Genomic DNA, 70,262 nt, shown 5'->3' with positions numbered 1-70,262 from the left:
CGAAGCGGGTGGCTGCCTGGTGAGTTCAACACACCTTGTCATTCATCTCCTTCTGCACTTCCAGCGGGAGCGTGTTGTCCGACTCTGGGCTCAGCATGTTTGGGCCGATGCAGATGGCCAGATTGCTGGAGTCCATCCTGTTGGTGTCGGCATTTTGGCTGATGTGGTGGAGCAGAGAGAGCAGGTGCTTGAGCAAGACCAGGTTTGGTCTAGGCAGTTTGTCAGCCACCCTGCATGAACACAAACAAAATGTGATGTGAATTCATGGTGCAGCAGCCGCTGCTTCTTTATTTAGGCGAGTCTCAACTGAACTCAGCCAGATGACGCTTCCTCCAGAAAGAGGCAAGCGTGTGCTTTTTTCACTGCTTAGCAGAAGTATCATTCAGAAATCCCCAACAGCATCTGAGTGTGTGGTTAATTCTAAGATCTTGAATTACAAGGTCTTGACTGAAAGGCAAGCATTAGAGCAGTGCACGTCCTTGAGTAGATGCGATGCCGTCAGGAGATGTCACTGGAGGCTTCCGAAAGGCATGTGCAAGCCTGCAGTTGTGCTGTGCGGCTCTCAAAGGCCTCCACATGGCAGTGGTCTCCACGTGCCCGTCTTTACTGGCAGCAGATGTGAAGGCTCCCTGTCAGTGCCTGTCCCACAGCACTGGGACTATGCTAGCTGAGCCACTGCAGCCTCTCACCTCTTCCTACACTAGTAATTTCTTGGAGCAATCTTAAATAACTTCAGGAAGTGCTGATGATAGAGCCCTCTAAACCAAACTCCATGGAGCAATAGTAAGCTGATATAAATGGCAGGCTTTTTTAAAATACGACTTAATTTTGAGAGACATCATTGGCCTCTGCCAGCCACTCCATTACATTGGGGCTGGTTGCAAAACTTCCTGGTTGCAAAACTTACTCTTTCAATTCTTCAATTTTTTCCTGCTTGCTTGGCTTCTCCAGAGCTTGCATCCACCTCTCATAGAGGTCAGCCAACAGGAGTTTGGAGGGAATATTTCGGAGGAAGTCCTGCAAGGCCAAGAGATTTGGATGAGGCTTTGGACATTACCCCTCAGCACAGAGGGAGCATCACTGTAACATGGGCTCACTAGGAGTCACACTGGCTTAAGCTACCTGAGCATCAGCACTGGCACAAGTGCAATGCACAAGTACATGCCAACTACACTTGCACTGGGGTAACAACAGGACCCAGCTCCTAGCCGCTTTTCGTTCACCCATAAATCTCAGTATTCCTCCCCGGGAGGATGCTGAAGAGGAGGATGAAACGAGTTTCCCGTAGGCAGGCAGGAAATCAGCAGCACAAGGGGACTGGAAGTAATGTGGAAAAGGAAAATGCTAAACTTTCCTAAGCCTGAAATGTTTTGCCTGAAACATAAAGCCTGGCTTCTCTCTGGCTTTAGCTTGGAGTCCCACCTAGGTCAGCTCTGGGCACTGAAGTGGGCCTGTGCAGAACAGCAATGTCCTCCCACTGCCTCAAGTCAGAGGAGCTTACCTTCAAGACGACCGCCAGCAGGTGCACAGATTTGCTTTTTAAATCAACACTCCCGCCTTTGTTTAAGTCCTCCTTCAACTCCTTTCGTGCTTTCTCATTGGCAGCTTTTCTGAATATCCCTTCAGTGAAAGGTCCTTTCATATACAGTATAGCTAGGAGATCCTGCAGGGGAAGAAAACAAACCAGAATGGGAGAAAGTTACTTGGGTGAAGGAAGATCCTTTAGCAAGTGAACATTTCTTTAGAAACAGAAGAAAAATTGTCTGGAGGTACACTGTGCTCTGATTAGGTCAGTATCTAATTCTTGCTCCAAGTAGGTTACAGGGGCAATAACCTGATTTTCCTCCAATGCACCCTCTTTTTGGACTGGTGAATACCACTAACTTCAGTGGAGTCATCCCTGCTTCCTTCCAGAAGGAAATAAAGGATGGCTTGAGTCTTAGTTCAAATTCCTTCCTTCCCAAGCCAGGTAATATTGCTTAGAAGAGACAAAAGCACATCTCTTGGAAAAGCCAACTCAGTGAGAGAATTGTTGGAAGACCATTTTTGTCCAGAAGATAATGTTTAGATATTTGTCGGTGGCAGTCCATAGCTGAACACCTTTTTCAGGGGAATACAGAGATCCTTGGAAGCTTGTGCTGCTGAAAGATTAATTAAAATTACTTCTGTAGAATCACAGATGTTTATACTAAGGAGCAGATCTTCTCCTATTCCTGGTCCTGGGTTGTCTCTGCTCAAAGTTACTTCCAGTAACAGCTGGGTGGACTGGCCAAAACCTGCAGACATGGCCATTGCTACATCTGGGATGGGCTCTGAGCTTTTGGGGGGGGTGGGGGGGTGGGGTGGTGGTGGTAACACCAAAATAACTTATCTCCTGGGTGCTGCAGCACAAGTACCAGGGGGATCCTGCCTCACGCTGGAAGTCAGAGGTCTGATAACTATCACCAGGCTTGCTTACCTGGACTGCTTGGGGCAGCATGTCATCTTCCCCACAGATAATTGCCAGAGGCTGGCCAAACAGAGCGATTTTGGCACCTGAGTCTAGCTGCCCTGGGGAATTCCCATTGGTAGAGCTTCGTCTCAGAGTAAATGACTGCGATATCACCTTCTTTTTCTTTGTTCCATCTGCTGCAAACAAAAGGAAAGCAAAAAATTAATTATTAAAAAAACCCCAAAGCATGCATTGTGGCCTTTCATCTGTGTGCAGTGCAGAGATGTATGTTGAAACAAAAGCTAAACGACAAGAAACTGAAAACAACTAAATGGTTGCTAAGAAAACAACTGCCTAAACTGTAAAACCGTGACCATCCCTCTAAGGACACCACCTTTCCTGTTTGGGGTTTTGGTTTTTTTCACATTCTAGTCACTGTTTCTTCTTAGAGAGTGGGAACATACAAGGCACAGAAATAACAGATTTTATAGATTTTTGATACTGCAGTGGTTTCTGTGATAACTATCTAAGGCAGATATGTCGCTTTGGCAGCTGGCAACGACAACAATTTTCACTGTGTGGCCTGACTGCCACAGCCTTAGGGCAAAGGTGGAACTGGGAGCTCCTGCTTTTCAGCCTCTTTCACAGGCTGAAATGAAAACACATGGCTCCAGCTCTGCCATCTTCAGAGCCAGCTCTGGTGCTAGTGATCCTGCTAGAGCTAGGCGCTTGCCCCCTGCCAGCCAGCCCGTGGAAGGTGATAGTTGCTCCAGAGAATGGCAGCATCACAGTAGGGCCTCATTGGCTTCAGCGTCAGAAATCTCTTAGCATGGGTTGCGTATCTGCATCTTAAAAAGGAAAACATGCTAGGAATTTGGAGATGATGGTTTTATGGGGAAGTGTGGCTTTTTTTCCCTTTCAGAAACAATGAGAGAAGGAACCTTTTGCTAGAGAGCTTTCTAAAGGAGTCATTTTCTGCAAATTTCCTATAAAGAGCTTGCCTTCTACTCCAAAATGAAGTTGTCTTACACAGATGAGAAGTTCTCAGGACCTGTATTTGTGGCTTAGCACAAGTCCTTGGTAGTGGGGAGTTAAAAGCTACAAGAAAGTAATCTAACATTATAATGTCATATAAAATCTGTCCTTCTGATACTCCTGAAAAATGGTCTGATATGATGATCTGCTCCAAATCCGATCCTGCGCTGCTAATGTTCTCCTCTGGGTTGTTTACAGGTGCTGAGGTTTTGCATGGTGAGAGAAAACAAGTGCTGTTGCTGCTGCTGAGAGGGTTTATTTGCTCTGGCATGCAACCACTAGTAGCGGTACTCGGTACTCGCAGTACTTGAGCCACACCTCAGTGGTGATGCTCAAGTGAGAAAGGAGCACATTTACTTTCAGTCACTGCCAGGGAACACAATGATACATGGCTCTGAGGACCAGGAACCAAGGATACAAGACCTCTGTCACACAGCACTGTCACACCTGCCACTGAGCGTGAGGGAAAGAAGTAATTTGCACGAGTGGCACGCTGGGGCTTAAGCCATCTCCTGGATGGGGCTCAGGGCTGTGGATTGCTCTCAGGAAGGTGAAGTGGGCAGTTTTGGGTGGTTTTGCAGAAGCGCCGGCTTGCAAGCGTTATGTAAGAAGAGAGTTCCTCAGTTTGTTTTTAAAACTTACCAGCTGAGTGGTAAAGTCCGTCTTCAGTATCTGCTGGGACCAGTGTGGGGCATTTCTTGGCCTCAGCCTGCAAGAAGCGTGTTAGGGTTACAGAGCTGCCACCAGCAGCAAGGGCCACCCACCAGCAGGATGCTGCAGCTCCTCAGAAATCTGTGGGAGGCTCTGGGGAATAACCACAGCAAGCCCAACACCTGCGGAAGAGGTGCCTTGGTCCAGGAGTGACACTGCCTCAGTGCCCAATAGAGGGGTTTGTGGTAAACCCTGCAGCCAGCCACCCCAGACCTGCCCAGCAAGTCACAACCCCGTGCTCTTTCAGGCTGCTGTTTTGATCCAGAGAAACCACAGCCAAAGACAGCCTCCTCTTCTGTGCCCTCCCCTGGCACTGAAGGTTTCCTCCCAAACTCCTCCAGGAAGCCTTGATGGCTTCAGAGCCTGCCACATTCTTAAGCAAAGCTCCCTGGGAACCCAGGGAATGCACTGGCTGCTCACAGCAATGTCCAGCTCCTGCACAGTGCTCCACAGAGTTGCCTTTGAAGGGCTCTGCCTGCCTGTGAGTAAAGGTAGGCAGCCAGCAGCAGGGGCCACCCCCGCTTTGCTAAGATATCCCCCATCGATACCCAAGAAGGAGCAGGGGAGCGGGGGAGTGCAGCGGCTGCTTACCTCTGACTGGTGCTCAATCAGACTTTCCATGTTCCCAGCATTTAGTGTCTTTGACTAGGCAAGAAAACAAAGACACTGTATGTGAGTAATTGAATGCTGTGATTTAGAAATCAGAGCTTTTAAAAATCACTCTGTTGACAGAACCGAAACAATAAAGACACTCACAGTATTACAGCTGCTCAACACTTTCATTAGGAGTTTGATTGGGGGAGCTCTGGATACTCTGGTTTCCTTCGGTCCTTTTGTTTGCCTGTATATTGAACAGGGAAGGGACAAAAAGCTTTGTAAAACTTCACCTTTCTTGTCTTTCTCCCCTGCAAGCCAGTCTAGCATTTAAGTATGATCCCGAATAAGCAAGATACCCCACACGAGTCATAAAGCCCTTCTCTGGAAGGCATTCAGCCCCGCTGCCCTATCTGCCTCTTGATTAAAACAGAAAAAAAAGCAGCTTTCCATTTTTAATCCATGCAAAAAATGAGCATGTGGTGACAGCTATGTATGGTTGTTAATCTGCAGGCACAAGGCTAAGCGAGTCAGTCAGCTCTACCCACAGGCTACGCTTAGCAGTGGGCGCACCTCTCCCCTGTCTATATTTTTGTACATTTCTGTGCAGCTGCATCTGGAGCACTCCACTGACTTCACCGCGATGCCACAGATTTTACCCCAGACAGTACTTACCGAAGGAGTGAGTCCAGCCAGAGCTCCTTCACCTCCGGTGAACTGCAGAGGAAAGGAGAAAGAGCATCACTCCCCACAGCTACTAATCCTTTGGACGGAGGCAGGCGACTAAACAGTTCTACCCCACGTGTGCTGCCTTATATATGCAGGAGGGGCAGGTGGAAATTCACAGGCAGGAAGAAGCATCATGGGGCAGGACTGAGACACTACGAAATTTCTGTCTTCCTCTTTCCTTTTAGAGGAGCTAGGGTTTTTTTCCTTAAAGAAAAAAAAAACCCACCAGTAAGCTCTTGTATCTGTTATGGATGGAAAAGATGAGACACTCGCCAGGTAAAGGTTCCATCTAGCATCACCAGCATGAGGTGGGATGTGCAGAGGGGCTGCAGTGTAGGCAGCTTCTCCTTACCATTAAAGGGCAGTGAGTACAGTCTGTCCTTTGCTCAGAGACCTTAGGCTGTGCAGTTTTAAGACACGCCACCAGATCAAATTACACTAAGAACAGTTAAAAAGATGGGGGAGTGGAATAGCCAAGATGCAGAGAAATGTTTTTGTATATTTTTTGAAAAACTAATGGCAACAGTTTACTGTCTGCAAGCAGATGTAGACACACACTTTGCCAGGGCCAACTAGTTCTTGAGGTTCTAAGCGCTGGACTTCTATAGAAGTGGTGTTATGTAACAATTTAGTAATGTACGACTATGTAATAGAATGTCTTGCTTAAAATATGTCTTAGTAAGAATTATGTGTCCAAGTAATAAAGTTTAATTCAACTGAAGAGATGAAAAAGTCCAGGAAAAATCTACTTTTGTTCTTCAGGGTCTGATGCTGACTCCCCCCCAGCCTGGGCACGTCGGGAACATAGGGACAACAGTACTCATTCTATCAGGCCATTACCAAAGTTCAATGTTTGATGTTAAATGCATGATATTAGTTCTACTGGTTCATTGACAAAGGCAAATTAAAACCTGGTATTCTGGGTACTTGTTTTTTGATCTAGTGAAAAAGAGGAGCTGAAGCTGGGAAGTCAAAGGGTTGGGAATATTTCAGTGGTGGATTTAGGTGGAAAGCACACCTGTAAAACTGTGGTCTCTCTACTGTCCCCATCTGGATGCTCCATTTCACATGTGCAGGGGACAAGGCTGTGTCATAGCACAGCTCTTTGCAGATGCACTTTACAGCTACATCCGCTGCTGAATTCACCCTGAAAACCATTCTTTGCTTAACCACATCAGACCTGGCCCGTGCAGTACTGACCCTGGGTTGTTGTATGAAACAGAAAGGGGGTCTCAGCTTGGCTCTGACAGAAGCCCAAGGTACAAAATTCACTTTTGGTTAGACAGAGATGTGTCCAGAAGGGCAAAAGGAGAGCTGCCCTGCTTTTGCGATGAGCGATGCTGTAGATGACCTTTCAAGTCCTCCTGGGACCATTTCCACACTCCTGTAGAGACACCAGTCTGTAGACTTGTTTAGGGCTGAAACTTACAGGAATCTCAATTACTCTGCAGCCCTGTGCATTTGCCACTGATCATTTACTCACTGCTATAACTGATTATTTTTTTTAATTAGCAGTCCTGTGACATCTGTCATTTCCCTACTAAATCCCATGGGTTGATTCACATTCTTGCAGAAATACTGTCATCCTGCACTGCATTCTGAGAATTTCTTCCGAGGCTCCTTAGTAGCTGCAGCACCTCTGCTGATAGTCCCAGCAGGATTCCTGGGACAAAGGGCATTTATTTTTCAGTACATCTGTTAAATGTGTATCTAAACATACCTGTCTGTTAAGTATCTCAGAGGTTTAGGGGACCTATGCAATTCAGTTCAGCCTTGCCTTCACTTCTAGCGCTGTATGCAGATGTATTTCTGAGCTCAGTCTGTTGCAGATTAAGACATGGGGTTCGATCTGGAAAAATGTGCAACTTGTGAAGAAAATGGGATTTTAATGGATGGTGATTACCCAGGCCAGAAGCTTAGATTATAAATAGGGCACAGCTGTACACAGGCATAATGCTTTGAATTTCCCAGGAGCAAAAGATACAGTAATGGGTGGTGTATTGATAGTGCACCACCAAACTGTTGGCACACACTGCTGTATCTCTGTCTAATTAGTTCCCGTCTATTAACAGTTGTGGGGATGTGATGGCCATTGTACATGGAAGGTATGTGTATAGGCTTGTCTGCCCATATGGAAAACAATTTGATTTTTCCTACCCTTCTGATGTCATTCTTTTTTTTTAATAGATCTTTTATATGTGTATCACAAACACTTAATTTGTGCCAAAATTACTTTAGAGCAGCTTATTTCATTACAAACATGCCCCATCTGAATAACAGGCAGACAAATTGTGTAGCCACACAGAACAAAGCATGGCTGCATTTGTGAAAAGCAGTAAGCGAGCATGTGCTGGCTCCCATCGAGCACCACAGAGCTGCATGCAGGGTCCCAAAAGAGCTGCTTGTGACAGGTGGGTGAAGACAGGACCAGCACACCGTGAGCTGCCCTCACACCTACCATCCAGAGCAGCTTCACCGCTTCCTCCACCAGTGTGTAAAGGGTAACATAGATGTAGCTTCTGAAGCTGATATCTGCCCTGAATATTAACAGAAAAGACCTGTCATATGGAATGTTTACAAATGAAGGTCACTTACACGAACAGCTTCTCTCCCTGAAGAGATCAGTTCCCTCTCTACCACACAGCTCTTCTTTGTAGACTCAGAGCCTTTGCTCTGGTCTGCCCCTCAGTTTGGTACAGATCTTATACCACAACACATTAGGGCAATATGTTTGTTGTACCACAGTCGTTGCCCTAGGGTGAGCAGAATAGATGGCAGGTAGCTGGGGCACCCCTGGAGCTGTTTGCAGGTGATGTGTTTCTCCCAAGCCATCCCTGACTAAGTGAATGCAGTCTCCTTCAAAGGCACAGGGACATTTATGCAAAGATCAGGGCATGAAAGACAAGGTGGACTTACAAGGGGTTTGTAGGACTAGTCTGTGTGTGAGCTCTTCCCCTCCTGTACATCAGGTGGCTTCCCTCACTTCTGCTGAAGTGCTTTGCATTCAGAAGTGCTCCATTCCTGGAGGGAAAGCAGGAGTGGGGAAGTCCCACCGAGCAGCTGACCCTGGGTAGAACCAGGCTTCTCAGGACTGGGTTTTCTCCTTGAGATGTGAAGCATTTTCCTTAAGAGAAGCCAGGACATCAGATTGATGCCCCTGCTTCCCCCCAGGCCTAGGCAGCCCCTTTCCCCTCCCAGGCCATGGCTGCTTTTGTGGTTCACTCCCAAGCACTTTGCCCCACAGTTTTTGGAGAGAGGTCTTGTATGGTGCTTGCTGCCAACACAGACCAAATGGTGATTTTCCCCTTTGTGTGAGCTACAGTCCAGCTAGGCATTTTCTCCTCTCCTCCCTCCTCTTACGCTGTGGCTCAGTGAAGGACACCGGACTGTAGCAATGAAGGGGCAGCATCAGCTGGGAAGAGAAAGGAATCGGGAGCTGTAAACAAAATCTGCTGTGACTGGAATGTATTTCTTTTCTTTCCTCCTTGTCAAACCACAAATGGGAAAATCCCAACCACAGCTCACTTTCGTTTATTTCTACTACTTTCACAAATGTTTGACATGATGGCTTTTAGAAATGAGGGAGTGTGTGAATGAACCCTGAAACCCGCCTTCACGCTGTTATTGTACCAGCCAGGACGCAGCAGGACTGTAGCTGTGAGAAGGGTGCACCAACATGTACCCGGGGCAGTGACTCTTTCAAGCCCATATAGAGCAGAAAGAGCCTTCATCAGTGCCTCTCCATGTGGAAAAGGGCTTGTATTCTAGTTTTGTCTTCACTGGCACAACTGCAGTCTCCCTGGGGGACAAAAGGAATGTTTACAAAAATAGGGAAAACAGTTATGACAAAGTTAGAGACTTCTTGGGTTATGGGTGTTTTTTTTGGAAAGGAAAACTCTGCATGATCTGTCCATGGGCTCAAAAAATAGGGTGGTGTGTAGGTTGCTGGGAATAGGTCAGATTTCTACATGTCTTCTGAAGACAACTTTAATTTCCTACCACTCCCCAGAGTGTGTTGTGGATTGCATAGGCACAGTTCAGGGTTTGATCACAGAAAAGGTGTCTTAGGCTTTGATCAGACCAGTCCCTACCTCCCACCAGTTCAGAACAAGAACCAGCTCGTGCTGAACCCTTGCAGTGTTAGTCAGGTAGGACCTGGGTTCACGCTAACCCTGCCTTTGGAAAGTGAAACCCACTGTCAGTTTTCCCCAGCTCTGTTCAGCTGATTTCTATCCTTAATTAGATATCAAGGCTAGATTGCAGTGTGGGTTAGATTGTGCCACTCTTTTACTACAGTAACAGTGGGTTACTGCTGCATAGGAAAAAAGTTACAAATAAAAAATAATTCTGTAAATACAGCCCAAGGTGTATTCTGTGTGCTTCCCATGACACCCTTTTGGTTGCATTTGCTTTGCAGGATGGTTTGTTTACTCTTTTCTGTGTGCTCCCCCTAAGACGAAGTTGGTAGCTCTGATGTGTTTTACTCGTCATCAGATGACTGGTTCCTAAGGGTGGTTTTTAGCTGTGGAGGGCAGGCACACATAGGTCATTTTCCCAGAGGGTCCGTGCTGGTGTTCAGCTGTGTCTGAATTCATTTTGTTGTACCTCAGCGGTGCTTCAGAATCACCCATTCCTGGGGATCCCCAAGGTGGCCACCACAAAGGTGTCAAAGAATTGAAGTTTCCTAACATATCTAACGGAGCAGATGCAGATCTAAATCTTTGCTTGCCCACAATAAATAACAAGATAATAGACAATGCATGTAGTTAAGTCTGAATTCTATTTTTTTTCAAGATTTCTGGTTGAGGGTACTCAAAAAGTATTGAAAAGTGAGATGCTACTCACTTTGTTACTCCAGCAGGCTGTTCACTTATTTTGCTTCTTCATGTTGTTCATTCACAAATCAGAAACTGAAATGGTGCTTTTCTGTTAAGTTCATTTGTTCTCATGGACGGATTACATTTCTTACTGAATCCAGAGAGGTGTGAATCTTGATTTTGCTTTTCAGGATTAATACAAATGTTTTCTTTTCAATTTTGGTTGATTTAGGCTTGTATTTCTCCTGCTTCTGCACCTTGTGTTTTGCTTTGAGTTTCAGCATCAAAATGATCAAAGATTTCAAAATGAGAATCAGTGGAAAGTAGAGGTAACCTGGATTTCACATTGAATTGTAACTTGCATGTGATTTTCAGGCATTGTTCATCTCATTTTCACATAAAAGATGATCTGCAGACTGCCAATGGCTTAGAAGCCAGTCTGGAATAAGACCAAGAAAATTTGGCCCAAGCATAATTTTGGGGGGTTTTGTATATGTGTCCCATTGATACAAAACTAGAAAAGAAAGTCAGGCTCAGGAATGGCAAGACCTTACAACTCCCCTGGTATAGCAGGAGCTGCTCCAGGCATAGCAAACGCCCATGGCCATGAACATGCTGGCCATTGTAGGCACCCAGGTGGAAGAACCAGAAGTAGTTGGAATTTCCCCATTGTTCACCTCAAGTTGGCTCCCTCCAAGCCCCAGTGATACAATAGGTATGTTCCCAAACTTTTCATCATAGTGATGCCCTGTGAGTTTGTCATTCCTGTGTTGTACCTGCTTCCTAAGCAATAAGTAGAACTGCCAGTAACCACTAAATTAACCACGAACGGGAACATTTATGACAACACACCTGGACTTCACCCTCCAGGCAAAAGCAGTGTCAGGCAAAGTAAATCCTTCCAAGCGCAACTTTGCTGGCTGCGATTAAACTCCCCTGAGCACATTTGACCCTGTACTGTGGGAGAGTTATTTGCTGTCATGCCCTGTCCTTGTGCATGCACATCCACACACAGCAAAATAAAATGTTCTTCTGTGAAGTTTTGGCCACCTGTCAAAATCAAGATGCTAAATTTGAAACAAACATCTCCATATTAGCTGGTGATTGCCATATTGTTGCTACTAGCAACTGCTGCCTTGTTAGTGTTTTATATAAACACTCCACTTTTGTATTGCTATCCCATTTTAAAGCACAACTACCTTATGAGGATTTCAGAAAGCAAATGCTTCTTGTGGCGTGGGCTCTGCCTCCTGCCACAGGGCACCGCAAGGTCTCTACGCAAACAGAACCGCCACTACTGCTGTGGAGGGGACATGCGGAGAGTGGATGTGTGTTGCACCACAGTTGCTGTGGGGCAGGGCAAGCCGGCCTCAGGCACCAGCACTGACTGGCACAACTGGGGGGCACCGAGGGCTGCCCCGCCTGGAACTGGGGCAGCTAGTCCTTGCCTCTGCGTTTGCAAAAGCATGGTGACTCTTCCAGGCTGGTAATAAGAGAGGAATTCCCACCCTCCAGAGCAAGCAGGACCTGGGATAGCCTGCTAGCGAGAATGGGGTGGAGAAAAGAAAAATTGCTTTTGAGACTGAGTTCAGCTATATCAGCTCATTGCTGGAGAGGGCTTGGCTTGAAGACCAGGCTGTTCTGTTCAGGCCTGTGTTCCTGCAAGGTTGGCCGTTAATTACTGCTCCTGGCATGCAGACCAGGTGCTGTTATGACTGCGTTTGCTTATTCCACTCCTGTGTGCCTGCTCTGAACCCTGGTTTTGCTTTCAGATCTGTAGTGGCTGCACAGAGATGACAATGAGGAGTATGTAGAGAAGGTAGCCTGCATGCCACCATGTCCATTTCCCCATTCAGTTGTGTCTGAGGCTCAAACAGAAGACTTTGTTCTCCCTTTCCACTTCCTTCTAAAGGTTTGTTTGTGCTTTGTTTGAGCTTTACCTTTTCTCCCATTTATCATATGAGTATGTTTCTTTGGGATTTTTCTCTTTGAAAACAGTCACTGTGTGTGGTCTTGCAGTCATGAACGGCCTTATTAGCAAGAATGTTTGCAAGGGAGGATATATCTTTAACCAGGCCAACTGATGTAGGTGCAAAACCCTTCCCCAGGTCTGAAAAGAAGCGCCTGTCTTCAATCTAAGGACAAGTTGAGAAGAAATGCTCTGAATTTTGCTAGATACATTAATCAGTTACATGGTTACCTATTGAGATAAGATAGGCAACCCAGAAGAACCTCAGGAAGGGTCTTTTCAAAGAGAGATTGAATCCTTTTACCTTTAGGCACCATAAGATATCAAAATGCTAAGCCAAAAGATGTACAGTCCAGCCACTGCTATAACATTTGTGTAAGCCAAAAACCATATTGCTACAGAGCATCTTAGTATTGTTTGTGCAACACCATGAACAGATCCTGTCCTTGGGTAACTTAACTGAACTTAGTACTCAAAGTAAAAATGAACATTCATTTTCCTGTAAGTTATGCCGAACCTAAGATGCTGGTACATTTGCAAGGGGGTCCTACTTCCATTTGGTAGGTAACAAGGAAAGGTACCTATTCTTATTGAATTGTACACAGATCCCCAGAATGTATCTTTCAAACATAACCCCTTGGAATTATTATAGCTATAAGTTAGTCACCTCCAATGCTATACTCAGCAAAAAGATTTGCTAAACTCAGGCACTGAAATTCAACATATCACTGTAATTGACTCCTGCCTGTGCTGTATTAGGAGAGCCAGATGTGCTAGAAGAGGAGTCTGAGAGGCCTGTGCTACATTCTGGTGGTTGTCCCTCTCCCCGCATCATTTCTGTTTGCTTCCATAACCAAGCATTCCCACAGTTTTCTTTGGGTGAGAGTGTGCTGCAATGTAAGCCTGTCGTTAACTGTGAGACTGGCATGAATAAACAATGCAGATAATATTTCAGTACTGACCTTAAAGGAAAAATCCTAACAAAAATCGCAAGCATGGAAAAAGTCTAACGATTGAACAGGCTTACTCATCAAACCTACAGTGCTCAGTAATCCCCCTAATAAGGGAATTTTCAGACTAACCAAAACGTGTAATTGCATCTTTGTGCTGGGGTTTTGTGCGTTAACTCCAGGAGGTGCTTTGGGTTTGCCCTTTGATTTTTCACGCACCATCTGAAAGGTAGCTTGCCTTCTTTCTGCCTCAGTTTCTCATGAATAATGTGCTGAAAACAGAAGGTCACTGCACTGCATAAGGTGTTTTGATATCTTTTGGTGAGAAGTGGTACATGCAGGAGAACCCTGTGAAGAGTTTGGCAGTTGTTGCCTCTTCCATCTCCTATATGTGCCACATAGCAAAGAGAAGACCTTAATTTTAGCTTTAGTGGCAAATCTTTGACAAATGAAGGTATTTTAAATGCATCATCTGTGAGGACAGCATGTTATTTTCTGAGCATTACTTGTGTCCCTCAAGGTCTTTGCGGTTCTACTTACCACAGCAAAATGCGACAGTCACTTTCTGGCCAGACCAAATACTTGCTTATTTTAAGCATGCAGCTTATTATTGGGAGGAAATATGACCTTCTGAATGAAATAACCATTCAATATTGTAACTGAACTAACCATTTTATCTAGGTTCTGTAATAAAAATGTTTCGGAGCATGAACTGCCCTCCCTTTGCCTGACCTCTGAGAAGGGATGTGACGTGGGGACTCCAGCACAGTCACAGCAGCGGCTACCCTTTAAACATCAAGCAGATCATGGGAATGGTGTCTACAGGCTCTTTGAGGAGCTACTTCCTTCAAAGTGAGCTTGGGAAGGGACACATGGCATTGCAGTCATTGCAACCACTGTGTACCCTCAAGCTTCTAAAGAGGCTCGTAGCATCCTCAGCAAGACAGTTTGCAAGACCACTTAGCAAAAAGGGTCTATTTCTGCATGGGGTTGTGGGGCCTCCGTGGCACCTCCTCAGAAACCCCCAGCCCACAGCTCTCTAAGACACTGGTGTCTTTACTTCTCACACACAATATTCTTTGTCTTCTATTTTTTACTTTCCTATGTCAAATTCTTTACCTTTAGCCATGCAGAACTTTTACCAGATTTAAGTGGATTTAATCCTCCGTATGCTTTTAATCTTGGGCTCCTGGGCTCACAGGCAAGGCATATGTGATTGCACTTTTTTCCCCGGTGTTTTTTACTCCTCTATGACCCCCAGTAACTTCTGGTCTCTGCATTAATTTCAGTCACAACAGGCAAGTGAGCAACTCTTCCCGAAGCCAGTGAATTTCCTACAAGCATTTTGGAAATCAGTGAGTGGTGGGAGGTTTTTTACCTGAGAAAGAGTCATTGAACAATTTTGGGTGGCTAATCAGCATGTGTGCCACAGCCACCGTGCCCATAGCTCTGGGTGTGCCTGATGGAAATGGCATATAATCATGGTGGAGATCAAGCTCTTTGCAGGGAGGTGGATCAGGGCACAAAGGACACAGCCTGCAGGAAGTGTCACACGGCTGGTTCCACTCTTCCCAGAACAGTATGTTCAGATTTTCAGATAAGGCTTCGGTGACTACATTCACCTACATTCGATTTTGAGCTACAAAGATGAGGAAATGGAGGGTGTAAGGTGGTTAGATGGACAGCCCATTCTGTCTGTCAGCAAGGCCTGTGCCAAGGTGTGCCTCTGTCATCAAATACATCTCTGGTGGGCTGTTAAAATATACAAGAACTTCTTTTCAGTATACAAGAAGTGCTGAAGATAAGAGGTAGCAGCTGATTTTCAGAAAATTCCTATTTACTCTTCTTAAAAAAACACTGGGATGGTGACTGGAGGGATATATGTAAGGAGGTAGACTTCTTGCTCTTTATCCTAACGACAAGCCAGAGAACATCCCTTTTCATCAGTGTGACCAGTCTGGTCCCTTTCCTCTACTGTCATCATAAGCAAATGAAAATCAATAGCATTTGGGCTTATGTATCACTTCAGAGCTTGAAATTCCCCTCTTCCACTTTCAGTGCACTGGGGTACCTGGTCAAGAGACAAAGGCCCATTTTATACCCCAAAGATTACTTATTTTTAACGTGTGGGGAGAATACAATAACAACTAGTAATAATATTTTCTCTTTGGTCAACTAGTGATTTTTGCTTAATTTACCTTAGAGAATTTTGGCTGAGGTTTGGCCAGTACTCTGTGTAGATAAAGTGATTTTAATGAAACTAAGGAAAAAAGATGCCTGTGTTTCCCAGTTTAGTTTCTGAATGCTGAATTATGTTGTACTGATTGAAAAAACCCAAAACTTTCATCAACTTGAAAGTAGTTGCTTAATGTCTCACACAGCGGTAATCCTCTAAAAGGAAATTAAGGTCAGACACTGTGGTTGGTTTTTTCTCTTCCTTCTCTTTTTTCATTCTTTACTGTTGTTTAGCAGATCCTGGTTTTAGTTCCTCAAAACACAGTTTTTGTTGGTTCTCTTTTTCTTGATGTGTAAGATACCACTACTTTTGCAGAATGAGTTTTCCCGCCAAAAATGCCTTCCCTTGCAGTGGTTTGTGTGGCTGGTTCTGCGTCCGTGCAGGTATAACTGAAAAGGGCCCGATTCCTGCAGCCTGGCTCTCCATGCACCCCAGGTATAAAATGCCACTATTCTGATCTAGGTGTCATTCAACATTAAACAGCAATAAGTGACAACAAAAATGGGGGAAAAGTCCCAGGCTTTTGGTGTGGGATTGTGCCTTTATGAGAGAACATCTATAAAAGCCTGCTGTCAGGAAATAGCCTATTACTTTTAATAAAAACTTCTGTCCTCAGAACACAGAATTTAGACACCACAGACTCTTTCACAGTGATACATATGTATGAGGGCTACACTTTATATGGTCAAAGTACCACCCTAGTCTCTGTTCCTTAGAAGAGAAGAGGGATGGAAACAGCTTTTGCCCACTTATGGGGTTTTATCTTCTTTGCCGTGAGTTCTGTGCCGTTGCGGCAGAGGGAGGCCGGAGCAGGCCCCACTGACTGCGGGCAGCGCTGTGCTGGGGAGATACTGCCGAGCGCTCTGGTGAGGAAGTGGAGCCAAGGACCAGATCCTCAAAGATACTTCAGGATCTATTGCCTTTTTAATCACCTACCCACCCTGATTTTAAATAGGAGTTGGGAACAAGTGCCTTGGCAGATTTTGGATGAGGTGAGTGTCAGGGAGAGGGTGGGCAGGCTCTGGCAGTGTGAGGTGTAACTCCTTTCAGTCTGCTCTTCTTCATGACCGCTGTGCACTCAGCATAGCTGAGAGAAAACTACCCTGCGCCTGGCCAGTGGTTTTCATTGTGATCCCTTTTATTTTCAATACCAGCAAAAGGAGATACAGAGTCTACATGATGCATTCCCCAAATCATTTCTACAGAAAACAGATGGTAAAAGCATGACCTAGGCTGCACCTGATCGTTACAGAGGATGTGTTTAATATCAGGGTGCTTGCCTGGAATGCCAAGTCTGGGGACACAGAGAGAAAAGGGAAAGAGATCAGCATCTAAAATTTGATTTGAGTTGTCACAGAAATATTGCACAGGAATGCTGCAAAGCTGGAATTCAGGGACGAGTTGCTCTAAGTGGTACTTGAATCAAGTTTTAGTCCATGACTCATCTCTAAAAAAGTTAGTATGATTCAAAGATCTACTACCAGACAAAATTTTATGAAGGAAGAGATCTCACTGTGTCCCTAGTGGAATTCTGCTCTGAATGAACTCTGCCTTGGGCTAACTTATGGGGCCACAGCAAGTTGTTTCCTGTCGTGCAATTTGCTTTACTGCAACTGGGCACTGGATCACTGAGATCCTCTGGCACATCTTTACCATGATGCCATGCTGCACAAACCTTTAACAGGACGTTGACATGCTAACGATCTTGTGCATGGGCAGAAGCCATTCCTTCTCCACAAATCTGATGCATTAAAAGTGATATGCATCATGACAGGAAAATGAGGAAGGTTTCCTTTTCTTTAATAAGTAGTGTTATAATACAAAATGTAAAATATGAATCCTGCTAAGATCTTGCAAGAATTCAGGAGGTGTTTGGATGTGCCCCTAAGATATGCAAGAATAACAAAAGTGTAGAGAAAACCAAGAAACCATCCTATTATATCAGCTGATTGTGGGTGACAGCACTTGCACATGTCAGAACTGATTTGTACTACAGACTCCCTAGTTGTCACTGGGCTTTACCCCATTAATGCTGGCTAACCTGATTCCTGCTAACCAGCTGTCCTGCAGGAGAGTGTGTGCATGCTCACACTTCTCTCAACACCTCCAGGAATGGTTATGCTTCAACTTAAGAGCAGCTAGTAACAAATCTTCAATGTACCTGCTGACTGTAGCTCTCTGTAGAAGGGGGTAAAGATGTTTCAAGGGGGAATAGATTGTGGTCCCTGGTTTTGCTATATATGAATCTTAAAACCTTTCATCTGAAGGACCCGCAAACCTTCTCAGTGTCTTTGCTGGTCAGCATATGGAAAGCTACAGAATGATACAAATACCTTTGCATTATTTTCTTGAAGTCCGCTTGGCGTTTGGGGAGGTAGAAAGTACCAAACATTGTCAAAGACCTTCCCAAACTTGTGTTGCCTTGGGAACATGTTGTTGTTGTGTCCAAATAACAGCTAAAAGCAGGAACACTTAAGGCAAAGTTCCCATCAGTATGAATCCAGCAACAACAGCAGCCACCATGCTGAGAACATCTGACAGCTGTCAAATGGGCTGTAACAGAGCAGGGAGGAGGGAGATGGTTTAGTCTGTTGAACAGCTTCCACCTGTACCCTTGGCACATAGCTCCTGGGCCCATGAGAGGCGGGGCAGCAGCCGACAGAGATGCTGGGTGAGGAGTGGCTGACTCCTCAGATGCAAATATTGAGACAGCACTTGGTGCAAGCCACTGTGACTTATTTTTGGACTCAACCATTACAATGACAAAGGGTTCAAACCCTTCAGCTGGTGCATAGTGGGAAGGCTTGTGGCAAGGACATTTGGCTGACATCTTCAAGGAGACAAACATACCAAGTAATAATTACCAGAACGAAATATTTTTTTAATATCTATGTAGATACAGTATTCTTCTATTTTTCTCTCTCATTTTCTCCTTTCAGACCATGGTCTGATGGTAGGGTGGGGTAAGAAATGCAGTTTCTGGTGAAAGTTCAGATACCGGTGAAAGTTACATATGACAGGCAGAAGCTGGGTAGATGAAAGAGAGCGCTCAGTGAGGAGCAAGCAGCTCTGATCACTCCCATGTTACCCAACTAGTGCAGTGCCCATAGCTGAGGGCAGTGGTAAGCATGGAGGTCAGAGACGCCCATGGAAGGTGGACAGGAAAAGTGACAAGCAGAAAGAACCTGCCCTCCAGCTGCTCAGCTGTTTATACCTGGTTTTCCATTTGTTCTTCCTTTGGGAGACAGATCCAAAGCCACAGCAGAGACTGGCAAGAGGGAAGACAGGCTAGAAGAGGTCTGCAGGGTTTCTGTAGAGCCACTTGAAGACAGTGAGGAAAAGCTACGCATCATGCTTTCTTTGAACAAGAAGGACAGGGTTCTCCTGAAATGTAGCTGCAGGCTGTCTTTATCAGTTCTCACTCTTCTTTTTTTTTCTCCCGTTTGTGGACACTTTTATCCCAAATAGAAGAATGAGAATCTATGACTTTGGTGGGAATGCTGTCCAGTTATGGCCGTCTCCCTGGATTTGGCTTAAGCTGAGTTTGTTCCTTTTCTTCCATTCAGATTTATAAACATAGCTAATTCTCCTTGTCAGGGGCTTGGGAACCCCAGCTTTCAAACTCAGGCTCACTAACAACACGAGCAGGTGTCTTTGGCTTCCCTCTCATAAAGACCTGGGAAATTAAATTGAAGAAAAAAAGTTACCTTGATTGCCAAGTCAAGCTGGGAAGTGGCTGGGAAGTATCCACTTTATGGTTTGATGGGCAAACCTATGGTAGTTGCCTTGACTCCATGTGCTCTCATAATGTCTCTGGTCATATGACTACATAGATTTATTTTTTTTTCATAAGATCCACATGTCATTCTGGGTTTGAAATGAACGCATAAGGAGTGGGCTTAAGATAAATGTAAATAATATTCTCCTCTTTCTTATTTCAAACATTTTGAATGCATGTCATTGCAACCCATGTGATGTTTTCTAGCACATTTTTATTTCTGCATTGAGCTATGCAGCTACCACACAGTTTTCTGTGATTATGTTTCCCCTCCACACTGTTCAATATCTCTTGTCTTTGACCCATCCAACCTGATGTTTTTTTCCTGGAAATGGATTTCTCACTAGACAGATAACTTCCCTCATGATTTCATGGAATATGTTTCACAAGAGGGGAAAAAGGACAGTTACTTCTGCATTTTATGGAGATGTTTTTCTTAGAGGCTCAACATATCCATAAACAGACATCACAGAGAATGATGTTGCAATTAAAATCCACCCACTGAATTTAACTTTTGTTTTACTAGTTTGCAACAAAAGACAGGAAAGTGGCCCAATATTGGTAGGTCTGTGACTGACATTAACTGTCTGTCTAGCCTGATTTTCCTGCTGCTGTTTTTCTCAGTGCAGTTCTTTAATCTTCCCTTCCAGTGTCTTGGGAAATACTTTGGGAACATAGAGCGTTGTGCAATCTGAACAGAAATTTCTTTTGAAAATCTGTAAGACTCAGAAATTTTTCATGGGATGGGTAAAGTGTTTCTCACCCAGCTCATCATCCTGTATCTGAAAAGACTGGAAATTCCTTGTGGAAGAGGAACCAAGGAGGCCACAGAGATATGGGTTTGCGTGTCAGTCACCAAGGGCTAGCAAGCCTAAATCCCAACTCCCCTTCAGCTCTGAGCACAGACTGTAGGTTCCTCCTGGAGCACTGTTGGTGCTGCATGTGCCTGCACCAGCATTCCCACCCCAGGATGAAGGAGCTCTGCTCCTACATGGGATAGCCACATGACCGGGCTTTCCCTTTCCATTTTCCCATTCTTACTTCTGCTGAATGAAAGGCTGCTGTTCATCTGGAGTATCTTTGTACCCTTATAATGCCTGCCAGGGCTGCAGTGCCAGCATTCTTCTTCAGAGTAGTCATGGCAATGTGCAAGGGAGGTGACCAGGGCTTTTCCAAATCAGCATATTCCTCTCTTAGCTGGGGCAGAGACTGTGTAGGGTTGGTAACAGGATCTGACATGTCAGCACCTGGCCCTATCCTATCCTATCCTATCCTCTCCTATACTGTGGGGACTTCTTGTCAGTGAAAACAGTTTTGCCATCAAGCCACAGCTGATCTGTCATCTGGGCTCTGCTCTGACAGCCACAGATAGTTTCAGAGAGTCTCCCCAGCTTGCTACTGGGTAAAGGGTAGGTGATGGCCTCAAGTGCCTCTTACACCTGATCTCATGATACTTCAGAGGAGTGAGATGCCTCTTCTCGCTTGCTTATTCTGAAGCAAATGTGGAGCAGATAGTGGGGGGTCATCTCCCTGATCATACAGGAAGGGATGTTGGAGGCCAAGACCAGGGCCATGTCCCAGTGGTACAAAAAACACTTGCCCAAAAAGGAACTCTCCATTACTTCTGGGTATCTCTAACTAGAGGCTGCCATTCCACCAGGAACACACAGGTTGCAATGGACAAAGGAGATGAGGTGGAAAAGAGGCAGTGTTCTCTTTCTTTGGCAGATTAAAAGCAGAGAAATATAAAATGGCTAAAGCTTGTCTGGCACAAAGAAGCCAGAATGTGTCTTTACGGTAGTCCCTTTCAGTCCTGGATCTCTACATCTTGTCTAGTTGCCACTTACTGGTGAGTCCTGTCAAGAAATAAAAGAACTCAGTTGGTGGTCTGGATTTTTTACAGGCCATCTACTTCTTCCAGAGCTATCACAGCCTGCAATTCAGGATTGCTAACAGGAATAGTGCTTACTGGTGTTTAACTGGGTTTAGACAACTCTTAGGTGAAAGTAAATCTGTGGTGTCCTGTGACCAAGAGTGACCTCATTCCTCTTGGTAGGAGTACACAAAGGACGCACCCTGCACATATGTCCTTCTCGTTCCATGTGTCCACACATGCACACCTCTCAGCACACTCCCTCCTGCAAACCTGGCCTCACTGTTGTGGTGCTGCATGTTTACTGCATGATCTGTTGACAAAGGGGAGAAGATCAATTCAAAACAATGTGGTCATGGTCTAAATACAAGGTGGTGCCTCTTCTTTCACTTCCCACATTCTGACACAAGCCTAAGCTAGCCCACATAAGATGGCAGATGAATGCTATGGCATACAACCGCACAGCTATGTGAAATGTCACCAAAATTCACCAGAAAGTGGCAACAGGGAAGCTGGTGGGCCACACAAGGATAAGAGAACTACTGCATCTGAAGATGAATACTTCCTTCTCTTCTTCACACCTGAACGCTGCCTGCTTGCTGTACACAACCCACAGCTCACCAAAATCCAGCCTGTGTGTCAGGCAGAAGTTTGTGCCACAGCTGCGGAGGGGTGCAGCAGGGACTAACTTCTAGGTTGCCTTCTTAGAACAACCATGGGAACTATCTCCGGGAGAGTCATTTCACCAAGTCAGAGCCTTGGGAATGAAGGCCCAGAGTCTCAGATGGCAGAAATCAGCAGCAGTCACTGCTGTGGCGACATGTTGACTGGCACTGCCAGAGATTCTGACCTATGACAAATGTCTCTATTTTTTCCCTCCGTCCCGCCATTTACACTAGCATTGGTACTCCAACACTGAAATCACAAAATCATGAGACAAACATACTTTTATTTTTTTGGGACGATGGCTATAATCAGTTTTGCATGTGGCAACACTAGGGGTTTGCTGAAGGAGCACAGACTGAACCCTCATTGCTCAAGGTGCTGTTCAAACACAGCACAAAATAACAGCTTTCACCCAAAGAGGATGCAGTCAAAAGCTGAGACTGAGTGGACACAGCCAGTCCAAGGGGGCATCACAAGGAACTGGTGAGACATGCCTGTCAGTGCAGTGGGCATAACACCCACTGGCTGTTTTCTCTGTCTAAACTGACACATCTACATCCAAGCTAGTCATCTAGACTCTCTCCATAGTCCGGAGAGAGAGCAAGGCTTGTCTACATGGAGAGGAATCCTGTCCTACAGTAGGAACCTAAGACAGCTCAGAGAGCTTCTGCAACTGGAACCACCACTTTCTCCCTGTTGACTATAAAGGAGCTTAAACCACAGGCTCAGATGTTTGCTGTTTCCCACAACACTATATGCATGTGGTAAACACATAGTACATACTGAGTAGCATACACAACATGAATGGTAGCACGTTTCCTTCAGTGTAAGAGGAAAACTGGAGGGAGTGTATTTTCCAGATGAAGAAATAAAATGAGATGGAATAAAAACTTCTTCTTGCTCTTCTTCATAGAAAAATGCTCCTTTCAGTTCTTGATAAAGACATTCTCCTTGTGCAGCTCTTAGGAAATAACATCACCGTTTTCCTTCTGCCTATACAGCTCGCATAACAGTAGCACCTTGCTCTTAAACTCTTCTCCCCAGCAATAGCTCTCACTCTGCTCTTTTATGCTCTTTGCTCACCTAAGACCCTTCCAGCAGCATGGGTTTGTACCATTCCCATGCCTCCTTTATGACAGAAGCAGCCTGGGATTCCCACATCTGATTTCTCCTGACCGTTTTGTAACAGCTGCTTCAAGCTCCCATCATGCCACCTGGGGATGCTCTGAGTTGTGTTCTCCCCTGCTTTGCCTAGGGCATGGTGAGTGCAAAACACTCCCAGGCCCAGGCAGCAGTTGGGTTTATGCCTCCAGTTTGACCAAGCAGAAGGCAGAAAGGTAAAAAAGGAATGAGATCAGAGGCAGGTCTGCAGCTGTGGTGGCATGTGTCAGGAAGAGGCTCCTGCGAAGGCTGCGGAATAGTGGTGCTTGTAAGAGGACGTTTCAGCCCACTGTGCATTCAGAAAACAATTGCTGGTGACATTTCTTCATGCCCTCCTTGTCCACAGAGAGAAACTGGCAGGTTCTGAGGTATTATGCTTTTTGTTTGCATGTGGGAGGGTGATAAACTAGAAGCGGGGTCTACTTCCCTGAGCCGAAATAAGCAAGCAAGCAGGGAAAACCCAGTCCCTTTAATCTGACCAAGTATAATAATTTTTAGACTTTAAACAATCTACACTGGATTATGGAAAGGTAGAAGTTTTCCCACTCTCACCTCACAGAGATTGGGGGCCTTTGCTTGTCTCTCTCTTTAGCCCTGCTAATGACTCTTGAGAACAAGGATTTAAGAATACATAATGGTACAAAATGGGGAAGACAGATAGCCTTCCACAAGGGCCACAGCAGCTGATCTGCTGAGTAACTGTCTAAAAGGCACATCAGAGAGATTTTCTCTGCAAAGACGGTTCATGTGACTGACAGTATCACATGATCCATGGCAGCTGGCTGGTATCTTGCCTCAGTGCCTAGTGGCTTGTTGTGCAAGCATAAAAGTTTTCTACAATTCAGACATGCTTAGTTTCTTTTAAAGGAGGTCTTAATTTTGTTGTCAGTCAAGTGACTTGGCTTCACTTGTGTCATTCTTTTGAAAGTGACTGCATGTCTTTTGCTGAGTTGCTCATTCCCATGACCAGAATTCCCCATTTTCTGGGACATGTTGGTCATCGTTGCCCCACTAGGTCTTCTCTCAGTGCTGAGATGACATTACTTGTGTCATCCCCGCAGTAGCTGAGTACTTAGTGATTACAAACCACAGTATATTTGAAAAAGTCAGAGGTGGGGTTTCAGATTGTCTGGTAACACAGAGGAAAGCCTACAGTTGTCACATTCATGCTTCAACAACTAGCATTCAGCCAGGAAATCTCTTCTCTTGGATCCCTGAGAAACTCTTATTTGTCACCACCTTTGGGTGACTTCAAGCTATTTTTTCATATTTTTCACTTGGAAGTTTTAACATTTCACACATGACTTCAAGCCTTTGCAGTCCTTCAGAGACCAGAATACACATGAGAAAACCTGTGTCCATTAGCCCAGATACAAATAAAATTTGTGACATGCCACTGACACTCACGCCTGTTGCACTTTAAATAGGCTGAACACCATTTGCATTTATCAGCCTGAGTCACTGGGGCACTTTATCTGTCTTGACATGTTCCTGAGGTACCTCAGCATGCCCTCAGATGAGAGCCTCAGTTGGCTGCAAGGTTAGAACAGCAGCACCTCTGCCATCCTCCCCACCTGCAGGACAAAAGACTGATGGAGAAGACAGGCTTTGCAAGGTGAGGAAAAGCCATGCCTGAGGTGGCCTCATTCTTCTTCAGGTCTCCTCAAATGCTGGCTGGTCCCTGGGACCACTGCTAGCCAGCTCACAGACCTCTCAGTGCTTCTTGTCTCTGCCATATGTGGCATCTTATCATGGGTTCTCGTGACAGAGATACCTTGGAGGCAGAGCAGAGGAGGTTAGCCAAACAAATCTTTCCAGAGTATGAAACTTAACAGGACTAAGAGTCTTTTGCAAGTATTTTCTAACCTGGAAGCTGTTGCAGGCAGGTCCCAAACCTCAGGGCCAGGAGGAAGGTCAGGGAGCTCTAACTGGTTCTCCACACACCACCTGTCCTCTCAGCCTGTGCACTCTGTTCTGGGAAGGAGCTGAAATCAGACGGTGCTCCCAGACTTGGGAAGGTCTTCCAGGGCTATCAGATGACACTGGATATACAGCCAGTGTTACAGACAACATCCCAGCCACTGCTCTGAACTGATGGTGATAAAGCAGGATTCTGCTTTTGAAGTGAGTCACTATATTTCACTAAACAAGCTATTTTTAGTCCATTTAGTTATTCCAAATTGAACAAGAAAACTTGAATTTTGGGGAGGCTGGCCAGAGGCTCAGAGCTATCTGAGCATTATTTTGTGTCCTTATAAAAATGCATTGTATAAAGAAAAGACAAGAAGATCCATCCCACTAAATGCATAGTTACATATACAGACATCCATATACGCAGACAGGCAGCATTTGTGTGCTTGCACAATTCTGTCATTTTTACTTGGAAAAAAATCAGACACCTGGGGCAGATTTGCAGACTGAATTTATAATTTGCATCCATAATGGTTCTGGTACATATACAATGCCCATGTAAGGGGCTGCCCTGCCCTTTCTCCATGCTGATTGCGGTGAGGTGTCTACAAAGCAAATCCCCAAGCAACAAGCTCAAACAACCTGAAGGCTTCTGTGGTGTAGGCTGGTCTTGAGAGTTTGTGGTTCTCTGAACAGCCACGCATAGTCCCCTTACTTTGTACTTAAAATATACTCAAGGATGGGAAAGCCCCAAAAAATCTGGATGGCAGAAGCACTCAATAAGAATGGCAAACCTTGTGAATGAGGCTTATCACTTTTATTAGCTCTGGAAGTCTTACCAGCTTTCTTCTACTTCCTGATTTTAGAAACAATTTGGGGAACATCCTTTCCTGTGCTATTCTGGAACTTCTGCTTGTAGTTGCAATTGAAACCAAGATCTGTGAAGACCTGTGGTGGTGGGAAGCCCCTACAGATGACCACAGCTACCTCCATATCCAAATACTCAGCAGCTCATGGAAGCCTTGAACAGAGCTGAATTTTCAGCTTCAGCCATCTCACTGAGGAAAAACAGTGTACATATAACATAGTAACATAGGCATTAGCAGGTTGGATCAGGCTCACGAGCCGCCTAATCCAGGTTTCTATCTCTAATGCCAAAGGATGCCACTTGCTTCAGAAATGGTTGCAATTGTAATGCCTTTATAAGAAGGTTTTTCTTCCGAGCCCCTAGTTTATTAATTTTATTTCTTCTTCAGAAAAAAATATAGAAGAGGGCTGATTTAGGTCCTTATTTCATTAGAAACTGTTTCCCTAAAAAAAGCAGGACTAACACACTGGTAACCATTTCAGTTTTACCAGTACTTCACCTTCTGTCCCCATGGGCAGAAAAGCAGTGTTCAAAGGAAAGATTACTGGTAAGAATCCAGAGTGTTCTTCTGGGGCATCTTCTACCCTCCAAAATAGCATCAATTAACAAATGTTTGTCTAATCCATGCAAGCTGCGACACATATGGTGCCCTTTTGCATTAAGTTGTAGCAGCAGAACTCTGAGCTTGCTGTCCTTGAAGGGAAAAGAGCCTTTCTCTCTGCTGGAGCCTATGCTTTTCATGTCACTCAGTTCTCTCGGTCATATCCAGAGAGACCCTTATCTTGGTTTTTCCTTGTAAAGCACCATACAGTCATGTTAAAGAATGACTAAAAAAGTGAATTGATGTCTTCTGCTATTGCTTTAGTCTTTTCACGCAACATAAGGAAGACGAAAAATGCTTGAATGGGTTTATACTCAAAATTCTGGATTTAATTTCTCTTTTTTCCAGGAAGAGTCCTTAAAGTTATACTTTTTTAATGGTCTGCTAAAGAAGGTAGATGAAAATGTTTCCATTAAAGGTGCAGTCTTTCTTCTCCTTTAAGTGTCAGCTGCTGAGTTACCATTTACCTTCCTTTGTCACCCAAGAAGGGGCCAAGAAAAACAAAGACAAGATTTACAATTGCCAGTAACTTTACCAGTAAAAAACAAAAAAACAAAACAAAGCAAAAAAACACTCCAAAGAACCAGGAAGGATTGTTGTTTTTCTGTGTGCTTTTCAGCAGAAAAAGAAGCCCAGATCTGCACTGTAGGATCACAAAAGTGACGCAGCAAATCAATTTTAAGAATTCTGCCTATAGGTATTATGTAGGGGAATTTCTGCTGGGAAGTGTATCTAATACAATAACTGAAACTTTTTTAAGTACCCCAAACAATGGAAATTAAAAACTACATCTGAACTGACTGTGAGAAGAAATTAGATAGGAATACATTTAGATCTTTCTGTTCTTTTTCAGTCAGCTCTCTCTGATAAGTCACTTCTCAGCAGAAATGAGTACCATTGATGGGAAACACAAGATGCACTTTGTCCATCAGTATGACAATATATTGCAATTGAGGCTGCATCAGGAGGTGTAGCCTATTATTTCCCAGACCTTCAGACTGATATATTAAGTTCCCCCCTGAGTAATTTAAGAAGTGTGGGCTTTATGAAGAAGTGCTAACTTGTTTGAATGTAGGAGGAAAGCAAAAAGTCAATGAAATGTGGTAGGCTGGCTGACCTGTGCATGGGCTGAATGTTTTGCCTGTGTGAAGAGAAAGACTGTCCAGGGGTGTTTGCAGTTTAAGACTGTAGCAGACACTCTTTCGGGAAAGCTGGTATGTTTTCTCCCCCACTAGGATTTAGAGCTTGGGCTGTTAATTTTACCTGAGGAGAGGGTCTTTCTAAGAACAAAAGCAAAGCCTTTGGGCCCTGCAGCACAGAGTCCCTTCCTCCAGTGCTGCCAGGAAAAAGAACATTAGTCTGATTTGTGGTGCATTTCCAAATACATGGCACAATTACCTGGATGGGATGCAGGAGGAGAATGTGATCATTTTTACTACGTGTATGAGCCACACAGAGTTTAGACGCATGCATGCAGAACAGCTGCAGGAAAAAAACCCAACCCCAAAATCCAGCTGAAAACCAAACACCAGATACCAGGGTACACCATACTTCAAAAGCTATTCTGTGCCTGCTGGGGTCCAGAAAACTTTTCCTTCTATTGCTACAAGAGAGCTGTCTGGTCCACTGGGCAAAAGCTTTGCTAAAAGTCAAAGCCAGCTCTATTTACATCCTAGATTGCAATGCATCCAGCTGGCATTTGTTGAGAGTGGCAGCATTTTCTGAATAACAGCCTACACAATGTAGGAGATTTCTGATGCATTTTTGTGAGAATAACGGGCTTAAAAAGCATTGCTCCCCTCAGGGTGCCTAGCCTCCTTCATTTTCCTCTAGCTGTGAAGCTTAAAAAACACAAGAGCTGGGACCCTGAAATGAGCACCTTACCCAGCAGAGTCTAGGGGAACATTTATGATCTGTGAAGCTGATGAAATGTATTTAAAAGATGGACCTAACTTTTTCTGCGATGTGGACTTCCCTGTAGCTGTGCTAGCAGTCCCCCTCAGACCAAGCTTGCCCAGGGAATTTCCCTTTCTGCCTTTAGTATCCTCCTGATTTATTATATTTCAAAGCTTCTTTAAAACAAACAGAGCTGCTGTCTCTCTCACCTCCACTTGTTTTGAAGGACCTGCTCATTAGATAGCATCTGAACCACAAACTGTCTTACCAAGATCAGAATGGAGAAGCCCAACCAGAAAAGTGGCGCTGGAGGCAGGAGAGCTGCCCCCGGCTGACCGCCGGCGTGAAAGGGTGGGTGGTGGACATCAACGGCTTCCTCAAGCACAGGCTTTGTGCAGGTGACTCTCCTGAAGCAAAAGCTTGTGCCCTTTATATATAAATCGGGAAACATCAGATGGCTGATTTGAAAACCAGTGACGAATGCTTAAATGCTAGAAAAACAGTCAATTGTTTTGTATAAAGAAAGGTTACTGTGTCAGTGTGTTCTATATAGAGAGCCTGGGTTTGGGCTCTGGGGGTGGGCACGCTTGATCGACTCTGATGTTGTTGATCTAGCCATTAGCAGGATTATTATGAACCTTGCTTATTATAGTGCCACGCCTGGGGCTCAACCAAATCAGGGCACCACAGCTGAGAGAGGGACCAGGTTTCTGCCTGAGCAGGTTGTAGCCTGGGCACAGCAGGTACCTGGGGTCCATGCAAGGAAGTTACCAGTTTGAAGGGATCTGGTACCTGCTACCACTTTCCTGGGGCATCTTTTAATGAACTAAGCATAATAGCCTGGAGGTCTGCGTAAGTAGGCTCTCGGAAGTTAGCATGGGGGTGGGTTTCCCTGGGGGGAGGACAGGGGCAGTGGCATGCCCATTATGCAGGGTCGGGGTTAGGGAGCAGGGTGCTGCCCGACTCTGCTGCCCCCCAAGCCAGCTCCACGGTGAGCCCCTGTCAGGGTCAAAGTGGTAAATTTCCTGAGGAAAAATAGCTTAGATTTCTGTCTGTGCAGAATGAAGGGAAGACTGAAACTGTTTTGGAAATGATTTCTGCATCATGAAAAATTTAACTGAATATAAAATGCTACTGAAAAAGTAAGGTTTCCTCGGCTGAAAACCAACTATTTGAAATGTGAGTCAGCTTCTTGCGTTTCTTCCACTTTCAGCAAGAAAGTCCCCAGCAGCCTGCCAAAAATAAGATTTTGAGCAGCTGTTCTTGAGAAATCAAGCCCCTTTCAAATTTCTTTTTCAAGCCAGCACGAAAAAGACCTGTTTATTTTCTCTGGTGTAGGTCAGTAAAAGTGGAGTCGCAGATTTACCCGTCTCGCCCGTCTCCAAGCACAGCCCGATTTTTGCTTTTGGTTTGGCTCTTAGTTCACTCATGCAGAAGTTGAACTTTGAGGAAATCCCCAAAGACAAAGCCTGGCCACAGTACTACAGTTAGTCAGGTGCAGGATTTTCCCGTCATTTGTTTATAACTGACTGGAGAGTTTCTTGGGTTTTTTTTGTTATTTTTCAAAAAATACTTAAGGTAGGGGAGTTTCAGGGATTATTTTTGGAGCTATTATATATTTTTTCATATCATGTATTTCATATATGATATGAAAAAAAGAGAAGTATAAGAAGTAAGAAAATCCATTTGACTTGATATTTGTGAGGCATAATCTGTGTACACGTTTTCTTGTGTAGAAGTAGGGTTACTGCTGCTGTTAGCCAAGGGGAGATGGATGCTCATGGCTGGGTTTCTGGGAGGCTGCGATCGAGGGCCACCACGGGGTCAACTTTACAACTGCAGATAAGAGCAAAGTGTGGCTGGCTGTAGTTAAATATTGCTGCTTGCCCAAGAAAGGGAGGAGTTGTCTCTTTAAATGCCTCTGGATGTGTTTGGGCCCTTTTAGCTGCTTATTCTTTTCCTGTCTTGCAGCTGAACCCTTATTTTTGCAATGAAGCAGTGGAACTGGCACATCAGAGATATGATGTGAGCCAGAAGGGCCAAGAGTGAGACCTGGCCTTGGCCTTGCAGAGGATGTGAACAGCACTTTGGTGAGGCTGATGGAAACTGTGCTCACGTGAGGACTGCAGGATGAGGGAACGTCAAGCAGAAAAGTGATTTTTTCTTTTTTCCACAGGAAAACAGGTAACATGGACACATAGGTTCATCCACAAAGCCAGGAGAGTCCATGAAATCACCTAGTCTGCTTGCATGTCCACAATGGAATTTCAGCTGGTTAGTTTTGGAGTGAGCCCAGTCAGCAATGCATGCTTGACTACAATACTTCTGCTCTTAGTTAACACATACACCACCACCACCCAAAAAGCTTTTCCTTTCAAATTGGAGATCTCAGCAGAGAGATCACCATTTAGCTTGATATTTTCTTCACCATGGTTCAAATGTTCATAATGACTTTACTAACAATGTGGTTATTTCCACATTTTATTTTTCTCAGCTTGTACCGCTACCACTTCTCCTAATGTCTATTTCTTCTACTTTCAAGAGCCTCTTGTGGCAGCTCTACATTTCCTCTACATGAATGAATCCACACCCATACTCTGAGTCATCTCCTAATCTTCCCTGTAGTAATTTATCTGGGCTGATATCCTTCAGATTTGCGCTGTAGAGCTTTCTCAAACCCTGCAGCAGTTTTTATGGGACCTTTCTGCAGTTTTGTCAACTTTCCAGATCCTTTAAAAAATACAGACAACAGTGTGTTGGAAGTCCTTCAGTTTCATTGTTTCAAACACCCTTCTAAGGCAAAATTAATCTCCTTACTTCTGCTAATTGTTTTTGATATACCCAAAGGTCACACCAAGATCTGAGTGTATAAAAGCTTCCTTACAAGTGGTTGTCTTGCCAATAAACAGCTGAAAGAGGCTTTAAAACAAGCCAACTGTCCCAGCTTCCATCATCTACCTGAATTAGTGAGACATGGAAATCTCCTGGATATAGTTACACAGTGTACAGATCGACTCACAGAGGAGATGAGTCATTTTGATCAAGAACATTTTGAAGAAGTAAAGGACTTGCATACAGTTGATACACAGAGAGGACAGGGCTAAGGCATCCTCCTGGATGAGTTTTGTGGGGTCAGGCTGAGTACAAGAGGCTTACAAAAACAATAGTTGGCAATATTTATATTATTTTTCTCGATTATATTGTTCAGTAAGAAATAGATGCAATGAGTTTGACTAAATCCCTCCTCCTGCCCAGAGGTGGGCAACACAGTGGGACTTCATTTTGACCTTAAAGCAAATGGCATTTTGCTTTGATGGCTATAACTGATTTGAAATGAAATTGCCCATCCACTGATGGACAAGGGTTGCATGGAAAGCACCAAGGAGGCGCTTTATCCTCCAGTGGGAGCTCCTCAGTTCCCTTGCTTTTCACTGGTTATGAGAAATCTCAGAGAATGCCATTTCTTTCATATGCAAAACCAGAAGCATTGCCTCAGGCTGCAGATTAATGGGGCTAATTTCCACAGCCAGGTCTCTTCTCGTTAATCCACCAATACGTGTGGAGCAGGGGAACCACTGTGACTGTGCCGCAGCCCTGGTTTTCTCAGTGCCTGAGTTTTGAAATATGTAATGGGAAGCTAGGAACTTGCCACTTAGCTTCTCAGCAGTGGACAGTGATATGTGACTGCTGCCTGGGACAAGAGAGGAGGCAAGGTTAGTGGCTGAGGATTGATGTAACAGGTCCAGCAGCTGGGCTGTGTTTCCATATAAAATCCAAACATGCAGGCTTATCTGCAGTATACCTGGTTTCTCCATTGGCTTGGATGGCCTATAGAGACTTGCACTTGCCCTGGGAAGGGCAGCAAGGACATCTGCTTCCGGCAAACCCTGGGTCCATCCGTGGCCACAGATCCTCCAGTGAGCTGGGCTGAGACTACCTCAAGACACAGCACCTTCCAGTCTGCCCTCTCTCGTGGAAGGTTAAGCAGCACAGATGTATTTTCTACCTCATTTACACCTGGTTCCCATGACAAGATAACACTCAAATCTTCAGCAACCTCAAAGAGAGCAGAATCAGAGCAATACGGTGTGAAGCACACCTTGATGGTGTACGAAGGTTCTCCTATATCAGCCAACTGCAGCTTTGTCCGCTTGTTCCCTGTCTCGCTTGTGACTTGTTACATGTCTTTTCCTCTGCAGAGCAGGTGACAGGGTCACGTGTGGAATAAGAAACATGAACGATACTCCAGTAACGCCCATCTCTTGTGCAATGAGAGGAGCACACCCACGTACACCATACCCGGTGCTTCCTCCCAAGGCCCTCACTTGCTCTGCCGGCTGCGTGGTACCAGGGAGCTCAGGGCTGCTGCAGATTTGCAAAGGTTTTTCTGCTTTGGGTGACATTTAACTATTAACCAGTTTTGTGGAGACTGAAGTAAAAGGTGCCATTTGTGGGAGGTGATGTGTGGATGGGAGAAACAGTAGCAGTAGTAGGTGTCATGCAGTAAGAACTATCTGGTTGTGTTTACCCATTTAGACCTTGGTTTTCTTAAGGAGAGAGCCTTTCTGGGTCCCTGGCACCCATACGAGGCTGCAGGCTCCCATGCTTGGCTTAACCTGGGTGCTAAGTACTCCTGGGCCTGGCTAGCAGGAGATTGCCTGGCAGTAGAGGCAGTGAATGACTGCATGACTGGGCTTAAAAGCTTGCAAATGTGGGAGCCCAAGTGGGGAGTGGGTGGAAACCTTCAGGATCCATTCATGCTGGTGGCTGAAATAACCCATGCAGGTTGACACCATGGCACGGTTTGATGCTGATCTCCATGCAAACCTGGAGCTATCTCACCCTGCTGAGATGAGACTTGCCCAGCTCTGCCTAGCTTAAGTGAGCACCCAAGGCTCTGTCAGGGAACAGACACTGCTTCAAGCATAACTGAGCAAGAGGAGGATGAGTGTTACTTGGCTCAGCTCAGCTCTGGGGCTTGTCATAGCACTGGGATGGCCCCACAGCCCTCTGGCTCATCTTTCCTGCTCTTAAAGGTGCCTGTCACCACTGGCACAAGTGCAATGCACAAGTACATGCCAACTACACTTGCACTGGGGTAACAACAGGACCCAGCTCCTAGCCGCTTTTCGTTCACCCATAAATCTCAGTAATCCTCCCCGGGAGGATGCTGAAGAGGAGGATGAAGCGAGTTTCCCGTAGGCAGGCAGGAAATCAGCAGCACAAGGGGACTGGAAGTAATGTGGAAAAGGAAAATGCTAAACTTTCCTAAGCCTGAAATGTTTTGCCTGAAACATAAAGCCTGGCTTCTCTCTGGCTTTAGCTTGGAGTCCCACCTAGGTCAGCTCTGGGCACTGAAGTGGGCCTGTGCAGAACAGCAATGTCCTCCCACTGCCTCAAGTCAGAGGAGCTTACCTTCGAGACCACTGCCAGCAGGTGCACAGATTTGCTTTTCCTGGCTAGGGGGGACCCTGCAGCCCAGGCACTGACAGGGTCTCCCCTGGACACAACTGAGTGCAAGGGGCAAGGGTGGGAAAAGGGGCTCCCTGGCAGCGTTACGAGGGACTTGAAGGCACGTGGCTAAAGCAGGGCTGTGCGAGCCAGTGCCAGATGACTCCAGGAAACAGGAATATGGAGAGGGACATGTTCTCCAGGCAGCCTATGGGCTGCCACCACTGAGTCCCGGGTGCAAAAGTGATTCAGGCTCTCAAGATGCTTTAGAAAAAGAGACTGTGATTGCTTGAACCATCCATGCTGGAGCTGATGAGACACAGCAATGAAGGAGGTGGTTGGGTGTGGGTCTGGCCTTCGGAGGGGCTGCTGCTCCCCAGGGCACGGGGGCTAGCATGCAGTTTCTGTGCTGGTGTTAGCAATCCTCCCGCTCTCCCAGTCATGGTGAGAACCCATCGCAAATACAGGGCTGGGGACCTCCTGTCAGGCTGAGCGGGGGAGGTATTTTCTTGCTTGCTTTCACTCCTTCTGCCTGGTTTCTTTCCCACAGGTGTTAATCTGCCCAGTGTTCAGTGCTTTCCCCTGACCTTTCTTCCATGGGCTGGTGGAGGTAATGGGAGCTGACACCGGGACAGCCAGCAGGGCAGGGCAGAGCTGCCATGGAAAGCAGTGCCTGCTGGTGCTTTGCACACAGAGGAAGCATGAAAAGGTCCTGTGGTGTTTCTTCCAAGAGGAAATGGCTTGCCCTTCATGCTTGGTAAGAAACCTTCCACCCCTACAGGGCAGAGCACTGTGGGTGGCCAAGGTTGAAGTCTTCAGCACCCGTGGGGAAGCCAGGGTTGTCCTGCATGCCCCAAAAGCAGCTGTGTGCCAGGACCTCCCGAGAAGCATCCTGCAAAACCCACTCAAGGGCTGGGGTGCTGCACGGGGCAGCCCCAGTGAGAGGAGGTAGACAGTGCTGCTATGGTGGGTGTAGCCTCCCAAATGCTCATGCAGCACCAGGGAATCTCACATCCAGGTCTGACCTATGAAATGAATGGGGCAAGGTGGGTTTACTGGGTGGGGAAGGAAGCTGAAGAGACCAGGGCTGCACCCCTGGCATAGCCAGGTTCTGCCCATGCCCTGAGCTCAGGGCAGAGGATGGTCCTCTGTAGTGTCCTCACCCAGCGACTGGGGAGATGTCAAACAGGCTGTGGCAATGCTGGCGCGTTGCATGGGCCTAGCTCTGGGGCAATCTTGCATGGGGCAGCCCATGTCTTTGCTGTCCAAGGCTATCGCCCTGCCAAGCAGGGAGACCTTGTCCAAGCCACCCACTGGGGATGGCCAGCTTGTGCCAGCCTCCGGACGGTGCCAAGGAGCTACTGGCAAGGGCTGGCTGGCCCGGGCAGAGCCGTGCTGAAAACACCCGAACACTTTCTGAGAGGGATGCTCCTGTGCCAGTGATGGCACAGTCACCGAGCCAGTCCCCAAGATCACCCTGTGTGCTAGCAGAGCTTGTGCCCAGGCAAGCCCAGCTTTGCTGGCAGGAGAGCTCCATGGGCTGCCTTGTGCTGCCGAGCATGGGGAGGTCCTGGCTGGAGGCACTGGAGGCATCGCCAGCCATAGCCAGTGCTACCAGTGCTGCTGGCAGGCTTGGGAGCACAGGTCCCCCTGCTCGTTATTGGGCTGTATGTGCCTTTCCAAGATTTCCAAGTTCTGCAAACGCTGTGCGGAAAACTGCTGAGTTGGAAGGGGCAGCAGTTAACTAGGGGGAGGCCTCAGCAGGGATTCCCCCCGTAGCCAACCTGTGACCCCCATCAGAGCAATGCCGCTCCCCCTAGCCCCCATCCCAGCCGGGTGTCTGCTGCCAGCCCTCCTGGGCCCAGGGTTCCAGTGGTCCCCGTGCCAGCATGCTGACGGCTCTGTTGCCCACCCCGGCAGCGTGGGGGAAATGCCAGGCATGAATGTCAGCCTTGGGACGCCTACAGCATGTTTCCTTTCCACCAGCAGACAGGATGTAAGCTGTCATGGGTGTTAATTAGCCTTCCCCGAGACCTGCAATGTGATGCTCCTGATTTTTGTCAGCGCATCTCTCAGTTTGAGGCTATCTCTTTTCAGACTAGTCTTGAGAGGGCCACAGCACTGAAGCCCCCATCCCTCTAAGGCTTTTTCCAAGCTCTCTTTTCTAGGTACAACGTTTTTCAAAAACAGGCAGAATCCTGTATTCTAAAAGCATCCTGTGAGTGCTGCAGAGTGCTGGCTGTTTCTGAATAAAGTTTGTCCAGATGTCTGCAGTACTGCTGGACTCAGCTAAGTCTTAGATGTGTCCAGTAGCAACATTGCACTTGGCCCTGCACATTTCTTGTGGCATACAGATGGGAATAGCCGTGTGTATGCAGAAAGGTGAGGAAAACCTTTACTGGCTTTCCTGAGAATTTCATTTAGAAATAAAATGAAATTGTTAGCTGTTTAGAGACAAGTTGGTTACAACTGAGGCTTGGACACATAAAATTTTCACTGCTTTGAACAAATTGTGTTGGTGGAAGCACAAACTGCCCTGTGTGGAATAACTGTATGAATCAGCATCGGGGAGGGCAGCAGCTGCTGCCCAGCAGCTGGATGGATGTTCCTTGTCACTGGCCTGCAGGTAGACACACACAATGAGTGTCCTGCTCCCACGGGTCTGCAGGTAAAACAGAGCACGTGGCTTTCTCCAGTGGGAGATATCCAGCTTATTTTAAATCTCATCCCTCAGCACTGTAATAAAGAAGTAACAGGTTTGGTACCAGAGCTGTGAGATCCCACCCACCAGCCTATGCTGCTGGCTGCACCTTCCAGACAGGGAAAGGTGACCAGTAAGAACAGGGCAGTAATGCCTGAAGTCCCTCCAGTCATTGTAAAGCTGCGTGTATGCTTTGGTGTGCTGGTCCACTGCAACCTGGCCACCTCTTGTCACACCAGCAGTGTGGGCTCTGCAGGCCATCCTGCTGCAGACTGAGCCCTGTATGGGGAACACCTCAGCTCCAAATTCACCCCATCAAATTCATCTGATCATAGTCCCCAGTGACTGGTCTTGGAGCCACACATATGTGTATGGTCACATCAATGGCAGGGTGACATTGTTTCAAAACATGCTTAGCTTTCTTGGTGTGAAAACCACGGTTCTGGTGTTCGTTGAATAAATTTGGATTGCAACTTTCATGAGACTGTAATTTATCAAAAGCACAAAGGGGAGTCACGCATGTCATTTCTAGAACTCAGATGAAAGTTAGAAAATTGGTAGAAAGAAAGGTTTAAGGTCTCTACCAGCAATGATGACATGTTTTTCCCATTAAGAACCTTTTTAGTTTGGGTGATATTTTTAGTGTTGTTTTTTTTCAACAAAAATGTAACATTTCCAAAGAAAGCAGACACCTTCTATAATAATATCAGCCAGCCTTTGAGTTTCCCATCAGAACAGCTTCTGTGAACTGTTTTGAACCAACCTGCATGAGAAGCTGAATGTTACTTCTGTCTTTATAAACAGGCCAGTTTTCACTAAACTCTTTCTCAACTAAACTGCTCTCACTTAATATGAAATACTTTCACTTATTACTTGCATTACAAAAAAAAGAGGGATCCTGCATGGATCAAGCCTGTTTTGCTATCAGTTAATAAAGGGACAAGTCTTACTCTGAAAAACCTCATCTTTTGGGTTTGCTCCAGGTATCTGCAGTTCCTGATTGTCTTATTCCTACCTCCAAATCAATCAGCCCCATCACTGTGTTGAGTTGTTAACTATTCCTTGCCTCACCATATCCGTCTGAGGAAAGGCAGTATTATTAACCACCTGTTACAGATGGGGACTTGTGGCGCTGAGAGATGAAATGCCATGCTGCAGATGATACAGGTCGTCTGGGCAGAGCAGGGAGGGGATGCCCACGCTTCCCCTGTAAAGCAGCACCCTACCCACTATGCTTCCATATAGCTGGTGTTACGATAATATTATTTTTTTATTACTCATTTTCCCATCAGTCAGCCTATGAAAGAAAACTCACAGTGCTATCATCAGCTGGTTAAACAAGGGAGCTAAAGCATTTAGCTAGCATAAGCACACAAAGGATGAAAAATGGAAGGAAAGAGTAAAAGTGAATGAAGAGAAAAAATGAAAGGCAGAAGCAGCATGGCTGTCCAGAATTAGTAGGAGGGTACAGAAATGAAATTGGAGTTTCAAGATGACCCATAAAACTCTATAGTGTTACCAGCAACCTCACTGATTTTGCCCTCAAAGTTCTTGTTTTGCAACAACCTTCACTTGACTCACCTACATCTGCCCACTTCAGTCCTGTGGCCAGCAAGAAACCCTTCCACCTCCTTTAACCACAGCCTTTCACACAAGGGTCTCTGCCGTCAGCCCCCAGACTCTGCATGACTCACCCGCTCTGCATCTCTGCCCACTCTGCAGCTCTCTACAAATATTTCCCTGAGCTTTCTCAGCTTGGCAAGTCTGTCGCACCATTGGGGGGAAAAATAATAAAAAAACATGACTAAATGTGGTTGCATGATGACAGCAATCAGATCTTCGGTGTTGGGATGGGCTCCAGCATCTCTGCAGGAGAGTTCAGTACATGCTGTGCCTCCCTGCTCAGACCTGGCTGCCTGGAAGGGGAAGGAGCCAGGGCAACAGAAAAGACCACACAGAGGCCAAGCTCCCCCGCTCCTTGTTCCATCAGTGTGAAGAACCCCCTGAACAGGTGTTTCGCTTTGCAAGGAAATACAGTGCTCAGGCTAGAAATCAAGACAGTGGTTAATTAAATTACTTTCCCAATGTCACAATAAAAGCTGCAAACCAGACTGGCCTCACTCTCTTGAAAGCCCCATTGATTGTCATCTTCAGTGCACTGCTCCTCTCACCTTCTGCAATTGCATCCGCAGTCATGGTAAGGGTTGGTCTGGGTCTACTGACCTCTCCAACACGATGTGAGTGGAAAACCCAGTGGAAAATCTTTGGGATAGGAATCCTGTCCCCATAAATGTCTGAAGAGGATGCATCTTGTTTAAATCCTCTTTCCTGCCAGGAGAGGGCAATGAAGTTAGCACCTAATGAGCAATATGCAAACTCAGCCTCAGAGGTACAGAAAACGCCTGGTACAAAAATAATCAGCTGCCAGGAAATGTCCTCTAGACAGCATCCCAAGGAATAAGTTCCTTCAGGTCTCGGTTTGCTATGGAGGCTGTGTGCTTTAAAACAAAAGGTTTGCCCTATTTACTTCTTGAAGTTTGTCATTGATAGTTTTCCATCATAAATCCAAAGGATTTCTGATAGGCGTGTTGGTTAACAACCAGAAAGTAAGTGTGGGAGTATGCTTATATTACCTTTTCCTAATGCTACTGGTAATTGCTCAGTAGGTCCAGAAACCAGACACTGCATTGACTTTGTCTCACAAGCTAACTCTTTAGTCAATGCCTGGATCTGCACTAGCATGTCCTGCATGCTACTGCAACCAGGAATTGGTTTGAGAGCTGGAGGAAGCTAGTTTCTAGACATTTGAATCTGCAGGATGAATAAACTCATCAATTTTCTGGAAATGACTTTTAGTTCAGTTATAATCCCCTGCATTAGCCCAGTCAGGTAGTTTGTGAACCTCCGTAGGAGAAAGGGAAAAATCACTGTTTAGACCAAGAACAGTCAGGACTGGATGGTCCAAGGGGTTGGCAGCCAGATCACAAAAGCTTTCACTTCCCCTTGAAATCCATCCTCGCTGTAGAGCGGCTATGAAGGACAATGCTCCAGTAAGTGCTCTGTGGTACTTGTAGAGCTTACTACCTGCACAGAAAAATTCAGGGGATATTCCTGATACATCACAGGGATATCTGTGACTGCTCCTAATCCTGAAAGGTGACAGCTTTATGAAGGTGGACTCCTTGTGACAATTCCAACTTGTGGCAATCTTCCTGCTGTTAAGTGTAATAGAGACTTTTCTATTTATGCTTATGTAGATTCAGAGGCTCTAGACCATGTCTGCAGGCAGCAACTCCGGGGTGTTGCCCAAGATGGCAACATTTTTTGGAATACAAAAGACATTTTTCATTTAAAGGCTGATTAGTTTGTGCTGATCACAGACAAAGAAAATGCTCTTTCCATAGGGCTTTGTGGGCCTTCTGCGTGTTGCTTCATGTCACGGTGAAGCCATCGGTGGCTTGGCCACGGGGCTGGGAGGTCGCAGGGAGGAACTGTGTGTGTGGTACGAAGGAAGCTGGGTTTAACCTGACTTTCACACAGAGCCTCTTCTGCACCTCAGAGGTTTTGTGTATTCCTAGGCTCAACTGTATTCAGTGGAAACTGACGCCTCCTTTTCTGAGATGAGCTGATTCAAGATTTGTCGCCACTAGCGCCGTGAGGCAGGTGCTGATGAAGCAACTGGGGCTCTGCCCTGGCTGTTCAGCAGGATTAGCACCAGCTCGAGGGATAGGCAAAGCAGGCAGTCACCCAGGGGAGCAAGCTACTGAGAGGGTGAAAACCAGCACAGCTCTCCAGCCCACACTGTCTGTTAGAGCGATGTTCCTTGGGCAGCCGGGCGGGCTGCAGAGGCAAGGCTCAGGGCAAAAGGACATGGCAGCTGTTCTTGAACCGCTGCTTGGAGGAGCAGCAGCTCCTGCTCTGCCCGGCTCCAGCTCACCACCTGAAGCGTAAACAGACAAACCTGGGTCCCAAGGGCTGTTTCTCCCAGTTCTGCTGCTTGCCCCCTCCCTCCTCTTTTCCTTCTGTAGGGGCAGCCCTGTGCTGGCACCTGACATTTGATTGTCCTGATGAGATATCTTAAACTAGCTTTGTCTAGCGGGGTACTAAAATAGGGGAGACTGCCAGAGCACGCCTCCCTACTCCATACACCTAGGTCACTGAGAAATTAGCTGTGGGCACCAGTTGCAAATTAGCTGATGGCACTAGCAACAACGTGGATTACACCACCAGAAGTGCACTCTTGGTAAATGCTGCCTCCTGCAGAAATGAGAGGGAGGACCCATGTTGTGCACGGAGGGGGCATGAAGCACTGGGACCGTTTTCCTGCCCAGCTGGGTCTGTTCTCAGGGACAGAGGTCTGAAAGTCCAAGCCAGAGGCTGAGGAGGCAGGGACTCAGGGCTGGAGAGGGGGCACAGCTGCCTCTCCAGTCAGGTACCCATCACCAGCCAACACAGGGGTGCTGCTGTCTCCTTCCTATAGAGATATCAACAGCCCCTTTTTCCTGCAGACTCCTGGAGTTTGTAGGGCTTGAGGTGGTGGGGGTGTGTATGTGATAGTATTTCACTTGTAACACCTAGTAAATTATGGCATTAAAGAAAACAGAGTAGGGAGTCCTGGGTACTTGTTCAGTATTTGAGTTCCACCTGCCCACCTGGGCTGTAGGATGATTCTGGGCTCTGAGATGGAGCCGTATGGCAAGCCAAGAGGTGTCACAGAGAGCCACTGCAAAGGCTTCAATCAGGAATGTTTCCAGTGAAAGGAAAACATGTTAAACAGCCTTTCTCACAGTCTGACAGCTCCTGATGTTCATGTCAAGAAACAAATGCAAAAAACGTGCTCACTCTGAAGAGAGACATAACTGAAGAATAATTAGCTGCAAGCGCTCATACAGCACAACTTGCCCAATTCCCCAAGCGAGGAATGCTCAAAGACTCGGACTTCTGCTACCTGAAGACCAAAGACACGGCTTCCCTTCCTGCCTTTCCTCTGTAAGCTTTTTTTTAACACATACTGAGCCTACTTGCAACACCACCGTGTCCAGTTAGCGGTGCCATTTGACTAACCAGAATGAGTTTATTGGAGAACAGAAGGGAAATCAGGGCTTTGCAGTGAAGTAGCTGCAGTTCAAATGATAGTGTTCCTCTGCTTACTGGAAAACAGTTTAATGAAGGAAGGAGGCACTGCCGCTAACGTTCAGCAGGAATGTCCCATCAGTTTGGCTAGGCAAGCCATGACCTGTAGTGAAATAAGGCAGTAAATACTATCACAGCCAACTCTTCTGCCTGCTTTAAAGGTTTTGTTACCCCAAAGAAAGAAGAACAGCTGGAAAGCAAAAAATCTAAATGCTCTGCAGGGAAAACTGCCAGTGGAGGCTTCCCGACAGCATAGGCACAAACTAACGTGAACAAGGAGCCAGCACTGGCAGCCCTTGCCATGGAGGGGGAGAGATGGAAGAGGCTGAGCTCCTGCTGGGCTCACACAGGCACGGTGGGAGGGTGAGAAGAGTAGCTGGGGGGCAGTGCCAGGAGGTGCAGTTCCCACCGCCTCTCCCCTCCATCCCCTCTACAACAGCAGCCCCTGCTCCGCACCCACAACTCTGCCATCTCAGCCACCCCAGGCACCGTGTGGTTGCTCCCTCGTCTGAGACTCTCCTGGGGCCCGCTAGCACGGGACACTGACAGCACTATATGACAGACCTGACACATGTATAGGCAAGCCGAGGTATATCGCCTTGCTCCTGGGCATTAAACATCTGTGCAGGCACTGTGTATATGGCACACAATGTACATACCTGGCTGAAGGCAACCATGGCTTGCTCAGACCTTTGCTGAATAAGAGTGATGGTGCTGAACACCGGCGGGAAGGAACAGTCTTGAGGGGCTGAAAATGAGAATGAGTTTCTTATCAGTTTCCATCATCCAGCAAAGCTCCCACAAAGGTGAGGGATTTGAGCAGTTAAAGGAGTCACTGCTACAAAGCATCTATGGGAAGAGGATACAGTCTGTTTGTGCTCCTAACTCCTGAATGCTGCTGAATTTCCCCTCGAGTGCCAGGGCTCCAAGCCCCACAGCCGTTGGCACAACAGCCGAGCACGGCAGCGCTGGCCGTGGCAGGTGCACAGCTGCAGCACCATAGGCAAAGCCTTGGGGCCACCAGCTGAGGCACCCCGGTGGGTGTCTGCCCGAATTAAGGCAACTGCAGAACCAGTGTCTGCATGGGCGCTGCTCCCCCTGAGCTTCTTCAACGGGCAGTGGGGAGATACGGGCACTTGCAAGGCACTGTTCTTCCTTCTCTGCTTCTGCAGTCAGCTTTGGGAGAAGAGGAGCTGTGTCATTTCCCAGAAGTGTCCGCTTCTCCGCACTGGTTTAAAAAGCCCCTGGAGCAGGTGGGTTGGATACAGACCTCCGCCTTCTGTAACACGGGGTGAGAGGACCCTGTCCAGCCAGGCTCCCAAAAGCAAGCTGGGTGCCGTGCAAAGGCAACCAAGCTGGCTGCAGTTAGAGGTGGGTACGCTGCCTCCTGCAAATCCATGGGGGAGCTGCCTGCCTCTTAAAGAGCTCAAATCCCTCAGATTTGTACTTTGGGACAGTGGGCTCTGCATGGCCACCTGCCATCCAAATATGAGCACTAGTGCCAGGGGACAAGGCTATTTCAGGAACAAAGGACACAGCAGAGGAGCATCAGAGACAAGAAATGGCTCCTTGCTGCCAAGCGTTGACACGAAGCCGATAAAGGGCAGGTTACTGACCTTCGGGGGATGCCTGTCTTGTTAAAGCTGTACTTGCAGTATTATTTTTAGATACTTGAAAAGCAGGTTGGTATATTTACAGACAACTTTCTGAACATTTGGCCTCATTTACTGAGTGGAAAAAGAATGATTAAAAACACCATCTGCTTTTTATCGAAACTTTGTCCCAAATTCATCAGATTTTCAGCAGCTTTCACCTCTAACTCTCAATTTTTACTTGTGAAGGTTATTAGCAGCTGTGCTGGTTTTGGCTTGGATAGAGTTAATTTTCTTCATAGTAGCTAATATGGTGCTATGTTTTGGATCTGTGCTGGAAACAGAGTTGATGACACAGGGATGCTTCAGTTTTTGCTGAGCAGTGCTTACACAGACTCAAGGCTTTTTCTGCCCCTCACCCCACCCGGCAGCGATCAGGCTGGGGGGGCACAAGGGCTGGGAGGGACACAGCCAGGACAGCTGACCCCAACTGACCTAAGGGATGTTCCATACCATGGGACGTCATGCTCAGCATATAGAACTGGGGGGAGAAGAAGGAAGGGGGAGACGTCTGGAGTGATGGCGTTTGTCTACCCAAGTGACCATGACACGTGATGGAGCCCTGCTGTCCTGGGGATGGCTGAGCACCTGCCTGCCCATGGGAGGTGGAGAATGAATTCCCTGTTCTGCTTTGGTTGTGTGTGTGGCATCTGCCTTACCTATTAAACTGTCTTTATCTCAACCCATGAGTTATCTCCCTTTTACTTTTCGAGTTCTCTCCCCCCTCCCACCGGGGGGGTGGGGGGCAGTGAGTGAGCAGCTGTGTGGTGCTTAGTTGCTGGCTGGGGTTAAACCAAGACAGTCCTTTTAGTAGCCCAACATGGGGCATGAAGAATTTGAGATAAGCATAGTAATTGGGAGAGGTAACAAGCAAAACATGGACCAAACATTGCTAGAGAGCTGAACTATTGTGGGGAATTTCTTCTGAGGGTTAGACCAACCCAGCACAGCAGCATACTGCTCCATGCTGTTTACAAATGGCAAATAAGCCCTACTACCTGTGTCTGCAGATCTTCTCTCCTGGGAGAAGTGGCAAGGTGGCCTCAGTCTTCTGCTAGGGAGTTACAGAGGAAAAGGTGAGAGTGTGTGTGTGCACCACTGCCAAAGCTGGAGGTGAGACGAGAACTGAGTAATTTTCTAGAGGGCAGAAACCAAGATCTCATCAAGTTGGTGCAAACCAGCCCAGTGCAAAAGTCAGGCACCTGTGCAACACGGAGCAGAGCTGGAGGCACCGCGTGCTCCCTGAGGGTGTTGGAGACCAAGCTCTGTGAAGGGTGATGGGGAGTCAAGCCAGCTGAGACTAGCCCCGTGGTACCCCAGCCCATGTAGCCAAAAGCAAATGCAGTTTCCCAGAGTAGATGAATGATGCGGTCCCAGTTGTCATCAGCAAAGAAAAGTAAAGCAGCAGCAGAAGAGAAAGGTGCTGGCATGCATGGCCATGAAGCTGCAGCAGCACTGCAGTGAGATACTACGAAATTGCTTTCTGCTAGGAACAGTGAAAGACAGGAGTGACACTGGTATGTTTACTCCTGGTTTATACCTGATTTATACCAATTTGACACTGGTATATTTACTCCTGTGGTCTCTCTGCATGTGGAAGGTTGTGTGACAGGCGTGACACTGCTTCATATCTGCAGAGGAGATGGTTTCTCAATGCAGTGGTTGTTCCCATGCTTGTACTATCATGACCCTTTTTGCTGCCTGCCTTTGACAAATACCTTAAAATACAAAATCAGAAGTCAGAGAATTGAACATTGAAATTGCTTATTATGTCCATGTGTCTGTTATCAGAGCAGCAGGTTTTTTTTCCTTCAATGAACATTGACTCATTATTTGCAGAAGCTCTTTAGAAGTCAGCTGTTCAACAAAAGGTCAGTAAGCGACAAAGTCCATGTTGCTCTCATGGCAGTCACTACAGAGCATGTGGATTTAAACGTGCTTTGGGGAAAGTTTATTCTCCTAAGATAGAGTGTTGTCCTCATGCTTGAGCCCAGCAGGACTCCAGCTTGGGGAGTCCTCCAGCTCCAGTTTAAAATATGGTACATGTGGGGAGCATGGTCTGTCCATCACTGGTTTTGCAGTACCAGGATAAATCACCTGTTTAGTGATGGAGTGATAGAAATAGCTGCACACTGCGGGGAAGTGAGGATGAATCCTGACCCAGGCAGAGATCTGTTTTCTCCCCAGCTTACTCCCTTGTATCATGAGTTCTGACCATATCAGCTTATAAAACTGTCAGCATTGTCTGTCAGTCCACCTCCATTTAAACCCACAAGGACTGTTCAGTGCAGACTCCCAAGCAAGCTGCACATGGGAGGGCAGACACCACTTTCTTGATGCAACATCTGCCAGCAAGCAGCATCAAGAAGTTGGCCAGGAACCATTTCTGAACCACCTAGGGCCACCCAGAGGCACGCTTTCTGCAGAGCAGGTTCAGGGAAAAACCTTCCCAACTGGCACCCGGGGTGGGGATGTGTGTTACAGCTGGTGCCAGCATGATGCTCAGGCTGCCTGGATCAATGCATCACCAGGAGGGCAAAGAAAGAGTACCGCACTGTGGGGAAGAAAAAGTGTGTTCCTCTCCCTGAATCAAGGGTAAAGCAAATTATTTCTCTTGCTGTTATTCCTGTTATTCTAGAGTTGCTGCGATTTCATCTACCAAGCGCATATAGCAAAGATTAAATAAGCTGTTTCAAGTTACATATGTACACATGCACATGTTTTGGAACCAGTGAAAACAACAGACCTGATGATCCTCCTCTCACTCCAAATATGAGGAAGAACAAGACCTGGCTCTGGGCTATGATGCTGGAGGGTCTCCTGAGAGGCTGAGGCATGAACCCAAGTGTCAGTCCTGTGGGGTGGGTAACCATGGCAGGTCCTGCAGAAACTACTGCGCTTTGCAGCAGGATTATGTGCTTTAGCAGACCTTGCTCTGGGCAAAGGACTGGGTCAGACGTAGTTAACTACCTTCTTGCAGAGGTAGGAAGCAGAGCCCTACAGCAGGGATGGAGTACAGATCTTCCTTGCTTCACCCAGTTCTGCTGCTTATCACCTGCAGGAGTGCACTGGCTGTCAGCTGAGACGGCTGAGAAGTCCTTCCAAATGATGCCCTTCCTTAGGTCTCTAGGTGATGGCCTCTCCGCTTGGTGAATTGAAAACCAGTGCTACCTGGATGGGGCAAGAGGTTTCCTACCACAGTTCATTAGCAAAGAACTAAATCTAGGAAGCGAGAGGTACTGGGATGTGGAGAATCAATCCAGTGCATGCAACATGTTTCAGATAAAAGCAATAAATTACTTCATCAGGGTCCAGGGGCTTGGAACTGGTTATTTCCACATGGAAAGTGCATTCAGGTTTTATGATTTTAAAAAAGAAATTAATGCCTTGTTAGAAGAGTTTGCATAGAAGTTCCCACATGGGGTGCATGTTTTTACCTTCTGGCCCGAGTCCTTATCAGTGCAAGAAGAGCTCCATGAGAAACTCCCACCAGCCCTCTGGGACTGCTGGGCTGTCTCCCAGCCTTTGTGTTCCTTCATGGCTACTGGGCATCTTTACTGGATATGTCATCCCCTCTCCAGCCTCCTATGTGATCCCTGGTAAAACCTCCCTGCCCTCTTTGGAAATCCCTTAGAAAGCCAGTACAGGTGGACAACGCCAGTGTCAGGTTGGTGGTGCAAAACTTGTGGACTTGGACAGACTTATACCTGGCAGATTTTGTGTTTGGTCTTTAATTTACATGGAGGGGATGGTATTTTCATCTGATTTATTGGACAGAATAATGTTGTGTCACAAAGAAAAACCTTATTCCCAAGTATTGCTGCTACTTTGGTGGAAAAAACCTACATGTGATTGCTACTGAAAGACTGCAGCAGGTACAGAGAAGCCAAATTAACTTTGTCCTGCGCTCCAAGAGTCAGGAGAATTTGAATCCATTTATGCCGGTATTGACTATCGATTACATCATGATTTCTCTCTTCAGAGGTTTTACTCTGCTTAACAGAAAACTTCTCTTGCTTCATGGAGGATATTGCAGTATCTGCCACAAGATAAACTCCAGCCCTTCTTACTCTAGCCTATAACCTGCTCACATCCTGAGACACCAGATAACGCAAGGATGACATCTGCAGATTGCAGAATTTCAGTTGCACTCACTGGGAGCCATTTGCTTAATGAAATTGCCCACATGGACAATGCAAGGGCTTCATCCCAGGCACCCACAAGGAGAACTGTCTGAAGATTTGACCATAAGTTGGAAAACAGGAGGGAAAGCTTAAAAAGTGCCTCGCTGCTTTGCATGTTGCAGTGGGATATACGGTACTGAGAGTGCTAAGCAACCCTGGCACCAAATGATGTGCTTTTTGAAACTGGCAAAGACTTTTTTTAAAAAAGTCAAAACTCCTTTATTAGCTTAAAGCACTCCACCAAAAAAACTGAAATTCCAGAGTTTAGTAATTTTTCCTTGGATGAGCTAACCACATGTTGCTGGTTTATAGGTGCAAACGCATCGCTTGTTTTTACGCATTCAGAAAGCCTTTCAAAGTGTTATCTCCTTCAGAGATATACAGGGACATGATTTTGCCATCTGGACAGACTTTGAAGTGGCCAGATTTTTCAGCAGGCAAGGGCCAGCACTAGCTGAAAACTAAACCCGTTTCTAAAACCTTGGACTTTTATTTCTTCAGGACTTTCAGAAATGCCCCCACATCTACACACCTACTTCTGCAACCCTTAAGGATGAACTAAAAGCCTCTTCACCCCGCTCCACCACACTAGGCAAGAGGCCTTGTGAAAATGGCAAACCCATGTCCTTCCTTCTCCTCCTGCAAGAATCCATCACTGGCAGGAACACAGAGGTTTCACATGATTCACATTAAGATATCATTTAAACCAAACCCCACAAGACACCAGAAGCAGAAGCAGAGAGGGGAACCCAGGGGGTTTCCCGGAGGTGTGCTGGCAGGTGAAGCTGCCTTTCCTTGACCAGGTTTTCCCAGGTGACATACTAAAATTCCCAGGGACTTTCTCAAGCCACATCATGCATGTGCACGTGTGGAGGAGGCTGGGGAAGGGCCAAACGTGACCACCAGAGCATATCAGACCACAAAAAAGGGGAGAAAAAGGGGCTCCTGGGGTGGATGATTCCTTTAAATGAGCTTTTGGCTGGACCTGTCCCCCAGTTTGCTTCTTACCTGAGACCAGCAGCAAGGAGGGGACAAGAGCTATGGGGGTGGCCCTGCTGCACCTTGGAAGTGGGACCACTGCTCTCCCCAGCATGGTCAAGCCTCAGCCCCCCAGCAGTCACCACAGCTAGGGCATCATCACCCATAGCCCCCTGCCCATCTGCAAAGGGGAAGGGTCTGGTTCCCTCCTGCAGTGAAGTGAGTGGGTGCAGCTGGCACCATACAAGCACCGCGGTGCAGGGGGCCTTGCCCACTCAGGCACAGTGGGAACTGATGAGGTGGGCATGTAGCAGGGGTGACCAAGGTGATGGGAGCAAAGGACCAAATTTTGTTATCACTGTATAACTGGTGTCATTCAGGAAGGATAAGGGAAATGGAAGAAGAGGAGGAAAGGGGATAAGCCAGGTGGGAACGGCTGGGGTGAACTCCCATGGCTGCAAGGGAGCGGGAAGAGCTCGGAGCAGGTGGTGCAGGGCAGAAGCATCCAGACGCTCTTCAAGGCAGTGCAGTGCTGTTAAACCCAACTGCCTACAGATGCTGCTGGTGCCACAGCTAAGCCTGTGCCTTCGGTAGCCAGTGTTGCCTGCCCGATGCAGGGCTCTGCTTCCGACCGGGAACAGCCTGGGCTGCTGCTGCCTCAAAGAGGGCAGGGGTTGAGTGGGGCAGTGCTACTCGGCATGGGACAAATGAGTGCCAGGGCTGGCTCTAACAGTTTATGCACAATATTATAGTTTATACCAATTATAGATAATTAAGCTGCAGTGCCAGGGAGGACTCCCAGGTAGTGCTGCCTAACATGCTACTGTAGACATACCCTGACTGGCCCATGCCCTGGCCATTTCTGCAGCCAGCCCTGCTAGCTGAAATTCTGGATGGGCGGCCTTTGGCGAGTATTTCCATGGCATGTAGATGTGTGGCATCAGCTGGCTCCTTTGTGCCCCCTGGAGCAGGGCATCTCTGTACCCCCTAGGACCTGTCCTGTGCCCTGCTGTCCCACCACCCCCAGCAGCATCCACAAGGGTTTGGGTTGGCTCAGTCAGGCGGGCTGGGAAGGAACTCACAAATACATGCAAGAGAAGGATTTCTGGTCTCAGTTGTATCAGTGCAGGCAGAGAGTGGTTCTTCTGAAATAAGCAGCAGCACCTGCAATTTAAGCTAGCCATCCCAAGAAGTGGCTCCAGGCTTATATGGAATAAACCACACTGGAATTTGCTTCAGGCTGGTCTGTGTTAAAACTCTTTTCCAAAGCTAAATTGTGCTACTAACATTGCTGAAGCCAGCGTGGTTACTCTGAACTTCTAACTGAACCACAGCAATAAATAGATTTTTATCTAAAGAGGTTTAAAAGCCAACCGCCTGGTTATGGGGACTGGTGAGATTTTCTTTATTGACTGTGCAATCAGTGTGATTTAGAGCCCCTGCAGGAGCCCTGCCGCAGGCTTAAGAGCCAGCTGTGATAAATCCCCCCACAAGCTCCACTGGGAACTGCTGCTGATCCCAGCAGCAGTGGCACTGGGAGGTTCCTCATCATCATCATCTTCCCACCCTCCTGGTCCTGCCTTCCCAGTGTCCTGCCCTCCCATGGAGCCAGTCACTTGTCTGGCATCACACCCCTGCTTTCCAAGGTAATAAATTACTGCGGGATGCAGTTTTGCATGGGACTTCATTAACCACAAACACTGTTGTCCCTTTCCTGCCACACATCCATGACTTTCGGCAGTAGATACGCATTTCTGAGGCTCCCGGGAGGACCCACCAGGCTGCGACAGATGGTGCACCGGACTGATGGATGCGTGGGGCTGGGGAGGCGATTCACTCTTCTTATCTCTTGGGATCATGTCCCAGTACAGCCTGGCACACCACGACACTTCATTCCCATGGCATTGCAAGGGGTTTATATACATTGTTAACACTGGAAAAAGTGGGATGTAAGTTGAGGAGCCTTATTTGGTACTGTCTTGTTCCATTTTTTGAGATCATTGATACTCTGAAAAAGTACCAGACTTAAGTAAAATAGTGAGGGGCCAGATCCATAAAACTAGAAGTGGAGACAAGACTGTATGTCAAAGTGCAGTAAGACAAATCCAACCCCTGCTATGGGTGCTAGTGCCGGGGCTGTGTTATGTCTAAAGAAAACTGATTTTTTTCCAATGTATATTGAAGGGTTACTTTTGCAAAAAGTTACATAAAGCAAAAATTTATCTTGGGGCAGTCAGCATCCCAACCTTCTCTGTTAAATAATCACGTATTTTTTTTCTTTTTGTTTCTTGCCTAGTATCTCACCAGGAATAGAAAAATAGAGAGATTAAAAAGAAAGAAATGGGAAGAAGAGAGAGAAAAATAAGCTTCTCTGAAATGTTTTTACAAGGTTTCTACAGACAACTCTGAACAAAATATAACTATGGTTTCTTTTATTTTTTCCCCTCTTAACTCTTTCTTTTCAGTAAACTCTTTCTTATTGGAAAATGGTCCACTTCTGCTAGCAGCCCTAGTTTTGAAGAGCAGGAGGAACAATAGAAAACTGGATCAGTTGGCATGTAAAATACACTTCCAGGCTTTAAACTGGGAAGCTCTGAAGCTTCTCCTTACGATCCATGCATCTCTGTGTAAGCAATTCATGCAGAGAGCCCCTGCCACTAATCTCATTTTTTGTGGAAAAGTCTATTTGTCAAAGCTGACAATGTCATGAAGAAATGCTGCGTTTCAGTGCAGAGATTCAGTCCCTGGCAATTTTCTTTTTGTTCCCCCGCCAGCACCTCTCTCCTGTCTGAGGTCAGACTAGATGATGTAACGGTCCCTTCTGGCCTCGCAATCAATGGGCCGGTGGCCGGGGCTCCTCTCCCTGCTGATAGCAGCGATCGCTGCAGCTGAGACCCCTCTGGGGACCCGGCCGTGGTCCTGGGCCACCAGGCTGCCAGGTGCGGTGGGACAGGCTTCACAGCATGTACTAATGTAAAACACATCTCTCGCAATGATGTTAAACCTCTCCATAACAAGAACGACAACGACAACAAAAAACCCCTCTTTAACTCTTCCCTCACACAGATGTAGCCAAGAAACCCTCCCATTTTATTCTAACCGGTACCCGTTTACCCATGGCTGAGGGGTTTGGTTGGATTGTTGGTTTCCAGGACTTTGCTGCCCAAACGCGGCATCTGAGCAGTTTGACCAGGCAGCGCTATCCTCAAGCTGTGTCTTCAGGTTCTGTCCCCGGCAAGAGGTGGGGGACCGCACGTTTGTGTGACCCGGTGCCGCCCGACCCCCCGGCCGTCTTTCTTGGGGAAAGGAGCGCCCTGCGGTCCGGGCTGGGAGCAGGAACCCGCTGACCCCAACGGAACGGGACTGGCCCCCGGGAAGCGCGTTTCTACAGCTGCGCAAGACAGGTCTCGGGTTTGCGGGGGTTTGGGTTTTTTTGGGGTGGGGTGGTCTTTGGTTTGGTTTGGTTTGGTTTGGGGTGAGTTGCTTGCTTGGTTAGTTGTTTGAATTTTAGCAAATTCAAGAGCAGGCTCAAAGACCCAGGCAGTGCCCCTGCAGTCCCTACCCCCGGATAACGCGCAGCAGCAGCCAGCATCCCGTTAAAGCCGGGCAAGGCGGGTGCTGCCCCGCGCCCCCGCCGGCCCTGCCCGCCCCGCCGCACTCACCGCCTCGGGCGCGGGGGTCCCGCCGCCGCCGCCGCCGCCGCCACCGCCGCAGCTGCCCCGCCGCGCCGCCCCGCCGGCCCCCGGCCCCGGCATCGCGTCCCGGGGGCGCAGCGCTGCGCGGCGGGTCCGCCTCGGGCGCGGAGCCGCAGCGAGTGAGCGGAGACCCCGCTGCCGGCTCCCCCGGCCCCCCCCGCCGAGGGAGGAGCCGCTCCCCCCGCCGGCAGCGCAGCCGGGGGACCGCCGGCACGGGCAGCCGTCCGCCGCGGGGCAGGGCTTGCCGGAGAGGGGGAGGCGAGAATCGATAGGAGTAGGGAGTAACGCAGTGAAAGGGCCTTACGAAGGAAGAGAAGGACCTTCGGGGCTTCTCATTTCTCGGCGGGGCAGCCCAGCCAGCCCTCCCCGCCAGGGTTGTTACTGAGGCGGCGTGGCCGATGTCGCTGTGACACCGCAGGGTGTCAGAAATAACGAGCACCGGTGCGGGGGGACTGGCAGCCCGAATGCGAGCCCATCAGGCATGCAGGAACGAGGGATGGGGCCAAGGGACAGTAGGGATAGCGGTCTGTGTCGCCACTGGCCTGGAGGTAGAGACTGAGTAATGCGCTCATCATCCCTGCAAGTGTCACTTTGGTCTGGAAAAGACATCTTCAGCGTCCTCCTGGGCTCAGGTTCGGGGAATCGCCCTTTTAACTCTAGTGAGAATTGCACAGCGCTCTTCAACAACTGGGACTGACTCGCTACTACCAAACAGGCTCCCTCTCCTTACTGAAATCTAAGTGATCCAAGCACAGGGGAGCTTTATCGGTTCAAAGCGGGTTATTTTTTCTGCAGACTTGCCTGTACTTAACCATCATATTTTACAAGTGACCTGCTCTCACTGAGCTGTGCTGCTTGGCAGCTAGTGATAAAGTTGAAGGATTTGTTCCAAGTAATGATGAATTGCCTCCAGATGGGACACTACCTCTTGCAGTCCAGATCATGGTACTTTGCTAGGAAAAAGCATAGGAACTGCTCTTTGCCATAAAGACAAGTGTCCTGTCAAATGTGGGCTGGTTACTAAGAGCTTATCCTTGAGGAGGGGAAGGGATGAATTACCATGTATCTGACTGTCCACACTGCACTGCTTAGGAGAAAAAAAAAAAAAAACAAAAACCAAAAAAACAACATCAAAATTTCAAAACCGCTTTCAAAACCGCTCAGCCCCCTTGCAAAGGTAGGTAGATACAGACTCCCGCAAAAGTTGCACCTAATCATAGCAGCTCTGCCCTTGCTTCCCTACATCCGACTGCTATAAATCAGCCCCCTAGCTCTGCCAGTATGACCCTCCCTTTCCTGGCTCTCTGTGATCCAGGGAGTTCTGGGGGCTTTTTGCTTTGTTTGGCTTTTTTTCCTCTTGTATTTTTCAGCTTTATTGCTGAGCACATCTCTTCTATAAAATATTAACAAAACTCCTTTCCAAGGTGCTGGGTTCCCTCCGTGACACCCTCTGGCAGCTTGCAAAAACCAACAGGGAAGTTACATGAGGTTTGGCATCATCAATGCAACTATTGTGAAGGCTTAGTTAAGCCCTCCAGGATATGAACGCGGGCCATCTTTTCTGGAAGTTGCAATATGTTCCCAGACAGCATGATCAGGAGTGATTGATTTCTACATTTATAAATCTGTTTGTTATTTGATATTAGCTCAAGTTGGACAGATAAAATTATGGCTTGAGACTTTCAGAGATGTGAAACAGACCACTGCTTTCTGCCTATTGTTGTTTAGATCAGAAATGTTTTCTGGATCACTAGAAAGAGAAGAAATTTTTTCTAAGCTCGCACAATGTCTTGGCCAGGACCTATCTGCATGCAAAATACTGGAGATTTTTGAAAGGTGGTAACTGAAGGCTACAGTGAGGGGAAGAAAATGAAAATCAGAATTGCAAACGTGGTCATCTTATTTCTTACAATTCACATTTCTTTTGGTGCTTATGCTAAAAAAAACCCTCATGTTTTGCTGTGCACAAAGCCTCGTACATGTAATCATTGTAAGATTAACTGTGATGCCTAATTAAAACAGGCAGTCACCAATTAAAGATAATAAAAAATTGCTATTTGAAATTCATAAAAAACTGAGAAGTTAAAGAGACACTTATCTTACCGAAGAGCTTAGCAGGCTTCCATTTGCAGACACTTCAGGAAAAAAAAAAAAAAAGAAAAAAAAAAAAGGTGAAGACGCACTCTGGAACACAGCCCAGTAAAATCAGAGAGGAGTCTGTGAGCTCCTGTGACGCTTCATTACTAAAGTGCCTGCTGCTAGCCAGCCCGTTTGCTTTTGCACTCCATCTGCCACGTCTTGTACATACTGAGATCCAGGTTCTGCTACCATAACTTCTGTTGACAGTTACCCCTCAGGTGTCCCTAACGGCACTGCTTGGACCACCTGAACCATGCAGGACCTGCGACGGTGCCTGGGTTTTCCTTGGGGCAGAGACAGCTTTTCACTGACATTCAGTCAATGTTTCTCGTTCTTACCCCCTGGAAGCTCTGTGCAATACAGTAATAATAATAATAATAATAAGTTCAAGGAATTGATAGCAATTTTCCAACCTGAAGTTTATTTCAAATTTATTTTCACCATCTGAAAAGCTGACTCAGTCTTCTTTGCCTGCTGTTACTAAACAAATTAGCTAGGAGAACATACGCATGTTCGGGTATATAAACATATGTACGAAGCCTGTGAGTATGTATGTGCATGGCAGTGTGGTGAGCTAACCTTGGCCAGCTGCCAGGTGCCCACCCAGATGCTTTCTCACTCCCTCTCCTCAGCAGGACAGGGGGAGAAAATGAGATTGAAGAAAAAACCTTGTGGGTCAAGATAAAGGTGGTATAATAAGAAAAGCAAAAGTTGCACATGCAAGAAAAGCAAAAAGAGGAATTCCTTCCCTACTTCCCACGGGCAGGCAGATGTCCAGCCACGCTGTGGGAAGCAGAACCTCAGCATGCGTAATGGTGGCTTGGGAAGACAAACGCCATAACCATGAATGTTTCTCCATTCCTCCTTCTTTCCCTGAGCTTTTATTGTTGGGCATGACATCACGTGGTATGGAATATCCCTTTGGTCAGCTGGAGTCAGCTGTCCTGGCTTTGTCCCCTCGCCATCTCTTGCCCATTCCTAGTTTACTTGGTTTCAGGGGTGCAGGGAAGAGAGAGAGAGAAAGCCTTCACACTGAGCAAGAGCACTGTCCAGCGGTGGTGTTACCAACACTGTTCCAGCCCCAAATGCAAAGCACAGCACCGTACAGGCTGTGATGGGGAAAGCTAACTTTGTAACTCCATCCCAGCCAGACCCAGCGCAATCTTTGTCCCTAATACCATCTGCATCACGCTCAGGTCCCATGTTGTTCAGTACATCCAGGTATCCTCTGACCGTCCCATTCTGTCTGCTTCTCACTCCTAAAATCCCCCCTTACCAACACTGCACTACATACTTGAACCTTCTTTTCACCTACCAGGCAGGTTTATACATGCTCGTTAACCACCATACCCTGCTCCTTGACATACAGAGGTATTATTTTCCCATTTCATGGGCCTTCCCCACAAAATTTCCATAAGAAGAGTCAGTGACTCAGGCCCCATCTGTCAAGGTCATTGCCCAGGACAGAAGAAGCAGCACGTGGGATCGTTGGGTGCCAACATCAGTTTGGGTTGGGTCATTACTGCACTCACCTGGTTCCTGCTGAAGCTCATTCTCCATCAGCTTAGGTGATTCCTGCTGCAGTACTTACATACAACTCAATGCACATGCTATTTTTTCCCCAATCCCCTTGAGATACACTTGAGATCTCCCCATCCCTCCGCATTACCCACCAAGTGCGCCCAGATCCTTGAGCAAAGAAAATCCCTGGAGTGGGTTTGCCTTTTTCCCAAGAGAGGAGCAATGCACATGGCCCTTCCCAGCCACTTCCCCGTGTGCACTACTACTGGGACAGTATCTTCTTCCACAGTACGCAGGGGTATTGCTTGGGCAGGACAAGGAGAGGTAGCAGACTCACTGCTATATTTACATCCCGGTGTTTTCATGCCCCAGGAGTCTTTAACAGTTCGTTGTGTTATTCAACCTTTCCAGAGGCTCATGGGTGATAGGGAATGTGATACACCCAATGCTGTGTTTCTTGGCCCAGAAATCTATGAGGTTATTTTGGAATTAAGTCCCATGGTCTGACTCAGTTCTTTTTGGGGTACCCACATCACCACAGAGCTTGCCTTTCAAGGCCCAAACGCTGTTTCAGGCTGTGGTAGGGGTTACAGGGTGTATTCCCAGCCACCTAGTAGTGGCCATCACCATGATTAGTGTGTTGCAGCACTTGCCCTGGCAGGTGATCCAATACAGCCAAATCGGCCAGGCTTCACCATATCAGTAACCCAACCACTGCCATCTGCTCCAGGGTTACTTTACTCACATGGGTGACTTGATTACAACAGATTTCCCATTCATGTGTGACCTGTGTGATGGCTTCAATGGTCAGGTCCACCCCTTGATCACGAGTCCATTTGCATCTTGCATCTCTCCCTAGATGTCCCAATGTTCATGGGCCCACTGAGCTACAAATAGCTCATTTGTACATTCCCAGCCCAGGCCCACATAAGCCACTTCAATTCTGGTGGCCTGTCTACCTGCTCATTGTTTTGATGTTCTCCAGTGGCAGTTCTTGTGAGCATGTACGTGATGTACCTTCACAATGGTAGTACCTTCACACTACCAGGCAGTGACGTCTTGACACAATGCAGCAAACCAGAAAGGTTGGTCTCCTTCTATTGATATAACCAGCCCCACAAGGCATTTGCAACCACCCATGAGTCAGTATAAAGACAGAGCACTGGCCATTTTTCTCTTTCAGCCATCTCAAGGGCCAGCTGGACGGCCTTCACCTCTGCAAACTGACTTGACTCACCATTTCCTGTAGCAACTTCAAACTTGTCATGTGGGACTCCACACAGCAGCTTTCCACTTTTGATGGTTTCTTACAACACAACAGCATCCGTTGGTAAGCAGAGCACATTGCCTTTTACTTTCTGATGACTTGTATGGTGGTGCTTCTTGGGCAGGAGTCACCTCCTTGGGCAATGCTCCTAAATCTTTGCCTTCTGGCCAGTCCATCATCTCTTCGAGGATTCCTGGGTAGCTGAGGTTTCCCATTCAAGCCTGTTGCATGATCAGTGCTACCTACTTATTGCACATAGTGTTGGTTGCTTGGTGTGTAGAGGGGACGCTTCCTTTGAACATCCAGCACAGCACATGTAATTCTGATGCCCAGAGGATCTGTGATTCTGTGCCAGCAGCTTCTGAAGCAGCTCAAACTCCTTCATATGCTGCTAGTATCTGTTTTGCGTCTGCGGTATAGTGGGCTTCAGATCCTCGATACCCCTGGCTCCAAAACCCCAGAGCTTGACCACAGGTTCCTCCTGGTGTTTTCTATCAGGGCTCCAGATAAGGCCATGCTCCCCAGCTGCAGTGTAAAGCACATTTTACACAGCTGGCCTGTACAGACAGGCCCAAAAGCTACTACATAAACTATCTCCTGGCTGATCTGCTCAAGAGCCTGCTGTTACTCAGGGCCTCAATCAAAATAATTCTTCTTTCATGTCACTTGACAAAGAGAGCTCACAAGCTGACTGTAACCCACAACATGTATTGTGCAGAAACTCATAACACCTAGAAAAGCTTGTGTTTCTTATTTGTTAACTGGCAGGGACATAGTTGTTATCTTACTGATCACATCTGTAGGTATGTGGCAACATCCATTCTGCCATTTTATTCCCAAGAACTGGATCTTTCACATAGGTCCTTTGACTTTCGGGGGGGGGGGGGGGGGGGTGTTGGGTTTGTTTTGGTTTTGGTTTTTTTTAATGGGGAAACCATCTTTCAGAAGGATTGAGATTATTCTTTGCCCTTTTTCAAATACTTCCTCCACTGCATTGTCCCACACAACGATATTGTTGATGTATTGCAGATGTTCATGGGCATCGTCCTGTTCCAATGCAGTCTGGATCAATCCATGACAAATGGTAGGACTGTGCTTCCCTGGTATGGTCAGCTGCACGTGCATTGGACTACCCTCCATGTGAAAGCAAACTATGATTGGGTGGTTGAGTCCTGCTAATCACTCCTTGGCTCTCCAACTGATGAATCAGATCACAGATGGGAACCAGGGTGTCTTGGCTGGTGTGATATTGCCAAGGGTGCACCACTGTGGTAGCAATCGGCACCTGCTGTTCTTTGACATGCAGCAACCCCACAACACAGGGATCCTGAGGCTGGGCAAGGCAGGAAGCTGTTTAACCTTCTCTGAATCGATGGCCACTACATCAAAAGCCCATCACTGCCATTTTGTGTCCCTGAAGTACCCTTTCCTGAGGTAGTCTATGCCAAGGATACATGGTGCCTCTGGGGCAGTCACAATGGGGTGCTTTTGTCACTTGCCTTCTGTTAAGCTCACCTCAGCCTCCAATGCAGACAGCTGTTGGGATGCCCCTGTCAATCCAGAAATCCAAATCCAGATAGGTTCCTCCCTGCCATACCCTGATGGCATTAGGGAATACTGTGCACCAACGACAACCAAAGCTTTAGTCTGTAGATCTGGTGTGCCAGGCCATCAAATCCACATCATCCAGTAAAACCAGTCATCCCTTTCCTCATCCTGGCCAAAGGCAGAGATCCTCTGTTCCTGGTTGGAGATCCCTGCAGTGTCAGACCAGAAGACCTTTCACCAAAATCGAGGGAGGTACTCTTAGTCCTCTTCTGTACCCGGGGGATCACTGGTTGCCTTCTACCATCTCAAGAGCAGCTGAACTGACAGCCATCTTGGATGGCCCTTCTTATCAGCTGTCTTCCCTCTCAATGTGTGCACTTGGGGTCCTAACTTGGAGGTGGGCTCACTATCCTACTTGGTCATGTCCTCCCCCTGGTCACACAGGAGGAACCAGAGAGTGTCACACCGCATGTGCCTGGGCTCCCTTCCCCTCTGTCTGGGGGGGCTGGGTCTGCAGAGCACCCCTGACAGCCGAGATGCTGACCTGTGGGGACGACGAAGGAGATAGGTTTTCTTCAAAACTTCAGAGCCAGTGGGATGCTCTCTCCACAGTTGGTGGATCAAAGCCTGGTCAGTCCATCACTGCCAGGCAGTTGGAATAGAATGCTGTTGCATTTCAGATGACCCTTCTGCATGTGCCTGTGTATGATGGCCATCATACAGATCTTTGGAGACCTGGTTGTCATCCAGGTCACTGTAGACTTTGCAGCACTGCTAATTCTCCCAGATATTGGATGCCTTCTTCAGTGGTAGTGGCAGCAATGTGCTTGCCTGGCTGGCAGCTACAATCTTTCAGCGTATCATTCTGCCCAAGATTAGGGACCAGCCAGTTTCCACCTTGGGTGATTTCTCTCACTTCTGCCTCTTGCTTCCTTGATGAAGGACCAGCTTCCTGATCAGACCCTTCCTCTTCCTCCTTCTGTACTAAATCAGTGGTATGGACCCATTGACCTATGTGTCCAGTGCTTCTTTTTGACTACTAAGGCAATTATTGTAGTTGGGATTTGGGTTCCTATCTTACCCATGGTATTCCCAGATGTGGTTTGGGTCCCTGTCTCAACCATGCTCCTCTGGTGGTGCTGAAGGGAGGCTCAAGAGGCATGAGGAAAGCCTCAGTGCAGTGCTAAGACCTGCTGGGTTTCACTGGGGTAGACAAGGCACCCTTCCACCCAGTAGTGCACCAGTTCCCCAGGATTACATGCCTGTAGAGATGTAAGATCCCAGGCTATGGGAGGTGATAACCACCCCAGGCACCTGCCCAAGTCCTCCCACACATCCTGCCATGCAGGACTAGGTGGACTAAAGGCCCATTTCCTTGCCACCTCACTGACAAACTGTTCCCTCTTAACAGCAGACCAAACCCAGTTTCAACGGACATGACAAAAGACAAAAAGATGACAACTTTAATCAAGCAGCTTAGATAAGGATGTGCGGGGGACCTCTGGAGCCCACACAACAAAGGCAGCCCCCTCAGCCCCAGAGGGGAAAGGGGAGGTGCAGCCCCTCACTGCCCACAGGACGGCAGAGAGCGGTACCCAAGCACATGGCTGCTGCTTTTATCAGGGTGTTCCCAGGCACAGTTAAACACAGATAAGCGATGCAGCAAAGGGAGGAGCTGAAGGCAGCCCTGCTGAGCCCTAGGCTCTGTGACACTGTAAATCAGGCGAGCTCTGTGACCCACGCAGAAGCCTGCCAATTATCAGCTACCGCAGCTATAGTGTGCCTGGATCAAAACTGCCGTTATCTCACACCCCATGTTGGGCAGCAATAAAAAGGGCTGGTGGGTTGATCTTGGCCAGATGCCAGATGCCCACCCAGATGCTTTCGCACTCCTCCTCCTAAGTAGGACAGAGGGAGAAAATAAGATGACAAAAAAACCCCTCATGGCTCAAGATAAAGACAATTTAGTAAGAAAAGCAAAAGCTGTGTGTGCAAGCAAAGCAAAAAGAGGAATTCCTTCCCTACTTCCCATGGGCAGGCAGATGTCCAGCCACGCCATGGGAAGCAGGGCCTCAGCATGTATAATGGTGGCTTAGGAAGACAAACGCCATAATCCTGCCTCCTCTGAGCTTTTATCAAAAAAGATGTGCAGGCTCTCATTTGTGTGCTGTTTGCTGTGTGGAGCTCTGTGGACTGGATCAGAGGGCTGGGGAGCATGATGGAAAACATGTCTTGCTTCGTGTGTATACTGGGGGTGTATGTGTGTGCCTGTGCAGCCCAGTGGGTCTCTACCTGGGAAAAGATTTAATAATAGAGAGCACCCAGCTCTTTGGTGGGCCACAGGAACACTTTGCACCTGGCAGAAACGCTGCCTGCAGTGCTGCCAGCCAGCAGAGCCCAGCGTGGGTGAGGCAGCCTGCGCCTGGGTAGGCTTGATCAGTCATCCTGTTGCTCTTGAGGGTCTCTTTTGGGGTTTTGTTTCCAAGTCCGGAGCTCATGTCATCCCTGGATGGGTATTTCTGTCCATGTCAGCTAATGAGGTGGGGGTATGTCATGGATCATACCCCAGTCTGCTGCGGGCAGGTCAGGCACCGCAAATGCTGTGGATCTGCATATACCAGGATGTTTCATGACAACTGCTCAGGGACTGTATCTTGAAGGGTTTGTATGCTTTCAGACAGAGGCACATCTGCATCTTTTTCTTGTTCCCAGCCCTGACTGGCAGAGGCTGCTTCCAAAAGAGTCCAGGCCCATGGTATGGAGGGAAACAGGCATCAGGTAGCGTGGGATGAGGCAGTATTTGTCCCTTTAGGCCAAAAAGCACCAGAGGAATTGCTGGTGGATCCTAAGCAGTGAGACAGCAGGAATGCATTCCTTCTGGAAACATTGCTACAAGTACATAGCATAATGTATAGCTGAATGTTTGCTGAGCACTCCCTCCAGCTCCCCATGAGAAGAAAATACTCGTGCTTTATGTAGGCAGCTGCTTAGTGGGGACTGAGGTAGGAGTAGTGCTGGGGGCTGTGCCAGGAGTTCTGCTCTTGGGAAAGTGGCCAGAGGTGCTGGAGGAGATGAATCACCAGCAGCAGCTCTGGGACTGCAGACTAAATGAGTTTAATGCAGTGTGCAAACAGAACAAGGCTGCTCCCTACACAGGGTTTGGTAATGAGCCCACAATAATCTGTGTTTTTCAAGGCACAGCATGAATTTTTCAGGTGGCTCTTGGGTGTTTCATTTGGTTTTATACAACCTGCTCCGCATGCAATTTGGGTTTGTTTCTGTGTATTCGATTTCAGATGTGAAGCATAGCAAGAAGGGGGTGTCCTGTCATTTCCAGATTTCCACATGGACAATGTCCCTGGACATATTTTCAAAGCAGCCAGGAGCTTAAGCTCTTCTGAAAATTTCCATCTGCTCCAGAGAATAACTTCTGGTTTTCAGCAGTTTGATTCTGCCACACGCTTTTTCCTCCTGAAAATTGCAGGAAGATTTCCATGAGAGCCTCAAAACACAAAGCAGAACTCCAGCATCCTGCCTATCTGTGTGCTAAAGCCTCTGCTTCACTGTTACAAAGTGTGCTGGAGCTGTGCTGCACAGTTTCTCCCACCTCCCAGCTAAAGCACCTCATGATGATGGTGCAAAGCTAAACCACCAAATCCTGGCAAGGTGGCAGGGACTACTTACCAAGACATCTGAAAAGATGGTTGAATATAGGCAGGGAAATGTATTTTCCCTCCAATTTTAAAGGACGGGCTGAAACAGCTCTGCTGAATTTTTTGAAAGGGTTCAGCCCAGGGACGAGACATGGTGTGGAGATACTAGACAGCTGCAGTTAGTAAGCCCTGAAAACCAGGGTCTGAGTGTGGACTGAGTAGGAGACATGTGGACATGTCAGGGGCGTTGGACTAGAGATGATCTTCAAAGGTCCCTTCCAAACCAAACCATTCTGAGTCTATCTTAGTGTGGACTGTGTAGGGTCACCCTAAGTGTTGGTTCCTCACACTTCAAGTGCACCCAGACTTTGCAAAATGTCGACACCTTTGGGGGTTATTGCAGAGGAGGGAAGTCCACGTGGGTGTCACAGGTGCCAGTTGCCTTTCTACACGTCTCTGTAGCAGTATTGCTGTGAGCTGTCCTGCCCTCTGGTGCCTGCAGGGTCAGTGCCCTCCATACCTTCTCCTCTTCCCCTGGCACCCGCGTGCACATGCACACTCCAGGGATGCTGCTGTGGCTCTTAGTAGGGACCAGGAGCTGGAAACCCCCGGGGCCTCCCCTGTGTCACCGTGGGTGCAGAGCCAAACTGGAGGGGAGGTCATCAGGAGAAGCCCTGTAGGGAGGTGGAAGGCTTCTTATCAAACACAAAGTCAAAACTGTTTCCTCCCAGCTGACACATCCAGGACTGCATTTCTTCACAGTGCTCGAAAAAAACCAGTTGACACTCTCTGGAGCAGACAGGCACCCTGCAGCACCCCAGCCCAGCTGTGCAGACCCATGTGCAGGCAGTGGCTGTGTGCCAGCAGCCCTCTGGAGGCCCGGACCCACACCCAACCACCTCCTTCATTGCTCCGGTGTGGACTGTTCAAATACTGTCTCTTTTACTAAAGCGTCTTGAGACCCTGAACCGCTTTTGCACCCGGGACACAGTGGTGGCAGCCCATAGGCTGTTTGGAGAGTGTGTCCCTGTCCCTCTCCATATTCCTGTTTCCTGGAGTCATCTGGCACTGGCTCGCACAGCCCTGCTTTAGCCACGTGCCTTCAAGTCCCTCGTAACGCTGCCAGGGAGCCTCATCCCCTACACTCCATTATGCCTGTGACAGACCCTGCCGGTGCCTGCCCTACGAAATGAGTAGTGTAGGAAGAGGTGAGAGGCTGCAGTGGCTCAGCTAGCATAGTCCCAGTGCTGTGGGACAGGCACTGACAGGGAGCCTTCACATCTGCTGCCAGTAAAGACGGGCACGTGGAGACCACTGCCATGTGGAGGCCTTTGAGAGCCGCACAGCACAACTGCAGGCTTGCACATGCCTTTCGGAAGCCTCCAGTGACATCTCCTGACGGCATCGCATCTACTCAAGGACGTGCACTGCTCTAATGCTTGCCTTTCAGTCAAGACCTTGTAATTCAAGATCTTAGAATTAACCACACACTCAGATGCCGTTGGGGATTTCTGAATGATACTTCTGCTAAGCAGTGAAAAAAGCACACGCTTGCCTCTTTCTGGAGGAAGCGTCATCTGGCTGAGTTCAGTTGAGACTCGCCTAAATAAAGAAGCAGCGGCTGCTGCACCATGAATTCACATCACATTTTGTTTGTGTTCATGCAGGGTGGCTGACAAACTGCCTAGACCAAACCTGGTCTTGCTCAAGCACCTGCTCTCTCTGCTCCACCACATCAGCCAAAATGCCGACACCAACAGGATGGACTCCAGCAATCTGGCCATCTGCATCGGCCCAAACATGCTGAGCCCAGAGTCGGACAACACGCTCCCGCTGGAAGTGCAGAAGGAGATGAATGACAAGGTGTGTTGAACTCACCAGGCAGCCACCCGCTTCGAGGCAGCTCAGAGCCATCCATAGGGACCCCGCTGCCATGGCAAAAGCTGAACAAAGCAGCACCCCCACACATCGGGGATGCCCCTCAGCTCGGGCGCCTGCAACGTGATGGGCAAGGCTGCCCCTTCTCTCGCCGCCTCTGAGCAAAAGTAGCAGTTGCCCTGCAGCCCCCTACGTCACAGCACAGCTCCTGAATGCCTGGCATGCAGGGGGCAAGGGGCACCCGGTGGCATTGCCACCATGGGCCCTCTGCACAGCGAGGCCAGGCCTGTGGCTGATGGCGTTTTGTCTGTATCGGGGCAGATCAATTCATCTGCAGCATCAGCCCTCACCCTCCCAAGTGGACTCACCCTCTGACTTTAAGCTAGGATTTTGGCAGAAAATACCCTGCTCTGTGCTTCCCTTCATACCAAGACAGCAGGCAGGGGCAGAAAACACTGTTCAGTATGTTTTCAGCCCTTTTGACTGAAATAACCTTTTTTCTGTGTGCAGGTGACAGTGTTGGTGGAGTTCCTCATAAATAACTGCTCAGAAATATTTGGGGACGACATTGCCTTCCCTGCCTGTGCCTTGGCTGAGGGGTCACTGGAGCACACCAGCTCCACAGGTATGAAAACGTACTGAGGGTGTCACAGACTGGGGCTTTGATATGGGGGTACATCTGTGGAAACACAGAGAGTCCCAGACAGTTCATTATTGCAGTGTTTTTCTACAGAAACACTTTCCAAAAGTACAAAAGAAAACTAAATCCTGATGTTAAACATCGGCCTCAAGCACATTCTGGACAGCTCAAGGATCTTTCTGAAAGGGCTCAAAACAGCATCATTCTCCTAACCTGAGAGGTCCAGAGGTCTCTGTTTTGCCATTGCTTCTCAGGAGGAACAGGGTATGAAAAGACAGACACATTTTCAGCATAGTTGATATGCTATCTGTGCCCTTTTTTGCACTTGCCTTATCGAAGTTAACTCCTCCAAGAGCTGTTTATTTTTCAAGGTGAGCTGAAACATCAAGGTCTAGACACTGACTTCAGAAGTCTGTGGAGTGAAATGTCCTCTCAAGAGCCATTTTCAAGAAGAGCAGCAGATATTACAAAGAACACAGCATCAGAGCATGCACAGACGCCTGGTGTACATCTTAAGTTGGGTTTTGAATTTTGGTTTTGGCTTCATAAAGGTCATTTTACTGTTCATTTGTTGGATAATATTTGCCTTAGTGAACTGTCAGACTAAAAAAAAATAAAAATTAAGTCCTGTAGCTTTTGCTTTCCAGAGCTGCATTCAGAAGAGCAGCAAGAGGTGCACACAGGGAACCAGGAAGGTGCTATTTTGGACAGACAATGCTCTCCATTCTTCATCCAAGAAGAAAGGGGAGGACATGTGACCATGCAAGCAGGAAAAGGAGAGGTGCAGGTCCCCAAGCACTGTATGAAACAAGTTTCTGATGCAAAACTGGGGCAAAACCAGAAAGAACTCCTCACAGAAGGTATTTAAAACTGTCTCCACTGTATGTGCTTCTTCATGTGCACTGGTTCTGCTGCTTTCAGCTAAGAACTACAATGCTGAGAAAAGCTCTCCCCTGTAGAAGTAGCATCCAGCCCAAGAAGGGGTTGGGAACACAGAAATAGGGTCCAGGTGAGTGCTCTGCTTCTCCCTGGCAGCCCCCCCGCTGGCTGTGGTCGGGTGTGTGGTGTCTCACTGCAGCCCACGCACCACTTAGCCCCCAGTTGCATTCCTGCTTCGGATTTAGCTGACGCTGGCCCCCACCTGCACTTCTCAGGCTGCCTTCAGCACAAGGACTTTGCTCACCCTCCTTCCCTCCTTGCCACGGTGCTAAGAGCGATTGTGATCAAGGGACATTTCTCTCCGTTTCCCTGACTCCATCCTCAGTTGTTTGACTTTGATGTTGAAGTCAAGCCGATCCTGGAAGTGTTGATTGGGAAAACGGTTGAGCAAGCTTTGCTGGAAGTCATGGAGGAAGAAGAGCTGGCCCAGCTGTGGGCACATCAGCGTGCCTATGCCGAGCTGCGTAATGCAGAGCTTGCTGAAGTACAGCGCCTGGAAGGACAGGACAGGCGATAGAGCGAGGAGAAGGTAGGACTTCCTAACAGCAGAGCAGGCGTCTCTGAATGCTCATCAGAAGAGAAAAAAACATTTCCAGCACTGAAAGACAAGCTGCAAAATAATTTGGACTCTGGTCTAGATCTGTAATGGTAAAAGAGGCAGGAGGTGAGACAACAGCACCTCCTGGGAGATTTCATCTGGCTCTTGCAAAGCAAGTGTCTTCCAGCAATGACATTAATACTGTAATGATTGCAGCAAATGAATACTGAGCCCAAGATCCTATCACTAATCCTTAATAAAAAGATACTTCTTGCTTCCTTCTTGCCAAATTCTTAGATACTGACACAGAATTCCTTCCCTGGCTGAGAGCAGAAGTGGAAAAAACACTAGAAAAGAGTTTAATGTTGGAAAATTACTACTATGTACACTCAGTGATGGATTCTCAGCTGAAACTATAGTGTCAGTCATGCTGCACTAGCCTCTCTCTGCTGGCTTTATAAAGTTTGAGGTGTGTTGATGCTGGGAGATGCAGCAGGAGCAGAACAGTTAAAGAACACCATTATTTTCTCTGCTACAGAACTCTTATTTCTCACGTGTTACACAGCCACCATTGCTGTGCCACTCTCTGTAGTGTGCCTGTTGTGCCAGTGGGACAGCAAAGCCCATTCTGTCTACAGCCACATGTATACCATGAACACCACTTGTTCGTGTAAGCTCCTTGAGCTATGGAGTAACATGTTCATCCTGCATGAAAGGAGAAGGATTATCTAGGCCATGGTTGACTGAGTTCCTATAGTTTTCCTCCTGCTGTGATTCTGGATTTAAATTACAATTGTGTTTGTTTCCTTAGGGTTTATTTTTGGTTTAACAAGGACCCTGAATTTTATTTGTTAAGGTGTAATTTGGGTAATTACAGCTGGTCTGCTAGGTATTTTATCCTGTGATACATGTGCCAGTATGTACAGATCACTTCTTCATGTAGCTCTTCAGAAGGGAGCAAATTTTCTCTCCTTTTAAGTAAGTATTGTATGTGACTTTTGAATAAACATCCCAAGGAAAATGTTGCTGTAGGATACGCTGTTGATGATCAAGTCCATCATATTCCCATTATATCTCTTCTAACTTTTACAACCAGATACACCATATCTGGGATGCACAGAGAGGTTAACAACCACCACCAGTCTGTCCCTATTTTGCTCTTCCACACTTGCTGCCTCAGCTGATCACCATCTGGCCCAGACTGGAGAAGAGCTCTGAAGGTCTCAGGGCAACCTTCTGCCATGCACTGCTGAGAAGAGCCCGGCTCTGTCATCCTGCTGACCCCTACCACTCCAGCCCCTGGGGGGCTGCTGTCAGGCTCTGCTGAAGCCATCTCAGCCCCAGGCTGAACCAGCCCTGGTCCCCCAGCCTCTCCTCACGGGACAAGTGCTCCAGCCCTGACCATCTTGGTGGCCCACTGCTAAACTCAATTGTTGGTGACAATTCCTTCTTCTTGTGCAAAACCCAACCCAACAATTACCAATGGAGCTTTCTGCAGCACCCCTGTATTGTCCTGTTTTCTTTATTACACTCCTTCACCTTCACTGGGGGCCTTTTTAATTTGTCGTGTTTATTACTCAATTTATATTGCAAATTGGGAGTTCAATTGTTGCCATATTCATTGATTTGGAAGGGCTATGAGGTCTGGAAAACTTACAAAGGCTGTACGTAACTAACAGTAATAAATAACAGGTGTTCATCAACTGCTTTTCAGGCACACTAAATACTTCGGTGGCTTCCTTGGTCCCAGCACCAAAACCCACCATGCTGTGTACAGGCAGTCAGAAAGAAATACACTTTGGGAAATACAACTTTGTAATATACTTCATTGGGATTAGGCGTTTAAACTCGTACATAACCTTTAAGGTTTAAACTGAATTTACTTTCTGTTACCACCAGATGTCACGGGTAACACTGAAGCAAAGCCCGTTTACCTGCCGTTAGAGCCGTCGCTCAGAGGCAGGCTCGCACACCCACCCATTGTCCACAGTTTGCACCACGGCCACGGATGGCTGACGTTGCAGGCATTAATTTAGCATTTGTCATGCAAAGCTTATTCAGTGTACAGCACTTCCTAGCATTGTTCCTGCTTATCACACATGCTGGGTTGTGTAACATTTTTGCTGGAATCTCCCTAGGATGGAGGGAGATATGCTTAGGGACAGGGCTTCCCAAACATGCAGGAGTGACCGGGAAACCAGCATCAGGCTTACTGGTGCTACCTGGCGAGGGACCAAACGCCTTCCACAGCTTCAGGTCAAAATCAAAAACCTGATAACTGAAATGGTAATAACATTCTGCCTTCTGACTTGTAAAAAAACGGTTGTAGCTGGAAACAGAGGGTTAGGCTCATCCTACAAAGACTGTCATGGGGCCTGATGCAGCTTACACAGAGGGGATGCCAGCAGCCACCCTCACTCCCTTGTCCAGAGCCGGTGGAGGGGACAGACCCAGCCAGGATGGGCCTGGGGGCCAGCAGAGTGCTGAGAAATGACTAACAGGAAAGTTACCACCACATTTGCCTCTTCTGCCCTGCCACACCTGCTCATGGGCATCTCAGCAGGCAATGGGACGAAGGCTGCTGTTCCTGAAGCTTTTCAGGTTCAGAGAATTATCTGCCATGTGTGCTAACCCAGCTGGCTAGATCCCAGTCTGAGAGTGGGATGTCAGGAATGACAGCTGAAGAGATAAGGACCTGTGCCGCATCTCATACCCTCAAAAGGGATGTCCAGACTTTTCACTGCGCCACTTGTACGTGTGGCTTCCAAGGCAGATGCTGCCTCCCCTCCATCCTAAGCTAGGACATCCAGTGAAATCAGGGCAGCTATTGCTTACGTGGAAAAGCTCCCTTGGAAGGTCTCAGGTATTTACCTGTCTCTGAAGGTAGCTGAAAATCAGAAGTAAAGAGGTGTAACCACCCACAAATCCACTCAGTGGTTTGTGAGTCAGGACATTTGAATGTGCTAAATGGAGTGTCTGTAGTCAGGTGGTTGGAGGTCAAAATTAGGCTAGCATTATGGACACCTTCTAAAGATGGATATTCTTCTGTAAACTCTGTTTTTTAAGTTAAAGTAATTCAGCATACTGTGTTATATTTTTCATTTATCATTCATTCCTAAAAGTATCCAGATATATGTAATCTGTCAGAAATTAAAATTATCCATACTCACCACATCTGCCTGCTAGTATTTGAGAACAATTGTTCAGTTTCTTTTGATGACACACAAGATGGGAGTCAAAGGCTGGCAGTGAGAATTTCGGTTAGAATTTAAGTCAATGGGACCAAGATTTCACAATGGTTTTGTTTCCACAAGGATGGAGACTCCAGTCATGATTTCATATAAATCAGTCTTATTACGGCTTACTTTATCTGGATTAAAATAAATAATAAGGGCACTATGGTGTGGCTTGTAAGAACTGTACATGTTTTAGCTTCTTTAGTGGAATATTAAATGTCACGTTTAGGGATTACTCATTACTGGATGTCTTGTCATATCTTTACAAGAGATTTAGCATCACTAAGAGGATTGCTGTGGACATTTGTGAAAAGGTTCAAGCACCTGAATGCTGACTTGAATATTTGTTTTGGGAAATATCCAAGGAGAAAGTTGTCAGCTGGAAGATTTTCATTTCTGCCATTTCTGCTTTGTGCTTTATTAGTTGGAAAGTCTAGTTAGAGAGTGTTGAATTGTTGTATTTAAATTCTCTGTGACATTATTTTTATCTTAAATTTCTGTAAGAAAAATTAATGAACTGTATCCATTGAAATAATTCAGGAATACTGGTTTATGAAAGGTCAAGAACTTGTTTAAGAGAAATTCCAAAGCTTGCACATCACATGATTTTCACATAACATTCAAAGTGCTGTTCAGAAAGTCCCTGTTCTCACTTACCTCAGGTAACATGAACAATGCACAACTACAGAAAAGAAAGCAGGTTTGGTCATATCCAGAAAGACATGATCCTGCCTTCAAAACAATGTTAAAAAGTAGAATGTGAAGAGTTTGTTTATTTGTTTATGCTGTAAAATGGTCAAGAGACTACAAGGTCAACCTAAGGTGTTTTGCCTAGGATTTCACCCTCCACCTGCTGCAATGTGGGTAGAGGGTACTTACAGAA

General features: G+C 47.2%; 3 protein-coding genes across 5 annotated transcripts in view; 1 reads left to right on the top strand and 2 right to left on the bottom strand.

The window, feature by feature from the left end:
* The window catches only part of LOC102047038 (T cell activation RhoGTPase activating protein), a 9,107-nt gene extending 3,007 nt beyond the window's left edge, over positions 1-6,100 (bottom strand). The window contains exons 1-8 of one of the 3 annotated variants that reach the window (XM_055714295.1): positions 5,447-6,098; positions 4,934-5,018; positions 4,769-4,822; positions 4,109-4,175; positions 2,459-2,625; positions 1,502-1,663; positions 908-1,017; positions 35-230 (exon numbers count right to left, since the gene is read on the bottom strand). In XM_055714295.1, the coding sequence (XP_055570270.1) occupies positions 35-230; positions 908-1,017; positions 1,502-1,663; positions 2,459-2,625; positions 4,109-4,175; positions 4,769-4,822; positions 4,934-4,960 (783 nt within the window). In that variant the 5' untranslated portion in view covers positions 4,961-5,018; positions 5,447-6,098. Of the gene's footprint in view, positions 1-25; positions 231-907; positions 1,018-1,501; positions 1,664-2,458; positions 2,629-4,108; positions 4,176-4,768; positions 4,823-4,933; positions 5,019-5,446 lie in introns of those variants that run through there. The other 2 variants (XM_005433648.4, XM_055714296.1) reach the window with 2 other exon arrangements.
* Positions 6,101-16,453: 10,353 nt separating this feature from the next.
* LOC129736351 (uncharacterized) lies at positions 16,454-57,126 on the bottom strand. The gene is made up of 4 exons (XM_055714140.1): positions 57,029-57,126; positions 51,988-52,424; positions 42,171-42,259; positions 16,454-19,148 (listed from the first exon to the last, which is right to left on the bottom strand). Exons 1-4 carry the CDS (start codon positions 57,124-57,126, stop codon positions 19,053-19,055), a joined length of 720 nt encoding a protein of 239 aa, XP_055570115.1. The 3' UTR covers positions 16,454-19,052.
* A 6,218-nt stretch (positions 57,127-63,344) lies between these two features.
* LOC129736353 (T-cell activation Rho GTPase-activating protein-like) lies at positions 63,345-64,728 on the top strand. Its single transcript, XM_055714151.1, has 2 exons — positions 63,345-64,011; positions 64,537-64,728. The coding sequence occupies exons 1-2, from the start codon at positions 63,910-63,912 to the stop codon at positions 64,666-64,668; spliced, it is 234 nt and encodes a 77-aa protein (XP_055570126.1). The 5' UTR covers positions 63,345-63,909; the 3' UTR covers positions 64,669-64,728.
* The last annotated feature ends 5,534 nt before the right edge of the window (positions 64,729-70,262 follow it).

Source organism: Falco cherrug, chromosome 6 (assembly GCF_023634085.1).
Source record: "Falco cherrug isolate bFalChe1 chromosome 6, bFalChe1.pri, whole genome shotgun sequence".
Classification (NCBI taxonomy): domain Eukaryota; kingdom Metazoa; phylum Chordata; class Aves; order Falconiformes; family Falconidae; genus Falco; species Falco cherrug.
Note: the sequence above shows the minus strand (reverse complement) of the source record. Positions and strands in the feature narration are given on the sequence as shown.

Excerpts from the sequence above, each read along its gene's own strand:
- LOC129736351 (XM_055714140.1), bottom strand. The coding sequence starts at position 57,126 with ATGATGGACTGGCCAGAAGGCAAAGATTTAGGAGCATTGCCCAAGGAG. Across the intron at positions 42,260-51,987 it reads GGACCCCCGCGCCCGAGGCG|CCCCTCAAGACTGTTCCTTC; the intron begins GTGAGTGCGGCG and ends TCTCATTTTCAG. Across the intron at positions 19,149-42,170 it reads CCATGGTTGCCTTCAGCCAG|GTCTTTATGAGAGGGAAGCC; the intron begins GTATGTACATTG and ends TTAATTTCCCAG.
- LOC129736353 (XM_055714151.1), top strand. The coding sequence starts at position 63,910 with ATGGACTCCAGCAATCTGGCCATCTGCATCGGCCCAAACATGCTGAGC. Across the intron at positions 64,012-64,536 it reads AGAAGGAGATGAATGACAAG|GTGACAGTGTTGGTGGAGTT; the intron begins GTGTGTTGAACT and ends TTCTGTGTGCAG.